Here is a 72089-nt window from a genome sequence, read left to right as displayed (position 1 = left end):
CATCACTGTTGGTACATACTTCATCCCTTTCACGAGAAAACTGGTTGCTTATTTTAACTAAATACGTATTAGTATATTGCACAATTTCGTTTATCATTTCGTCAGAGGAAAATAATTTCCAGCATTCAATTGGTGTTAACACATTCTTCGCTATTTGTTTTACACCTGGTAGACGAGTAACTATGTTGCGCCTACGTGTGCGACTGGTTTTACGCTGTGAATGAACAGCCCATTTTGTTATACCATCTTTTCCAAGATAAACTGGATCACCTTTACGTCAAACAGAAGTCACATCATTGTCATCAGAATCTGCTGACAACTCGGAGTTTGTATTATGGCCTAAATTTTCACACTGGTCTATATTAATATCTTCTTCAGCTTGTAAAGCAGGTTTATTTTCATTCTCCTCTGCTTCAATTTCATCTAACCACGCCAAAAGTTGTCACTTTTGTGCTGGATCCATAATAAAAATCGCAGGTAGTACCATTATATCTCCGCGGTGACGTTAAAACAGTACGACTAAAACACAACAAATTCTTTCCACGGTTGTTCGCGCCGCTCAGCTTTTGATCGGACAAGAAATAAATCTTTGTAAATGGGTATATTTTATAAAAACCCTTAAAAGGGCTACATCAAAAACACGAACGTTTTCGGAACAACAGTTCCATCATCAGGTTAAAAATACAGGTTACCATGCCTGAGCCACCAAAATATTAGGGTAAAAATCCTTTAAAATATATAATGTTACCAAAGATTCTACATAATGTTATTAATATTATTTGATGTTTAATATTTTAATTAAATTTTACTTCAGGTAACATAAACCCATGCTTTAAGTGAGTTCCAGTGTCCGGAGAGTAAACTTCTTTAAACGGACTTCAGCTGGTAACTGAAGAGTTAGTCAGAGTCAGTTACCAGCTGAAGTCCGTTTGAAGAGGTTTACACTTACATCTGAGTGATGGAAGGAACTTGCTTCTTAGATGGGTGTTCGGTTAGATTGTTTTTGTTTGGTAGTAATTTAGCATGGTCTTGACGGCCTGCTTCAATCTGCTTTTCAGTTCCTCAAAAGTTCTTCCTTGCGTGGTGATGGCCAGGTCGTCGGTATAAAGAAAATGTTCGGTATACTCTGGTGTTAATTGAACAATCATGTATATATTATTTTGCTATTATTCTGTCTCCTCCATTAACTTTTATTTCACTCCAGAGTAACAGAATCGAATATTTTGTAAAAGCATTCAAAAATGTTTACTAGATGACAGTCTTTAAGCACATCATAGAGTTTTGTCAACAACCTTCTGTGATTTAATGTATCGTAGTACTCGAAGCTCAGATTAACCTGTGCAAGCCCTATTATTTTTTAACTTTCGTATCCCTCTTTTATGTGATGTGTGAGATTGAGGATTTGATCAGTGTTTGATTTACCTGTTGTGGTATAAGGTTCTGGTTGACTATATTTTTTATGCGATCTACGTGCAGTATTTTGTATAGATCAAAGAGAAGTCTTATCTCTTTGAGGTAAGTATACAAAATAGGAGGGAGACTGGTCGGTAATTTTTGGGTAAGTCTAAGTCCTTTCCTGCCTTTAAAAACGCAATTACTTTAGATTTTCTTTGTAGTTTAGAGATTCTGCAGTTATGCCAGCAGGTGTTAGGTATCTCCAAGATCCAATTCTTAGCAATTGGGCTTAACGTTTTTATTAGTTCCACACATGTATGTCCACTCCCGCTAGCTTGTCATTTTTCATTGGGTGTGTGGCTTGATTTAGCTCTTTAATTGTGAAACTTATATCGAAGCAATTTCTTTCGGATTGAGAGCTTGTGGTTATTTTTGATTTATGTGGCTAAAGCTGAGATTTTCGTTTAATAAGAGCTAATTTAATAAGGTTCCATGCCATCTTACTACTATGAGTCATATTTATTCTGCCCAAATTGTCCATCCAATTTGTTTACATTGCTTCGCTGAGTATTTTCATTAGCGCTGTTCTACATGCAATTAATTCTTCGTTCAATGAGTTTTGTCTATATAGTTTTTCGTAGTTGGACAAAATGGTTTTTGACAGGGTTTCCGACGGAGCCAGTATGAAATACTGTCTGTAGCCTCTGTGTGTGTATCATCTTAATATTCTTTTGATTGTCTCCACAAGAATGTGGTAGTTCTCTGGGGTAGTTCTCAGATTATTGGTAGCCATGACTATATCCTCTGCCAAATATATCCAATTGACCTGTTTAAAACTAAATCTTCTGCAGAAAGAAATTTTTGTTGTTCTTCTTGCTGCGTAAACCTATATTCATATATTCATATAGAGAGAGTAATAACAGCAGGTGATACTATTGAATATATTGGTCAAAACAACACACCACATATTCAGCGATAGGAATCGATACCTGAGTACTTGGTTTTAAATCAAACAATGATGTTGTTTCTTAAAAGAACAAAATCAGTCTCACACACAGATTATCTCTGATAAGAAAACAATACGTAAACGAAAGGCAGCATAAAAATTATATAGTAAATAATAAGAACAGATTTTGATAAACAGGAAGAAGGCCAATAGGACCATTTGAATATTGTTCATTACTTTTATTAATTTTTAGAAAGCACATGATATAATACCGTTTGAATTATATATATATATATATATATATATATATATATATATATATATATATATATATATATATATATATATATATATATATATATATATATATATATATAAAGGTAAAAGATATCGGCATAGCTCGCAACAAAATGGAAAATATATAATAAAACATGTGTATAAGATGGAAGGCAACCATATATACGTATTTCTGACTATTGGTCGTCTTCAGTACGGTGCAGCCAAGTTAGAAAAGGAGCATATTAACTTGGGAAAGGATCACTACAGGAGCAATGCGACCAATTTGTAGCAATAATGTTAGAAGACTCTGAGGTTTCCAGAGCAACAACCAACACATCCACATATATTAAAATATGTGTATATAAGATGAAAGGCAACCATATATCCGTATTTCTGACTATTGGTCGTCTTCAGTACGGTGCATCTAAGTTAGAAAAGGAGCATGATTACTTGGGACAGGATCACTATAGGATCACAGGAAAAAATTTGAAAACTATAGAGGAATTAGTATAATATTGTCGGTAGGTAGACTTTACGGGAAAATTATTAAAGAAAAACTAGAAACTGAAATAATAGGAAAAATTGGAGAAGACCAAGCAGGGTTCACAGTAGGAAAATCATGCCTAGATCATACGTACACATTAGAACAACTGATAGAGAAGAAAATGGCAAAAGGTAGACCGGTCCATCTGGCCTTTGTTGATCTAAAGAAAGCATATGACTCAATACCTAGAGTCAAATTATGGGAAGCAATGAATGATCTCGGAATCCGACAAACACTAATAAAAGCAGTTAAAGCACTATACAAAGAAAACAAAGTAGCTATTAAATGTGGAAATAAAGCCTACAATCCATTTAAGACGACAAAAGGACTTCTACAAGGCTGTGCTACGTCCCCTACTCTGTTTAAAATATTCTTGGAAAAGACACTCAAACCATGGAGGAGAAAGTGCGAAGGAATGGGCATACCAGTAAGAGACGAATACCTATACACCTTAAGTTTTGCCGACGATCAAGTAGTCATCGCACAAGATGAAGAAGATCTCAGCTTTATGCTCAGAAAACTGAACACTGAACAGAAGCTGTAGACTTACAAAAAGAGACAGAATTGAAAACGCAGAGATTAAGCTGAGAATGGGAGTGCAATCAGACATAATCGACTATATAGAGGAGAAGAGACTATCCTGGTACGGCCACGTCAGAAGAGCGGACAGAGGACGCTGGATAAACAAAATCACAGAATGGAGCCCGATTGGAAGAAGAAAGAGAGGAAGACCCCGAAGGTCATTCACAGATGAAATCGACGGGCTATGGAGAAAAGAACCCTGCGAGATGGAGACTGGAATGACAGGGAAAATTGGAGAAAACGGTTGAGTGAAGGAAGACAGTGAAAACTGTGGAAATCCTTAGTAGTAGTAGTAGTAGTAGTAGTAGTAGTAGTAGTAGTAGTAGTAGTAGTAGTAGTAGGATCACTATAGAAGCAGCGCGACTAATTTGTGGCAATTGGTCGCATTTGTCAATTTATCAAGGGCATAGTAAAGCTCTTGCTAAAATTTGTATATCTTTTACACATTACGTACAGCTCAAAAAGAGAGAAAACGACAGTTATTTTCGTTTAATGCAACCAAAATAGGTGGCACTTTTTGCAACTTCCACAGGAGAAGTGAAAATAGCACACACATTCGCTGGCTTTCTCTATATGAGTTTGTATCTACCCGACTGTCTGAAGACGTAGGGCATACAGAAATAACGTTATAACAGTCTATTAATATCAATTCATACACGGAAAGTTTAACGAATTGTGCTCCTTTTCGCCCGTTATTTATATATTCGGTGCCTCAATTCATCAAAGCTGTAGCAAAGCTCTTGCTGAAATTTGTAAATATTATGTGTATTTATAAATTGGTATCTGCTCCAGTTTAAATATTCAACATATCTTTGGAGAAAATCCATTTCTACGGCGTCTTCTTTTTTCTTCGTTTTGTCCGTCACCTACTAGCATTCAAATCCAAATGTCAATATTGGCAATATGCCTACAATTGCTGTTGTCAATTATAAATTTTGTATTATTGGAAATTCGATTGGGCCAAAATAAAAACAAACACATACACTCTTTTGTCGCTGCTGAACTCTACTTTGGATATAACAATCAGATGAATCTTTGTCAGACATAATGCTGCCTACATATTTATATTCATTCTTTGTATTGTCTTAACTGCAACTCTTAATCTTCGTCTGGCACACTGATGCAGGCCCGTTCCTAGGGTAGTGAGCGCCTGCGTGCAGGATTTTTTGTGCGCCCCCATATTATGTTTTTAAGATACCTATATCATAACATGTTCTTGTGATATAAGTCAAAATACGATATGAATGTAAAAAGAAAAATAAAACGAACCATGTTTGAAAAAAGGTTTTATTTTCAAAATTAAATGAAGAAAAAAGGTCATTTTAAAACAATATTATTATATAAGTTAACAGTAAGAAAGAAAATACTGAATTCGAAAATTAATAAGGCATTCTGCAATATAACAGGAAAAAAAAACGAAAAGGAGATACTCTCAATGCAAAAAAACTTTATTAAATAATATATACCAAGTGAAAAATAATTAAATAACAAATATTGGAATTACAACATGATACGTCGTGCTTTCACAGATGCAAGCTCATTAGTCATTTCATTGTGATCAATGGCTTCAAAAATTTTATTTTCAATTCAATTGACTGCCAAATCTGATAGCCTTTCTTGGCACATTGACGTTCTTAAATAATTTTTTATGAGCTTAGCTTTGAAAAACTCCTTTTGCCAGATGCCACCGAAATTGGAAGGGTCAGGAATATTCTCAAGGCTATAAATAGATTTGGAAACAAGGATTGTAAATTTTTCTTTGTTATATAATTTAAAATATCTATGAGCGAATCCGAAATTTTGCTAGAGTTTGTGATTGGGTTAAGAACTTTGTATGACAGATTTTCATTATGCAAATCAAGACCATTAATATCTTTGCATACGTTTCCTTCATGTTGAATTTTTAAAGTTAAATCCAAATCCATACATGATCTTTTAATCACATCAGAATCTAGATTTTGAAAATTATCCAAAAATACAAATAAATCGTGGCACTTATCTATTCCCCCAAAGCGTCTTTGCAGGGATTGAATTATTGTGTCCAAAATTTGAAAATAAAAACTGATCTTAAATTTTTGTTTTGGATCGAATACTGTTTCATCTGTACCTTCATACGAAAATTGATGCTTCGTCTTTCTTTGTCTTAATAATGGAAATGTTTGCTCTACATCACTTTTTTCTGCTTCTGCTACAGCCTCATTCATGAAAATGTCGAAATGTTTGTCTGACCTTTTTTCAGTGAAATAAATAATAAGATTTTTTTTATTTCTGTACGGCATTCATTTAAAGTTGTATTTGGATTCTGAACCATTTTACTTACTATATTAACTTTTGTTAACACATCATGTCAAATTATAATAGAAAAAATCAATTTGAACGTTTTAATTTTGTCTAATAGTGACCTTGCTGAATGTTTCGTGTTCATATCTCTTGAATTATCTTCCACCAAATCATGTAAACTTTTACAAATTTCGAGGAATTGAAACCTAAGAGGGCGAATGGCTTTGACTCTGCTTTCCCATCGTGTTTCACTTACTAATTTTAAAGTTAAGTTTGGTACATTCCTTTTTAAAATGTCCCATCTGTAGGGTGAAACAGAAAAAAATTGAACAACTCCTGAATAATTAAAAAAAAAAACTACAGTGTCATATGAAATTTTAGCTGCATCATTGACACTTAAATTAAAAGTGTGAGCTGAACAAGGCAAAAACATTGCTCTGGGATTAATTTTTAGAATTTGAGCTTGAATTCCCACATGCTTGCCAGACATATTTGCCCCATTCTCGTAACCTTGACCTCTTATGTCATCAAGGTTTATTTCAAATTTTGATAATATTTCTTCTTTTAAAAAATTGAAGAGTCCTTTTCCTCTAGTATTTAAAACTTTGAAAAAACCCCGAAAGTGTTATCTAATTTCGACTTCATATGGAGAACAATAAACGGAGCGAATTATGACCGTCAGCGGCTCAACATGGCTAGCATCTGTAGATTCATCCAAAATAATTGAGTAATATTTTGCTGTTCTGAGGCAACTCAGAAGTTCTTTCTGAATATTTCTTGACAATAAATGAATTAATTCATTTTGGAAGTGATTGCTTAGGTAATGAGGCATATTTCGGCACAACCCTTTAGACCTTCGAATATTGCTCAGGTGTTCCATCATAATTGGATCGAATTTAGCAATCATTTCAACTAATTTCAAAAAATTGCCATTATTAGTCTCATAAAGATTTGTATTGTCACCCCTAAAAGCTAAATTTTGGCCAGGTAAATACTGCACAATACAAATCATTCTTTTAATGATTCCACGCCATAGCTGTTTTTCAATTTCATATTTTTGTTGCTCTATCAATAGTACATTCTTTACTCAAACGAGGCGAGCGGCATTAGACGGCGCGTCGTGTGCTGACACTAATAAAATTGTAGGGTGGTAATTTAATTAGTAATTTTGGTATTATAATAGGGAATAGCAATCGGATGAAGTGATTGCTTTAGCGCTTACCGGGGAAGTACTGAACACTGACTTTTTTTGTTTTAGAAGTGAGAATATTTTTGTAATGGTAACCAAATATTTGGCGCCCCTAAAATTTAGCGCCTGCGTGCGGGGCATTCATTGCATACCTGCCAGGAACGGCCCTGCACTGATGCACAAACTATAAGCGTATAGTCCATAATATATTAACGTATATCTCCTTTTCTTTTTCTTCTTCTTCTTCCTACTTTATAAATAGTCTTAATGCCTGTTTGACTTCGGTTTTTAGCCTAAATTGACGTTGTCTGACCATATTTTCCTCGGTCGTCCCAATGATCTTCTTCCATTTGGCGATTTGTCTCTTGTCCTTTTCTTTTTCTATGTAAATAGTCTACTGTATATTAAAGTGATATTTTTTTTAATTTAAAATGATTCCCTATTTCTTCAATCTTAATTCTAAAACAATATAGCTGTGTCATGCCAAACAAATTAGGCATACTAAATAAAACATTTTATTTTTAATAACAATGACTGCTGTGTTTATATGAACAAAAACATTAAAGGCTTTTAGGTTCCCTTCTATTAAGTCATGTATATTTTAAAACATTTTTATCTAAAATATTATAAATCATTGGTTTCGTAATATGATTACCAATTTTAAAAACCTGAATGTAGAAGCAGTGACGGACAAAAATATTTATTAAATTTTAGTATTGTCGTTATGAATGTCTGGCAATGATAAACTTTTGCATTCAGGTCAAAATATGTTTAATTAATTGGTTTAGTTATTACTAATGATTCATTTATTCGATAGATGATTTATAATAGTAGGTAATTATATATTAAAACTGTTATACCTATAATATTGGAGGTAAGTAAATATGTAAATACTTAAGTATTAATATTTTTGCATGCATGCCGATCTGGTTTATTCCCGTCTAGTTTAACCAGCCCAATAGGTACCAAGGCAATTTTAAAACACCTAGTAGAATCAATTACAGTAGAATAGTAGAATAATAGAATCAACCAATCACATCTACCATGTAAAGCGAATTATCGCACCACTGTTTTATTTTGTGTATGTGAACAAAACTATTATTACTACTACTACTTGTCAGTTTATAACGTTCTCCGCCGTTTTCCGACTTCCAATCGCCACTTAGACCGGTTGTTCCATAGATCTACTTCTATGGCCCTCTCTCTCAGTTCTTTATTTTTATTCCTTTGCTCCAACTTTTTCTCGGTCTACCTCGTTTTCTCTTTCCTTCTGGTTGCCACTTTAGTATTTCTTTTGGCATTCGTTGTTCGTCCATTCTTTGTACGTGTCCGAACCAGATAAGTTGTTTTGTTGTTAGGTCATCTGTGATTGTTCGTTTGATTCCCATTATTTCTCTAATGCGTTCGTTGGTAATCCTTTCTCTTCTAGATCTTTCTGCGGCTCTTCTCCAAAAATCCATTTCCGTCGCTTTCAGCGTTGACAGTGTTCTTTCTTTCAGTGGCCATACCTCACAGCTGTATAAAGTGATACTTTTTACTATAGTTTCATATATCCTCTTTTTATTTTTTTTTGCTGATGGATTGGTCCCATAAAATGGTGTTTAACATTGTGATGGCTTTTCTCCCTGACGTATTTCTCTCTCTTATGGCTTTGTCTAATGTCCCATCTTGTGAAATAGTGATATCTAGGTATTTGTAAACACAGTAGTGCTTTATCGTAGTGTTATCGTCTAATATGAGATCTTTTTGTTCTACTCCAATGCACAGGTATTCGGTTTTCTTTTTATTTACTTCTAGACCCCATATATCATAGTCTTCAATTAATTTTCGTGCCATATAGTTTAAATCGTCATAATCTTGAGCCATTATTACTGGATCGTCTGCAAAGTTAAGCGTATATACCATAGTATTGGTTAGCGGTATCCCCATTGTCCTGCATTTTTGTTTCCATCTTTTTAAAGAACTTTCGAGGTATATTTTAAATAAAGTGGGAGACAAGCAACATCCTTGCTTTAATTCTTTTAATGTTATAAATCCTGTTGTTATTTGTGTCCCTGCTTTTATCTTTGTTATTGGTTGGTTGTATAGCCCTTTTGACGGCTTTTATTAATTCTATATTCATATTCGTGCTTTCCATTGATTGCCACAGCTTCTTCAGTGGAACGCTGTCGTAGGCTTTCCGTAGGCCAACGAACAACATATAAATCTCTTGATTCCTTGCCATCATTTTTTCTATTATCTGGGTTAAGGAGAAAATGTGGTCATTAGTGAATCGACCCGTACGAAATCCTGCTTGTTCTTCTACTTAATAATCTAAGTATTCTCTCTCGATTTGGTTCTTTAACACCTTTCCATATATTCGACTCATTGATCCGGTTACAGCTATTCCTCGGTAATTTTCACAATTAGTTTTATCACCCTTTTTATGTATAGTGCTGAGGTATGATATCTTCCATTCCATAGGGATTTCGCTTATGTTTATGCATTCTTGAAAAAGTTGTCGAAGACATTCGTACAATTTGTTCGTTCCATACTTAAACAATTCTCTGGGTATATCTTCTGGTCCGGGTGCTTTGTTCCTCTTCAGCTGTTTACATACATTTTTAATTTCCTCTGTTGTTAATCTTATTGGCGAGCCAACTATTGAAATTCTATCTTGGTTTTGATTTCTATGTTCCTGAAATTCGACTCCATTCTCTACCAAAAGTCCTTTGAAATACTCTTCCCAGTCTTCAAGTTTTATGCTATGTATTACTTCTTTATTCTTTTCTTATTATTATACTTAAAATGTTATAAATTACTATTATTAAAATGTTATAAAAGCGGTAATATTTTACTAACAACTATTACTAGAAAGAATTTAAACATTAAGAAATGTAATTTTGTTCAAAAATTTTTAAATTAACAAATCAACTTTTACATTTGTTGCAAATATTTTTTTAACTTTTTTTGCTGTGTGATGGATACACAATATTATTACATTTAAAACATTTGCTTTTATACTTGCAATCTTACTAGTTTGGGCAAATAAGGCACCTTCCTTTTCTTTTGGTTGTGGTGAATTCGGTTCTTCCACGTATTCTACGTTGTAATAATCTTCCAGTTATTTCAATGTCTGGTTGATACTTTCTTTTTTCAAACTTCAACCAGTGTGATTCTCAAAAACAATCTCTGATGTTTGGTGTTCCCCAAGGCTTGGTTTTGAGTCCGATATTATTTCTTATCTATATTAATGATCTTGTGTACTCTTAAAATAAGACAGTTAACACTGTTTTATCTGCTGATGAGACTATTTTCTATGTAAGCTCCCACCCTTCTGAATTCGACACTCTTGATTACCAAACATCTGAAAAAAACTTTTAATTGGTTTTTAACTAACCGTCTCTCTTTAAACAACTCTAAATCACAAAGTGTTTACAAATTTTACTTTAAGAAATAATACTGGTATTGAAAACGTTGCTCTACCGCAATGTTACTCTTGTCATATTGATAAAGTGTGTAAACAACAAAAAAAGTGTGTTCGTATTATTTCTGGATTCTGTTATAGAGTAGACTATAGAAACTCCTTTGAGTTTTTAAAATTGTAACTTTACCTTTGTTAAATGTATACACTATGCAGTGTTTTTGCACATCAAACAAAATCTTAACCTTTTTACATAGGAGAAGTATTATTATACTTTCAATTTTAATTTGCTGTAATTGTCAACTATATTAGCTAAAACACTGTTTCTATGTTTTACTACTACTATCGGTTCATAGCGTTCTCCGACGCCTTTCGACTCCTAACTGCCATTCTTCTCTATTTAACCATAGGCCTGGAGGGAATTCTCTTTCCTCTAGTTCTTTTTCAATTCCCTCTCTCCAGCATATTCTCGGCCTTCCTCTTTTTCTTCTACCTTGTGGTGTCCACGTCAAAATCTGTTTCGGAATCCTGTCATCTGGCATTCTCTGGCATTCCCTGTTCTATGTTTTTATATTTATATTTATGTGTATATTGATTATATTGACCTTTTTTTTTATCTTACTTGTATACAATACTTTTATATTAATTGCTTACCAATAAACCATTTATCTATCTATCTATCTATCTATGTATCTAAGATAATAGTTTTACTTAAAGGTATTCTATGGCAATTACTTTACGAAAGACGATGCAGAAGCGCACTGAAACTCCTAAATTAATCTTATTTTATTTTAACTTAACCTGCGTAACTTTGAATCTTTGATAAGCCATTGGAAGTTGTTCATACTTGTTTGTATAATTTTTCAATTTTTACAGGCACCTGTGGACCACTGTTCAAACATTGAAATACAAAATAAGCTATAACCATAGCGCAATCCGGACAGAAAACTTCAAAGATCCTGACATATAAAAATGTAGGACCTAACCCAATATTTATCACATGCCCCAGCTGCAGAAACAGCGGACCCACGAAAGTTACATTTAAAGTATCAAAAAAGACATTGTTTTGGTCGGTACTATTAACGATATGTTGCTTGTGGTGGCTGCCCTATTTCATGGGAGCTACTAAAGTGGCAGTACACAGTTGTAGAACATGTAGTGCTTTTATAGGAAAATCTAAATAAAATATTTTGTTTGGTACACCTAGGATCTGGTAGATTATATACAAAAATAAAGTTTATAATATACATTGTCGAGCATAAAATTAGGGTCATCCCGTAATTTAAAGTAATTTTAGAAATTTTTATTTTTTTCGTATTTTGTAACATAATTTACTAATCAATTGTTTAAAAAAATTATTATGTTGTTTCGATAAGAATTTCACAAAAAATAGCCCCTCAGTAAATTTCCTAAAAATCATCATCATATTTCTTGTTTCTCTACTTGTATCAGTCGATTTAAAATACAGTGTTGTCATTCCTAACTAATTTATCTCTGAGGCAAGATTTGTGGGGGCTTTGTACAATAACAGCGGAGTGTGCAATAAGTATGGCGGCGGTAGCAAGATATTAGTCTGCTGACTCGAAGACCCAGTTTAGTGCTATATATAAATATATATATATATATATATATATATATATATATATATATATATATATATATATATATATATATATATATATATATTCATACCTGCATTATAGGCAGGTATGAAATGCTAAATACAACTGCTTTCTCGTTTCTAGTGCTTTGAAAAACCGAACGATAACGGCAGTTTTCCTTCGAAATCATCTTCAACAAATAAAAAAAGGAAACATAAGTTAGTGGACAGTTACCAAATGAGTTCATGCTACTGTATTTTATTCTAGAATTATTATTGTAACATCTTCTCGTTCCTATGCAGGAGCTTTCCCGAAATAATCGAATTCCCAAATTGAACGTGTCGCGAAAACACGTCTCTCAGACAATAGCAGACAATCCGTTATGACATAAGGAGGCATAAAGTTTGCACGATGTTATTTTTCATCGAGAATGAGACGTAGACTGCGCATAGATACTGGACAAAGGTTCTAGAAGACTATTTTCTACCGTTCATAATTATTCTTGGTAACAACATAACATTTATATATAACTAGTGATTTTAGTCGTCGCCTTCTGACAGGGGATCCAATCACTTGCCATCAACTGTCACTCCACTTAATGTTTTCTAACTTCCTATTTGATAGTATCTCTCTCCAATCTCTTTTTATCCTCCCAATTCTTTCTAATACCCTCCAATTTTTTCTTACTACCTCCAATTTTGTCTGAGTACCTCCAATTTTATCGGGTCTTCCTTGAATTGTTCCTGATTTCCTCTAATTTTTTATGACCCTCTAATGTTTTTAGTAAACGGGAGTAAATTCTTCATATCCTTAAACCCAGTAAACTCATTCACGGGACTAAACCCACTCACAGCAGCAAATTCGTTGTACTTTGGATGTTCTTCTTCTTTACGTGCCATCTCCTCTAAGAAGGTTGGCAACCATCATGGCAATTCGCACTTTCGACGCCGCTGCTCTAAAGAGGTCAGCAGAAGCGCAGTTAAACCAAGCTCTCAAATTATTTAACCAGGAGATGCGTCTTCTTCCGCGACTCCTTCTACCCTGTATTCTTCCTTGCATTATTAATTGCAACAAGTTATAACGCTCGCCTTTCATGACATGTCCCAGATATTGCAATTTTCTGACTGTAATTGTATTTAAAACCTCTTTATCTTTTCCCATTCTTCTCAACACCTCGACATTCGTGACTCTATCCACCCAACTTATTCTTAATATTCTTCTGTAGGCCCATAACTTCAAGGCTTCCAATCTGTCCCAAACATCTTTCTTTAAAATCCAGCCTCTAACCCATAAAATAATACGGAGAACACGTAGCATCTCAGAAGTCTTATCTTTAAAGAAATTGAAGTGTCCCTGCTGCAGAGTACTTTTTTAAGTTTGTTGAAAGAATTTCTTGCCTGTGCTATTCTTGCCTTAATCTCTTCTGTGTACTCATTATTTTCATGGAAAACATGGAAATTAAAAATTACTTCGAATCATTGATTTATTCAGTCGTGACAACTCATTTTAATTACGGAATAATTATTAAATTAATTTTGCATAAAGTTTTATTTTACAAAACATTTCTAAAAACTATATTTTTATTTAAAACTTTCGCTTCCTGGGAATAATTTTTTTTGCTACGGTGTATCCACAACTTTGACACTTACGTTTGACTTTACTTTGAAAATTTTAGGATCAACAAAAGTTCAAAAGAATGAAAAATTAAATTTTTTAAATGATACACTTTTTGTATCATTTGTAAACTACGTAAATATAAAGTAACATAAAGTTTTAAATTATTTTGCTTAATAAATCTTACCTTAAAATTACAGTAAACAATATTTTTGGCAATTTTGCGAAAAAATTAATTACTGATGAAGTAGTAAAATTTTATAGAATGAATTAGCAATAAATCGAATCGTTTCAAGAACAAAATTTGATTGATTAGTCTCGGTAAGTTGAAATGTCAGTTGCTAGTTCAGCTTTCTTTCCTAGGTGGCGCTAGAAATTATCGTTTCGGACAAACTACGTTTCCGCTTGATGTGTCGTAGTAGCCTTTTATTTGATTAGATAATGCACGAACCCACGATACTCGGATAGTTAGTAAATATGATGACTATGTTCAAATCACGCAATTTGTTTGAATTATTCAAAGTACAGACTTAAATTCTATTTAACATATTTGGGAGAATATTGGTAGACGTTTACGAAGACATATGCTGGCCGCAAGAAATTCTAACAAGCTTCGCGGTGTACTGGGAAAGCAATAGTACCATGAAAGCATGATCATGAACTATTCGCTACTGAAATCATTGAAGCTTCTTTGTTTTCAGCAAAAATCCCATCAAAGTAAAATTGTTTATTTTGATGATAGCATATCAAAGTAAAATGGATAATTTTCATTTATTTTCAATAACAAAAACTTGTTTGTAAGCAATCGGTTAGTAAATAATATTTCGACCGAAAAAAATGTTTAACAAAAGAAAAATGCTAAACTAACTTCAAATTACCAGATTGTCCCAATTTTATGCTCGACAGTGTAGTATAGTATTACGTATTTTGTTGTTTTATTTGATGTGCACTATCTGATGTGATATTTTTACTGTAAAGCAAAATAGAAGGTGACATTTAAAATAAAAGTTTTAAATTAGAAAACTTTTAAATGCATCAAAAAATACTAGCTTCTTTACGAACAAATGAAAGATGTTTCTTATTTTTATTTCTTCTATTATTTATGTTTTTGAGAATTACTAATACGTAACTAGAAATATTTTATTTAACGTTTCAATTCCCAGTTCGGGAATCATTTTTAGAATACAAATTCAGTGGCAGCGTAGGGCGTGGGCGACGTAGGCCGCAGTCCACGGCTTCGCGGTCCGAGGGGCCCCGCATCATGGAGATTTATGTATTACTTAAACCAGAGCCATGAATGCGCCGAAAAAAGTACTTGCGTCGCTATCGCCCGCGAGAAATCCCCGCTTCAATGCACGTCGAAGCTGGCCTAAAAAAGATTATTCTCCTGAAATTGCGTTCCTATCGCTAGCGAAGAATTTCCGCTACACGTCGCTACCCAAAACAAAATAGGGTATTGGGTATTCCCCTTTCGTCAAACAACAGCCCCCTCCCTTACACTGTGACATTATATAAAACTGATAGTAAAGAAGTAACCGATTTACCTATTGAAGTGAAGCAGACATGCGAAAGCGGCAAACGTGACAGAAAACAAGTGTCTCAGAATAAATATATATATATATATATATATATATATATATATATATATATATATATATATATATATATATATATATATATATAGGTATACAGATCACGACATTGTTTTATTGGCCATACAACACAATGGCAATCGCTGTGACATGTTACACGTTTCCACCTCTATATTCATTTCACAGTAGGTACAAATTGTCGTAATTGTCACATTGAAATTAAAAATTTCAAACGAAGTTCGGAAAGAATAAACAAACAATTAATAAAATGCAAATGCCTATTACGTTGTATACTGTCCAAGAAAAAGTGTACCTTGTAACATGGTATTTTCAGGATCATTCGATACGCGAAGTAATTGCTTTATTTATTGTTGCCTTCGAAAATAGACCCTCACCAATTGTTACAACAGTTAAAAATATCATTAAACATTTTCAAACTTCGGGATGTGTAAAAAGTTGTAAAAAGTGTCATGAAGGTAATGAACCACGTGTTAGACCTGTCGATGAGGAGCGTCAAAACCGGGATATTGATATTTGTGCTTTTGTGGAAGCTAGTGAACCCTGCAATAGTGTACAAATTACTAGGGAAGTTAACGTGAATGCTCGAACTGTCCAGCGAGATCTCAAAAGGAATGGGTATCACTGTTTTAAGATACAACCAACACAAGAACTGTTTCTGGAAGATAACTTTAGGCGGATGGAGTTTTGTGAATTTATGTTAGATAAACAGAATGAAAATGTACACTTTTTAAAAAATATTTTATTTTCTGACGAATCTTCATTTTCATTACATAAAAAATACAATCCATCCGTTACAAGGTATTATTCTCGGAAAAATAAGCACCTCAGTGTTGCAGTGCAAACAAAGCATCCTTCGACGCCTTCCCGTTAAGTTTCAGGAGGTTTATTTCCAACAGGATGGGTGTTCGGCTCACAATGCTAGAGCAACTATTGACTTCCTCAATTAAACGTTTTCTGATCGACTGATAAGTACACGTGGTACAATTAAATGGCCCGCTAGATCCTGTGACTTATCGCCTAACGATTTCTTTTTTTGGGGTTTTCTCAAAGAAATCATTTATAGGCATCAGTTTGAAAGGGCCACAAATCTAGTCGAATTAAGGGCAAAAATACTTCATTTCTTTGTAAGCATTACACCAGTCCTACTCCAAAATATGAGGAGAAATCTGTATGACAGATTTGGTTACTGTTTAGCACAAGGAGGTGGAATATTTGATCCCTTAATTCATTAATCTGCTTTCCTAATTTTTATTTTTTGTTAGGTACATTTTACGAAGTTTGTAGGTTCTTAATTAGGTAGTATTTTTTATAAGTTTGGAAGAATTTTATTGTTTTTTTTATTGTACAATTTTCAGTGACAATAAAGCATATTACTTATTGACTTACCTACTTATTAAATCTTAGTTTCTATGGTCAACAAAACAATGTCGTTATCTGTAATATAACTATATAAGTAAGCATGTGTATATATATATATATATATATATATATATATATATATATATATATATATGTATATATACATAAACACAGGGTGTCCAATTAACTCAGCACCATATGGGAAACTTTTTTATTTTTTGTTTTAAGAAAAAAGTTTTGTTAATAAAAAGTTCTGCACGTTCTAAAACCTAAAATACAATCATCAAGTACTAATTTTTTTAGTCATATAAGCGGTTTGTCGAAAAATATGAATTTTCTGATTTCTGGAGGGCCATGGATTCGTCTAAATTAGCAGCAATAGCAAACTTATTAATGGAAATATTAGAGATACTCGTCATCTCTAAATTAAAGTACAACATACATTTTTACAAACGATAGACTTTTTAGATATTTCCTCGAATATGAATTTCATAAAATAGTAAGAGAAGGATAGCTAAACCCTATGCCCTTGAATTTGTCTCGGGCTGGACTATTTATTTGTTCAAATAATATACGTACATATTAATATGTCTTCTTTCAAAAAAACTGGACGACCTCATAACTTTGATAAATATTAGGGGAAAAAATTTGATGTACAAATAGTATTATATATTGACATAAATTAACAACACATAAAACAAACATAGTTTCACAGTTCCAGCTAAATTCCTTTGTTGTTCAATTTGCTGCAAATGCAGCTAAGTGTTCCAGTTGCTCTATTGTATTCTCCTAAGAAAGTTCCACAATGTTTACAGTATAACTCCACAATACTCTTTTTTTGTACAATAAACGGCAGAAAACACGCAGGCCAACAGCTTAACATACAGAATGCTCCCAATGATGTATTTGTAAACTAAAAGAAATTAAAAAGTATTATTTATATTATATATATATATATATATATATATATATATATATATATATATATATATATATATATATAACTGTTTTGGATGGGTTGGAGTCAATAAAAGGGCTATTGGTTAACTATTTTTTTAATCTCGAGCTTTCAACTGTGTTTACAATTATTATCAAGAGCTAAAAAAGACAAAATATCTTACAAGGTTGAACTAAAAAGAAAAAACAAAAAGGATGTTGGAAATAGCAGAGATGAAAACACTCGCATTTGTTTTGTACGAAGACATTTATTAGTCCTTCTTTTTCATTGAAATATCATTGAATTCAATGTATACATTCATTAAATTTTAGTTTAATACGCGGTAGGCTGTCTTTGAGTTTTGATTCTTTTTTAATGAATCTTATTCTTCTTCTTCCTTTTTATAAGCAATTCTGTTTGTTCAATGGCGGAGTAATACCTCTATAAAAGGTTTTCACTGCATCTTTTGCGCGGTCGTCCGATACTTCTTCTGTCAATTGATGACTTATCTCTTGCTATTTTGACGACACGGGTCTCCTCCATTCTGCTTATGTGGTTATTCCATTCTTTTTTTCTATTTTGTGTCCATTCATTTCTACACTGTACGTTACATTTTCTTCTAATGTCTTTACTTCTCTTTCGATCTCTCGGCGTATTTCCTGTAATTCTTATTAGTACCCTCATCTCTGCCGTTTTGAGTAGCCTTTGCGTTGCGGCTGTGTCGGGTCTTGTTTCTGAGGCATATGTCATTATCGGTCTTACAATGTCTTTATAAATTCTTGACTTAATCTCAGTGTTAATGTGTCTTTTTCGTCATATAGTGTTATTAAGGCATCCTGCCAGTCTGTTTGCTTTTTGTACTTGATCTCTCACTTCTTTGCCCAGGTCTCGAAAACTAGACAGTGTAATTCCAAGGTATTTTATTTCCATTACTTTTTCAATACTGATGCCATCAATTTCTATTTTACATCTGGTTGGTTGTTTGCTGACTACTATTGTTTTTGTTTTCTGAGATGAGATTTTCATATTAAATTCTTTTGCTCTTATGTTAAATCTGTGGACCAGTCTTTGTAGACTATCTTCATCTTGGGCTATCAATATTGCGTCGTCTGCGTAACAGAGTATTTTTATTTCTTTGTTTCTTATTCTGTATCTTCTTCCTTTGTTAACGCTTTTGATGATTTCATCCATGATCAAATTAAAGAGCATGGGCCTCAATGAATCTTCTTGTCTCATTCTGCTGCCTATTTTGATAGGTTCTGTAAGTTGTCCATTTATTCTGACTTCCATTTTGTTGTTTTGGTAGATGTTTTCGATAGTTTTTATAATATTTAGGGGAACTTCTCTATTATACAGAAGATGGATTACATCTTTGAGTCTTACTCTGTCAAACGCTTTCTTTAGGTCAATCCATCGAGCAAAAAGACAAAAGGGGGAATGTAAATGTAGTGGGGGCAAAAATATTGTTAGACAGGAAGTGCCATCTTAAGAGGCCACATTAAACAAGGAAAGAGAGACTCTTTCCTTGTTTAAGAAATCAAATTTAGTTAGGTTATGTTATTTCTGATGTTATTGTTTGTCCCAACTGTCACATGAAAGATTATTTTCTATTGAAGTTTTTTAACAATTGCTTCACATTTTAGACTATTATTTTTATTATTTAATTAAAACTTTATTGTGTCCTAGTTTAAAAAAAAGTATTTTAAGTGTATTATGTAATATTAATATTATCTAATATAACAAATAAATAGATAAATTAGAACCCCTACACCACTGTATGATTATTGTGAAGTGTCATGAAATTTAAATTTGGCGCATTCGCATTTCCGGATATGTCCGCCATCAGAGGCCACTTTTGGTCTCCTTTTCATAACGATTAGATTCCCTCTTTTGTCTTTTTGCTCGATGGGTCAATCAGACACAGAAATGCTGGTTTATTCTCAGTAATTTGCATTATACCGAATATTGCATATGTACACGATCTTCCACTACGAAACCCCTGTTGATGATCTGCTAAATTTAATCTCTGATTTATTAGCACTTGTAAAATTTTAGTTGTAAGTTTTAGCGTAGTACATATTTTGTTTAATAAATGGTTCTCTTAATATTAACCCTCATATTTTCATGTGTTGGGAAAGTATTTTTTATAAAATTTGTGTATTTGTATTTAATAACCCCGTAATTTAATTGAATTACATCTTTTGTATATATTGGCAGTATGATTACTGTCACCATGTGTACTTATTTAAGTAGGATGCTACGTGTTCTCCGTATTATTTTATAGGTTGGAGGCTTGGACATTAAAGAAAGATGTTTCGGATAGATTAGAAGCCTTCGAGTTACGGACCTACAGAAGGATATTAAGAATAAGTTGGGTGGATAGAGTCACGAATGTCGAGGTGTTGAGAAGAATGGGAAAAGATAAAGAGGTTTTAAATACAATTAAAGTCAGAAAACTGCAATATCTGGGACATGTCATGAGGGGCGAGCGTTATAACTTGTTGCAATTAATAATGCAAGGGAGAATACAGGGTAGAAGGAGTCGCGGAAGAAGACGCATCCTCTGGTTAAACAATTTGAGAGCTTGGTTTAACTGCACTTCTGCTGACCTCTTTAGAGCAGCGGTATCGAAAGTGCGAATTGCCATGATGGTTGCCAACCTTCTTAGAGGAGATGGCACATGAAGAAGAAGTACTTACTTTTAAATATTGTCCTAATATACTTTAAACCCTTTCTAAGGACACGCGAATGTACTTATTTTTTCTAAAAAACTATTACTATTTTAAACAAATATCTTAGTATACTGTGTTCAGTTAAGTCTCTTTGGCACTTTTACTTAAATTTTAGCTCACTGTGCAACATTGCATCTGAATAAGCGTTGAGACCTTCGGTCGTCACCGAATAGGTCTGTTTTAGTGCTTGTTTGAAATAACTTTTTAGAATACGTCTCCGCCTAAACAAAAATGTCATCATCCACCTAAACAAAATGTCGAACTAAAAAGGATTACACCCTTTTATGAAAGACAAGTCAGTCTCATCGCCGCATATTATTTATTGTGAAATCTGTAAAAGTGGCGTTGATATTTCCAACAGTGGACGAACTAATAGTAAAGCTCGTTTGGGAAAGAAGAGACACACATTGGTAGGTTTTGCAGTGACTAGAAGCAATGAATTACATTTATCTTTTAAATCAGTGTCAGCTCCGAGAACTTGATAATTGCAGACAAAGAAGGGACATTTGCATACCAAACCATTAAGCATATGCACAGTTTTAGATCATCCCAAACTGATTTCCAATTTATATGATTCAAAATTTAGTTCCGCTCGAGATAAAAGTGAAGCGATCGTGAAGAATATTTTGGCCAGAGAATCGCAGAAATGTGTAACCTACATAGAAAACTGGAGTACAAATCTACATGAATTTAAACTATTCAAATGAATAGATTTAAGAAGTGAAATAACATGAAACGATGTATGATATTTTCCCGAAGCTTCTAAATTATATATCAACGATTTTAAATAAAGGCCAACTCTTTGACGAACTAGAAATTTTGAAAGACAACGCTACAAGTGAAAAAATTTCCGAGTGGAACAAAGAAGAAAAAAATAGTCAGGATCGATGGCTTGAAGTTTTTAAGTGTATTGATTAATTCATACTCAAAAACTTACAGATAATATGCGAATTTATTTTTTGTATTCCGAGTACTGGTGTAGCTGTCGAGCGTTTATTTACTGTAATAAATAATTGAAGGGGTGAGTGGATGAAGGGAGTAAGTAACAAAACTGAGTTTTTGAGAAATTTAACTTCAAAGTTTTATCGCTGGAACTTTTTTATTAATCGATTTTTTAAACCGATTTTTTTTTATTCTCACAGGTAGGATATGTATAAATTTTATTGTAAAAACAAAAATCTCCCCGATTTTTAAAAACTTATTTGAAAAATATATATTTGTACTTACCTCTTTTATCCAAAAACTTTTTTGTGTTAGAAATTATGTCTATGCCAAAATAAAGGGGGTATGTGGACTTACCTCCTTTATCTAGGATAAATATTTGCATTGTCTTTTGAATAAGCGCTATGATCAGGAAAAAAATAACATGTATGTCAAATAAACACTTATATTTTTGGTTTTACAAAGGAATCACAAACACTGAATTTCTAAGCAGCTTTTTAATTAGTCTAAGGATATTGTACCACCTTCTTAAAATGTTTGTTGCTCTATGATGACTTCATAATACCACTTATCCCTTTCTGGAATGAAGCAAAGCTGTTCTTTTAGGTTGTCTACCTTTTCTTTGCTTAAGGATCCAGTATTTTGGATATGTCTTGGAATGTTGAATTGTTCAGGTAGAAGGGATGGGAAATTTTTCTGCATGAGGATACATACCATTTTGAAAGGTGTGTAGTAATCGTAAGACTCCTTGAAAAGGTATGATCCAAAGACATCTACGCGAATCCACTTGATTCCAGTTTTGAAATTAACCTTTTCATTAAGAAGATCTTTTTTTCTATTCATTAGTTTCATGGTTTTCATAATATTTTCCGTGTCTCTAAAGTGATGTTGCATGTCTATCACCATATTTTTCTTGTTTGAAGAAACAATCGCATCACGATATTCATCAGAGATGTAAATGTTTTGATGTTTCTTTAGTCGTTTCTCAATATGTCCAAATGCTCTATCCGAGTCTAAGTACGAGTGTCCTACCTCTGGAAACTTGTGCTCAATCGTTTTAAAGATGCTTTTGCCCACAAGATACTGAAACAGATATACGATCAAAAAATTTTTATTTTGCCCGGCACACGACTCCGTCCACAAAATTAGATGATCTTTTCCTTTGAAGGCTGGATCCACTTCGATTGTTCGTAGAAAACAACTAAAAATTTCCGAGCTACCTCTGGAAGCTTGATTTTCCGTCCATGTGCAGAAAACAGTTTTTTCCACATTTTTGGTTATTATGTGGATTCCTAAGTTGTAAAATCACATTTGTCTAAGATAAAAGGCTTTCGAGGTACTAAGCCTAGGTAGATCCAATGTTACATACAGTGTTCTCTGATTTGCTAGCAAATTCTCGATCTGCTTTTTGATTAAATTCATCATTAAAAATGAATCGGTATGTAGCCTCTTTTATTTGAAATTTTTCATTTCTTCTTTAAGGTTTATGCATTCTAGGGATCGAAAGTTGCGGTGAAAGATATTTTTTGTGAATATTACAATGCCTGGAGTAGTGCGACTCTTCTGCTGGGAAACTGCAAATATGCTCAATGACGTAAGCAGCAACTTCAGCAGGGGTCTTGTTAGGTCTGACCGCGTGTTTTCCCCTTCTGTTCGGTTCAGGGGCATTTTTCCCTGATTTTATTGAAGTTTGAATCAGGTCAACCTTTTTCAAGCTGATTGCAAACAAGGAAATGAAAGCCCGTTTGCATACGGTAGTTTGCCGGCCACTACAAGTTACATTGTATTGGTAGGTGGCAGTTTTATGCTTTACGGCTCCAGTTTTCTTTGTCATTGGTTCCCTTTTTTTAATGCTCTTAAAAAGAAGGCAGTTTTTTGCATTTACATCTAGTTTGTAGTAGGAAGAGAATATTGATTCCCTTTCTTCTACAGTTATTGACTGTAGCGATACACAAAACACTTGTAGCGGCAATTTTCATTGAACAAAATCCCAGAGTTAACGGTTTTAGCGGGTTTTACTTGGCCTATTTTAGAAATGTAGGTCATCCCTTAGGTCTTCCCGTATTTTTTTATGTTCTTTGGCTATATTTGAATCAGAAAAAAATGATATCACTAATGTTGCCGTTTTATTATGGCAGCTGACGAATACATGAAGGAGGTATGTCACAATTTTTATTCCCTTTGGTATGGATGAAGGAAGTAAGTACTTTATCTTGTTACTTACCTCCTTCATTCACTAGATATTTAAAGTAGTATGGGCAATTACCTCCTTCATACGCTGGCTATCTCAGTTATTTTAAATCATAGAAGGCTGGGGATAAGCGGAAAATTTAATTTAGCACTTACCACCTTCATACATGCGGATAACTCATTTTCTTAAAAAATGTCACTTACTCCCTTCATCCACTCACCCCTTCAATTATTGAACGTCGGAAAAGTCACAAATGTTCATTTCCACTCTCAAGGCAGCGATGGAGGTGTACGCAAATTTTGATGAGACTTATAATGTAATGTTTCATTTGCTTTAGTCAAGGCTGGACCTTTTTAAATTAATTTAAGATCCGAAAATTATAAATGGTATAAAAAACCAGAAGAAGACGAGGCTATTCCAGATCCCTCATCTAAAAACTCTTACTTTACTTTTTCAAAGTTGTTAACATAATTTGTTGTAAATAAATAAATATAGTTTATTTATTTTGAATGCCAAAAAGTTATGTGTGTCCAATAAAAAGATAGATTTTGCGTTTTAATACATATTTGTATTTTGTATTTTTGTGTCATTTGTCTTGCTTCTAAATTTTTATTGTTTAACATAAATCTATTTAAATATTTTGTTCATAAAAATATAAAACATCGTAAAACATTAGATTACTTACTTTATTTTTATGTCTCCGCATAGAAGGTTGACCCTTCTTTCTGCATTGGGGACAAGCCAACTCCAGTTGGGCAGGTTTCCAAGTCTCTACTATAATGAAATAAATTTATTTATGTCAATATAGGTAATAGTTTTTATTGCTAATTTATATCAGAGCTATTTTAGTTTTATATGGGAAAATAAGTTATCAAAGTAAACTCTTAGTATACCATAATAATAAATAAAAAAATAGTATAAAAACTTTTTCTGTAGAAGGAATATTTATGTCATTATTCAATCTTCGCTTTTCTACTGCTAGATCTTGGGCTTCTTGCATCCAATTCCTATGGCAACGTTTTAGATCGTCAGTCCAACGTCTTGGAGGACGACTTCTGTTTCGGTAGAGATTATCTCGCGGTCTCCATTCCAGTATCCGCTTGTCCATCTGTTATCTGTCATTCGAGCCACGTGACCTGCTCAGTTCCACTTCAGTGTTGCTATTCTCTTTACAGCATCAGCCTCTCATGATCTGCGTTGTAACTGGCGGTTTGGGATCGTGTCAAAAATTCATCAAAAGTTTTTCAATCCTATCAGATCATCATCAGTGAATTATCAAAGTGAGCAATTTCACTTAAAATATTACAAAAGAGGTAAAATTTTGACTGTTAAAGAAAAACTTATAGTAATTACTTCTTCTTCTTCAGATGTCCTGTCCGCTGCGAACATTGGCTATTAACGTGGCAATTCTGATTTTGCTTAAGGTACTTGTGAACAGTTTGACTGATCGATGTGAGCCAGAACAACTTCCGCAGATTTTAGAGTATCTTCTCCTAACTGGCCTCCACCTGCTGTCTATTTTTCCCTGGATAATCAATTGAATTCGACGGTACTTATCGTGTGTTAATATGTGGCCTAGATATTCAAGTTTTCTTTGTTTAATTGTGCTTCAGGCTTTTGAGCTATGGTTATACAGAAGATACCATGGACAGACAAAGTCACCAATGAAGAAGTACTACGGAGGACGAACACAACTGCGGATTTGGTCAACATCGTGAAGGGCCGTAAGCTGCAGTACTTGGGACATATAATGAGAAATCAAGGCAGATATGAGCTACTCCAATGCATTTTGCAAGGTAAAATTGAAGGAAAAGGGCCCCAAGACGAAGAAGAATAGCTTGCTAACCTGAGAGCATGGTATAGAAAGACCTCAAGACAGCTATTTCGTATAGCAACCAACAAAGTCATCATAGCCAGAATGATCGCCAACGTTCGGAACGGATAGGCACCCTAAGAGGAAGAATTCTGCTTCAATTTCTTTCTATTTTCCAATTCTGTGGATTACCTCTAGGTTGTTGACATATTCTGTCCAGGCTATAAGAAGAATGCGTCGATACACCAACATTCGGAATGCTTGATTTAACACATTATGTGTTAAAAATGTGCGTGTAGCGTAACCTGTTAAAGTGTAATCTTAATATTTTTTTTTTAGAAAAGAAGTTTTTATACTTTTTTTCTATTTCAGTTTATTTTTTTAACAAATGCAAAGATTAAAAAAGTACAGATAGAAGATATCATGACCAATATAAAGCTATCTACAACTAGATGGCCAGGTCATATCTGGCGAGCAGGAGATTAAGCAGTGACACACGCGATGATAGAATGGAATTCAGGGAAAAAAAAAGAAAAGAGAAAGTTACCAATATCAAAGTTACTGCAAGAAGTTGAAGAAGATTTAAAAAGCGCATGGGTAAGAGAATGGCAGGAAAAAACTAGAGAGAGATCGTTAATAAGTTAACATAAGCAAAAGCAATTGATCATCTCAAGAAAAGCTTTTGTGACTTGGGTTGATCCTTAGATAGCTGTACATTACAAAAAGGCACGTTACATTGTTACCGAAAAAATCTCCGCTTACTTTGGTCATGTGGTGCGAAGAGATGGTCTGGAGAAGGTGACACCACAGGGAACGGTGCACCAGCGAGAGAGAAGTTGGAGCACCACACACTATTGCTTTAGAGTTACAGGAGGCATGGAAAAATGGAAAAAAAATCACGAGAAATTATTATAAGAATTTTTAGATGGCACGATGTCAGAACCGGACGATCACCTAGGAAGAAGAACTGTTGGTTTTTAACTGTTGTTGTGGACTTATTTAGAATATTTTATTGAAGACTTATGGAGAAGAACAAGTTTCTAAAAAATATTACATATTTTCTAAATAATAAAAATCTGTTTTGTTAAGGTATACATCAGTCCACATTATTTTTTACTTATATTAAAGCGTAAAAACAATAGCCACAATGTCTAAAAATCAATCGAAGAGTTGCATGCAATAGTACAGAATCTTCTAAAATTCTTATTTTTCTTCCTTTCTTTATTTTAAAATTTAATTTTAATTTAAGACAGTTATTGACAAAGTAAAACCATTTCTATGAGTGTTTTGACTAGAACTGACTCCTTCTATTCTAACTTACTATTTAAATTATATTTAGTTTATTCTGATCCACACGTTAAATAACAAAAAATATTTGGGATAATATAATACTAGCTACAAACAAATAACAAACTTCATCTAGTATTTGCGTATCATGTAAAACAAACCTGTAGTTTTATAACCTCCACTTCCACTTCGGCTACTCTTGGTTATCTTTACAGCAGATAATTTTCTACAGCTAATCACTTTTCTGTTACATTCTGAAAATTACATTACAGTTATATTAGGTATATACTTATATGAGGCGGTGAAAGGAAAAGTGGTGTAAGTCACTTTTTTTATACAATAGAAATAAGTGCATATTCAAATCCATCAGAAGCAACAGTGGTGTAGGTCATAACTCTTCCATTTACTCACAGATAACTGTCATGAGACCGAATAGCTCATGATTGTAAAAGTCGTGGGACTTTACATTCATTGGACAGGCGGCACGAGGTCTCATGGCACAAATAGAGGTTAAGCACTTTAGAATTATTTATCATCATACTGTATTACTGAACGTATATATATTCAGGGATTCTATATACACTGCCTTCCCTCGCTTAACCTTTTCCATCTCTCTCTGTTGTCTCATTCTCCATCGTTTAGGCCTCTCTTACTTATGGCGTCGTCTACTGCCTTTTTCGAGATTATAAACCCCAAGTATTTGAATTTATCCTTTCCTTTGATTGTTCCGTTGTCGTCAATCTGTAGATCTTCTATGTCTTCTTCACTTGTAGATAGGTAGTCTGTTTTCATCATCATCACTGGCTCGACAACCCTTTTTGGGTCTTGGTCTGTTCTAGAATTCTTCTCCATTCCGATCTGTTTCGTGCTTTTTTTCTCCAGTTTTTTATTTTTAAGGTTGTTATATCATTTTCTATTTGTTCTAAGTATCTCAGTTTCGGTCTTCCTCTTGTTCTTTTTCCTACTGGCATCTGTTTGAATATTTTGTTTGGTATTTCGCCTTCTTCCATTCTTTCTACATGTCCTATCCAACGCAGCCGTCCTATTTTAATGAATGTTATAATATCCGGATTCTGGTATATTTTGTATAGTTCAGAGTTGTATCGTCTTCGCCATATTCCGTTTTCTTTTGTGCCCTTATAGTCTGTTTTCACGAGGTTAATATCTAGGCCAGCCTTGGTATATTCTTCTTGTAGTTTCTTTATCATGTAAGTGAGGTCTTCTTGGTCTTGTGCAATCACTACTTGATCGTCTACAAAGCTTAACGTATATAGGTATTCGTTTCGTACCGATACTCCCATGCCTTCGCATTTTCTTTTCCATGTAGTCAAGGCTTTCTCTAAGTATATTTTGAATAGGGTTGGAGATGTGGAACAACCCTGCAGGAGCCCTTTTGATGTGGTGAAGTCTCCTATGATTCTTGTTCCCATTTTAATGGACACTTTATTTTCTTTATACAGAGCTTTTGTAGCTTCTATGAGTTCCTTCTGTATTTCTAATTTGTACATTGCCTTCCATAGTTCTGACCTTGGTACAGAGTCATATGCCGTTCTAAGGTCCAGAAATGCCAAATTTATATCTCTATTGTTTGCTTTTTTCTTTTCTAACAGTTGTTCCAGTGTATATATGTCGTCTATGCATGATCTTCCTGCCGTGAAATCTGCCTGATACTCCCCGATTTTGCTTTTTATCTCTTGCTCTAGCTTTTATTGCAGGATCTTCCCATATAATCTTCTTATTGATGATATTAGGCTTATTCCTCTGTAGTTTTCGTATCGTTTTCTATCTCCTTTTTTAAATATAGATGTCATATATGCCTCCGTCCATTCCTTTGGGAGCTGTTCCGAATCTATGATTACTGAACGTAACAATAATAAATATGTACAAGAGTCAGTATTAAACATTATTACATGGCGCAGTCTTGTGGTCACTGAAGCCTGCTGCTTCCAACCCTAGTTGTTAGAATTAGAACAATATGGAGTTTACAATACCTCAACCATTATCATTTGAAGATAACGTGGCTGAAAACTTTCGGCGGTTCAAACAGTCATTTGAAATTTACCTCTTGGCCAGTGGCAAGGCGAAAAGAAAGTTACAGTAAAAATTGCTCTATTGTTAAATTTTTGGGAGATGAAGGACTTTAACAGTATGTGTTTAACACATTAACGGATGCACAGAGAAAATCGTATGGTACAGTATTGGGTGAATTAGAGAATTACTTCACCCCTAAAAAGAATGTGATCTGTGGAAGATTTATTCTATAATAGAAAACAAGCGGAAGGAGAGCTATTTGATACTTACCTAACTGACTTACGTAAATTGGAAAAAATGTGAATTTGGAGATGTTCTAGACTAAATGATCAGGGATAGATTAGTTTTAGGAACAATCAATAAAGATCTAAAACAAAAAATGTTGCAGAATCGTGAGTTAACCTTACAAAACGTCAACCTAACAATACTCCAATCTGCGTAATTACAAAATTTGTGTTCCCTTGCAAAAGCAAGTCGAGTTCTGCGGTATTCCACGAATAGGTGTGGACATAGGGCGGGTCTTCTGGATAATAAATTCACTTCATGAAGTTGTCGACGAGTACTAGCACCTGGACAGCATAATATTGGTTACAGCCATCTTGCACTAAAACCACGGCTCTTACAGCATTGGTTGATGGTAATGTCATTTTAATACAATTAAAAATTCTGAATATTTGTTTATACAAATATACGTTTTAATACCAAATTAGACTGGTTTTTAAAATCAGTAGGTACCTACGATAATCTAATAATTTCTTATCGCTTATAGAACTTAAATTTTTAAGAAAAACATAAATTCCTATTGTTTTTAAGAAATGCCATAAAAAATTTAAAAATAATGTATAGAAATGAATAATTGTCATTATACGAGGGTTTTTCTAAATCTATATGTTATATACCAAGTCCTAAGTTTTAAAACTCGCAATAAATAAGAAATATGTCATGGATAGAATTTTTTGCACCTGAGTGAATATATGTACTTATATATGGATAATATATTTAGATATTTATTGTTATTAATATTTCTTTTTTAATTAGGTAAAACTTTTTTAAACAATATCTGTATACTTATTTCCTTTCTAGCTTATAAAAACTTCCAGGAGTATTTGCACAAATAATACAGAAATAACTCAATCTGCTCAAAATCTAATATATACTTACCTCTTGCTTTCTCTCCTAAATCTAATTTCCAGGATAACAAATTTTTCAAACTAGTAAAGAAGGTTAACTCTACGTCTGGATGTTTGGCTAGGAGATGCTCTCCCAACGTACACAGGCAATTGGAAGTAACTTGAAGTTTTTCACCGCACAGTTGACATTTTAAATGATGATCCATTAAAATTTTACGCAAAGGTCTCGACTAGATTGATCTAATCGAGACATTTTCTTAATATTTTTATCATTAATGGATGATGGATGGTTCAACTTGACAATTTGGAAACTCATGTTTCGTTAATATGACGTTTGTCAGCATATTTGATATAAAGGTGGGTCTTTAAGGGTCTAGACGCTAACCTATGCTATAAAATATCGAATAAATATAGTATAATTATCAAAGTATGTATAATTTTAACACGGTATGTTTGAACATGTAGGTATAGATTCAGAATGTTATGGACTAAACAAATATAAAAATATATGAGAGTATTAGAGAAAATTGTGAACGAAAAAAAAAACAAATTAACGCCACTAAATATGAGTATTATGCCGATTGTATAATTAAATTACTTGAGGGGCTTAAAAGCAAAACGAGTTAAATCTAAAAATGCAACGTTCGAGAAAACTGCAAAAAACTGCTATTCTGTCTAAGCTTTTTTTATTTTTAGTTTTTTTAAAATATCTTTAGAAAGTAAGGTAAATTATTATAGTAATTACTATTTAAATGAGAATAAGCTACAATTAAAGGTTAAAGTAAGTTATAAAAGTAAGTAAGTAACAAAAAACCAAAGTTTAATTTACTAATGTTTGTATTTTGAGAACGATTTCCGAAGTGGAATTTGAAACGTCAATAAACATTCTTTAACCTTTAATTGTGGCTTATTCTCATTTAAATAGTAATTACTTTAACATGCTATAAGAAAATAGCTGTAGAACAATATTAACCCTTAACTGGAGAGACCCTATTTTAATTCACACAGAGAGACGTGCCGTTCGACAGACTACAATGTAGGAGAGGGGATAAGAACTAAATTTACAAACTTTTTTAATATATTTATTAGTACTCTAAAAGCTGTTTGTATTTGCAATTGAACACAGTAAAGAAACTCAAAACTCAGAGAATTAAAAAATAACTACGACTTTCTAACAGCTAATCATTTACAGTTCGTGACAGTCACATTTTTTACTTTTCATTACAGTGAAAAAATAAATATACATCAAGTAAGGTTTTTTTATATGAAAGGCACAATACATACTGGATTACGTAAAAATTAACTCGTGAAATTATTTTGATGTTGAAAAAAATGTCCAGCAACTGTAAAAGTTACATACAATTGGTACAAATTGGTTTCGTATACTAAAGACACACAGGTTTTCTACATCGGTCACAAAGGTATTTTGTCATACCTTTTTTTCTTGCGAGGGCACAAATAACATATTTTTCGCTTCCCTAGTACTAATGGCTCGTTATTATCTACTTGGTTATTCTCAGGAATTCCAAAAATACTCTTTATACTAGCACGAATTACCCGCGGTACTCGAAAGTTACCCATTCTTCGCTTCATATGATCTACTAATTGTTTTGCTAATATTTTAGCAAAAGCAGATTTTTCTTAAATTTTAGAATTGTTTTTGTAACTTTCGTGCAGTATGTATGCATTTACAATAGCAATATCTATTATACGAAAAAAAAACATCAAGAGTCCATCTGCAAGTTCTTCGACTACACGAACTTTTAGCACATTTTTCGTCCATGCAGTCAACACCTCCTTTGTTGGCATTATAATATGGAATTATTTCTGGTTTTTCTATTGAAGAATCATTACAAGTTCTATCATGCATTGATGATATTAAAATTGTAGCTTTGTTTTTTCTGACCAATACCATTGTATGACCATTGTACACTCTTCTCTAAACCCATAAACACTAGAACCAGGTTCTCTCGTTTTATTGGCCAAAAATGACGGAGGTATTTCACGTTTGTTCTTTTTCAAAGTTGACTGGTTTCAAAGACGAAAACCAGTTGTCCGCAGTTATGTTTCTGTTGCTGCCAATTAAAGGTTTAGTTAACCGCAAGACTGCCTGTGTTGGTTTTGAATTTTTTTTTTTTTTTTCGGGTAAAAGACTTAAGCCGTCTGAGTCTTTGCCACAGTATACAGAGCCATTATTTTTATGCCATACTTCATGGCTTATTAGGACATACATTTTAAAACGGTACCTTCTCCTAAAACTGACAAAAATTTCATCAACAATTGTCGATTGACCTAGGCCATATGCGTTTTGACAATTTTCAATAAAAGAATTGAATATATAAGAAACTGCTGCTACTGCATCATGTTTTTTTCTTTCTTTTCGATCATCTGGATTATCAAAATGAAGAGCTGATAAAATGACTGCAAAACGCTTTTGATTTATGACAGTTCTAAAAATTTCCATCAGTTCCATCTGTTGCAAAAAGCGTTTTTATATTCTCATGGTTCGATTTGAATAACACAGAATATACGAGGAGTCCTATGAAAGCTTTCATCTCCCTTATGTCAATATCCTTGAGGTCATGTTTATTTGGATCATTATACTTTATTTTCATTAAATTCAATTTATGATTGGTCCACTGAATAACACATAATATATTTTCGTCAAACAATAACTGCCATACTTTTAGAGGATCAGCTTCCTCTCCAAGACTTCGTGCTTTTGTTTTTATGACGGGAATTTTTGTTACTAAATTATGTTTCCTTGTACGAGATACTGCTCGAACTTCAGATTTACACCACCTGAATCGGTCTTTTCCGTAGAAATATGTTTGATTATTAGTCTCAACTATATTTTCTTCCGAAATATTTTCTTCATCACTTTCCGTAGAAATGTCTGAATCCGTCTGGCTATCAGATTCCAAATAAACATCATCTTGTACTTGATCAACATCACTAGCGTCACTATCTAATTCCTCGAACCACTTCAAAGCTGTATCTTCAAAAGCAGCATCGGTAAAACGGATTTTTTTTATGGACCGGCCATGATTGTAACAAATACGCGACATTTTCAATGAAACAAAATGTAACTGAATCGAGACGTGCCGTCTAACAGACTAACTAAAACTGATTTTCGGTTATAACTTTTCCAAATATGCGTATTTCTTTACCTAAGTCGGGTCACTAATCTTATTTTTCTTCAGTGCCTTATCCGGTCATCAACAGCTCCGCTGAGGTCATCCCAAACCATTGTCGTAGATTTTTCAACCACGAGATACGACGGCGTCCCGGTCCTCTTCTGCCAAATACTTTATCCTGCATAACGAGTTGAAGAATTCGATATTTTTCTTCGTTCCGCATCACGTGGCCGAGGTACTCAAGCTTACGTTGTTTAATTAAATTAAGCACTTCTTTTTCTTTTGTCATGCGCTGTAGGACCTCAACGTTGGTGACATGGTCCACATAAGATATTTTTAGTATCCTTCTGTATATCCACATCTCGAAGGCTTCGATTCGTTTTTCAGTGGCTTGCGTCAGTGTCCAGGCTTCAACTCCATATAGTAACACTGGAAGAACGTAGCACCTCACTATCCGCATCTTGGTTCCCAAACTGAGATCACTGCAGCACAGCAAGGATCTCAACTTAATAAATGTCACTAATAGTCAATGAATAATATAAAGAATAGAAGAAGTGCCGATGGGCGGAGTTATTTGTACAGGGTGTTAAAAATTCTTTATGCTGTAGTGCTTTTAAATAAGCACTAAGGGTCTTGATTTTTACTTTAAAAACGGATTTTACCCGTTTTACTTTTAAAAGTTGTACTAGCGTTTTGGTGCTTCTTCAATTGTGAATCACACATTTTTATCCAATTCAGGATCCACTCTATCCGCTATATTTCATCCTTCATAGGAAGCAAAGAAGTGAACACGAAATTTAAAGGATGGGTTTGATTAGAGGAACGGAGAGTATTAACGTACACATAACTTTAAGATGTCCTTATTACATAGGTATTAATTAAAAGATAAAAATTAAAATTAAAATCTACTTCAAATTAAAAGTTTTTTGTTTTTGTTAACATCAGAAAATAAAAACCCCATTTAAAAAAATATAGCACTTAAATTATACATTTATTTCTTGGACGTATATTTTAAAGAGTGTCGGTGACAAACAGCACACTTGCTTTAGGCCTTTAGTGACTTTAAATTCATTTGAGGTTCTGGTTCCAATTTTTACACAACTAACTGCATTTTCGTACAATTTATATATCAATTTATATATTGCTCGGATATACGTCGAATCCAATCCGGATCTTTCAAGGACCTCAAACATTTTCTTTAACGGGACACTATCATATGCTTTCTCAAGGTCTATAAATACCAAGGTCTATAATAATGACTATCAATTCGTTATAAAAGTTCTTCTTAGATTCGCAATGGTCTACATCGAAAATATGAGTCACTCACTACAATTGTGGTATTATGGTATATCAGCACGTCGACCAACTCTATTTCTAGTGTTTCTATTCCCTTCATACCACTATTTGTATCTCGCCCTTTGTCCTTTCTACTTCGTCTCTTGAATGAAAGCAATTTGTAGCCTTCTTCTTTTAAGGGCATATACCAACTCCATACTCTTTGTACGGAGATATACTTTTATAACATACTTGTTAGACTCCAAAGTCTACTGATACTAATAATAAAACACAATTAGGTTTTGTTTATTACATATAATACTTATAATTTTTATATAAAACTACAAATTTTTTGAAAAAGTAATACAGTAAAACCTTTAAAACTTAATATTGTATTAAAGTCTTAATAAAGATATTGAGTAATCCCTCTATAAATTATTAAATCAGTCATCTCTAGGTGCTCCTATAAGGATATGTACTCAATCAAAGGATATGTATGTTAATCAAGTATTCTTAATATGAACACATGGACAATCAATGGACATATTCCGAGATAAATTATATAGAAGAAAAATCAAGTTTGTCAACCATGCAAAAAGAGAAAATCATTATATATTTTTATGTAGTAATATGTTACTTCAAGTGATAAAAGTTATGTTGGGTATACTGTAGCTTAAGTTCTATGTTGGTTGAGCTACTTTATTTTGACGCTATGTACCCAAATTAATTACCCATAAATAAAGTGGTTCCAGGCACACAGCTACCTCAAAAACATTAACAACACCGTTTTGAAGTTATATTTAAATGTTTGTAATACAATTTTAGTATATTGGAGCAGTAAGATGATATTATGATTGGATACACTTAGAATATTTGTTTCAAAGTAACCAAACGAAGGATAGCGAATTAGGATAATCAAGACATCCATCAGTTTGTTGAATACAGTAGTCACAAGTACAGTACACACAAGAAACAACACAAAGATATTTTTTAAAGTTCTGTTAAAACGTCTACAATCCATTATAAAACTGTGTATAAGTAATTACTATTTAAATGGGAATAAGCCACGTCAATAAACTTACTTTAACCTTTAATTGAGGCTTATTCCCATTTAAATAGTAATTACTTTAAAATGCCACAAGAAAATAGCTTCAGAACAATATTAAGAAACTGCGTATAAGTGTAAAAACAGTTTCATATAGTTTTATTAAGACATTTTAAATTAAATTCGTATCAATAATTAACATAATAAATATCTAAATGTAAATATGTATAACCTATAGATAAGTACTAAGTTTAATACTAAAATATTATGAATATGCTACAACCTATCGCTAATATAAAAATAAATGTTTAATTTATCCATGCATCATTTAAAATTTTCATAAAAATACCCTCCAACAAATCGCAGCACCACTCGAGTAATTTCCTAAAACTTAATCGTTCAATTCAGTTATTAATTGATGACATTTAAATAGGTAAGTTTTAAGACGTTTGTGCCAAGCTTACCTAAGAAACATCTGTTGTCATATATACGTCAAAACAAATATGTTGTTATATTTGATCAATTATAAATCTAGAAACCTGACAAAAGAGAACTGTTCCCGAGCAGTGGTACTATTTGAAAATGTTGAACTTATCGCAATATGGAAGAAAATCGGATATGTCTTATGATTAGTAAAAAAGTCTAGTAGATAAAAGTCATTGGTGGGTTTAGTGGTATACCCACATACAAGATCGATACTTGATGATAATGTATTATCAAAGTCGAACTTTGCAATCTGGTTTGAGAACTCATATAATTTTTCAAACTGTTTTTAAATATGATTCATAGTCCACATAGTTACAAAAGTGGTACAAGTACATCCAAAAAAATCAATGGAAATAAAAGGACATAGTATACGCATTTGCTATTAATAATAGGAAAATCAATAATAAGAGAACTAACCAAACTAGACTTTACAGTGATAAAACTTGAATAGAAATTTGAAAATCTTTAAATATGAAACGAAAAGAGGAATACCTTGTTGTTGAGCGAGCAAGAAGCGTGCTAGGAAAAAAATAATAACAAGGTTAACAACTGAGAGCAAAGAATATAGAAACTGATCAACACAAAATGTGCCCCTTGATTCAGACGGTGTCGGAAAATGAGCAAAGTTTATAATCCAGTCACTAGAGGCGCTAATAAATAGAGTCCGGATTTCTAAGCATAATGTTTATGGTAAATAATAAAAGCAGGAATATTTTCTTTTTAAATATGAATGAAATATGCAAAAGTTATTTGAAACCACTTTTGTATGCTTGTTTTATGTCTTTTTTGAATTCTTATTCTTATTGTGTGCTTTTTTTTTATATATAATCTTATCATTTTTGCATTTGACATAATTTTTATATGATTCTATTCTTCAGAACATAATCTATAGAAGCCTGTCGAAAAATATTAATTATATCGACAGTTTGTTAATTTTCTGTAGGTAAAACCTCATTGAGACTATAAATGTATAGATTGTTTAGTCGTTTATTGTTGCTTTTCATATATGCATTGTAGCGGCATTTATGTTAAATATTTGAAAATAAATTAAACTGTTAAAAGTCAAAACCAACCGTAACTGAATAGATAAGGGAATATAAAGAGTTAACATTCGAACATGGTAAATTATTTTGTAGAGCATGTGTAAAGTCAGTATTAATTTACAAATTATCCATATCAATAGGGTTTCCTTAATAAAGCGAAAAAAATTAGTGGAATTTCCTGCTTAAAATAAATACTATAAATATGTGTTCGTGTTTCAGAAATACCGGGTGTTAAAGTTTTGTTTATTTTCGTTTTTTGCAAGTAATATTAGAAATAATGCCGATATTTGGATGAAAATTGGCATTTGAGTTATATTCCGACATGCAAAATTTTAATGTGACCTCAGTATTGGGTTAGTTGTAAAGGATATCATCTACATCTCTTTTTAACTTTTCTAGAACTATCAATTTGTACGTAAGTGAATTTCATTTTTGTCAGAAATCCATCATTTTATTGTAGAAAACATACGTGATAAAAGTCCCTATGAACAATCATTCTCCAGATATTTCGATTTAAACTAATCGCTGCACTTTATTTTAAATTAGGGAATATTTTCAACAATTTACGGCAAAGATGTACTTGCTTCATATTCACGTAAAAGTAATATTCAACTAAATTATTTGAAATATTATTTAGAGAAAAACAAAAATAAACATTTCTGTAATATACTATCTCTGTAATACAGGATTTCCGGATGCATATTTATTGCATTTTTTTTAAGCAGCGAAACTAAGCAGGAAACAGCCTGCATTGATTCTCTAAGGAACTTGTTGATGTTATCATTGATAACAGATACAATGCGACAAAAAATACAATATAGTACAACATGTAAAAACATATTTACATCAAGAAACCCTAAAAAATGTTTACAAATAAATGTAAGCAACAAACAATTGTAAAATACTTATAATCAACTTTGAGATATAGCGGAAAGCAGAAATTTAATTTTGATATAGGCAGTGAAATGGTGGACTCGAATTCCCACTAAATAAACTGCAAAATTAAAGTTTTAACTCGTTTTTGGAAAAGTACTGTCAAATACATGTACCGGATGAAAGTATTCTGCGAAAAAATGTTAATTGCGTTTACAAGGAAACCACAAAAAAAAGTAAAAAGACTAGTGGGGAACAATTACATCTGGTTTGCTGTGGAAACTACTACAGATATTTGTGGAAGATACGTCGCTAATTTAATCTTAGGGGTACTTCACGAAGAAATCTTAACGAAAGGTTATTTAGTGTGCTCAAAAGAACCGTAAGCAACAAGAACAATACAGTTTCAAGATTCGTAAATGAAGCTTTAACAAATTTTTATCTTCCCGAGGCTGAGCCCACCAATAAAATAGTATTAATGCTTTCCGACGATGTACCATATATGACCAAAACAGCATCAAACCTTACAAGTGTTTTATCCAAACCTAATTCACTATACAAGTCTAGCACACGGATTGAATCGCGTTGCTGAGACTATGTGGCTGCAATTTCCACTTGTTAATGATTTGATAAAAAATGGGAAAAATTTTTTCATTGAAGCTCCGTTAAGGGTGCAACATATTATAATATTATTTATTATTAATCCAGTCGTCAGAGAATATTAATTTTGGTACCCCAAAAAAGATGCAAAAATGTTTACCACTTTTACCTCCGGGCTTCCCCCTAAAACCCCCCTCGTAGGGGGGTAAAAACGCAAAAAAATCTATTTACCAAGAATCTGTACACCGTAGAAAAAAATTTTTCAAATAAAAAATGTAGATGAGATAATTTTGAACAAAAATGTTTATAAGCGTTTTTGGTGTAGAATGAACCGTTCTCTTAGAAACAACGCTTGAAGCAACCGTCGATTTTGCATGTCTGTCACGCGCACGAAATCAATGTTCAATAAAATTTGTATCAGCTGGAAGGTAAAAATTCAATATCTTTTGATCCAAATGTCCTATCGACAAAAATTAAGATGCGTTTTAAAACTCAGCTTTTATAAAAGTGTTAAATAAATTAACGTGCCGTAAGTTTTTGCCATTTTTTACGATTCTTGTGAGATCAATAAAATTGATAACTTTCATTGACCAGTTGTAGTAAACTTTTCATTCTAGAGATCAATCTTTAAAAACTATGACACGAAAATCTAATTTGGAGTTGTGGTAACAAATATGAGGCAATTGAAATATGAATAAAAAACGCAGAATTTAATGTTTTACATTACAAACGATCACACGTCACAGAAAATGCATTTAAAAAGACTGTTTTAGTTTTGTTCTTTTGAAAAACGTACTAGTGCAATTAAAAAAAAATTTAAGATTTAAGTGAATGTTTTAGATTGTTTGTTGTGTGAACGTTTAAATCTAACGTTTTTAAGCATATTTGAAATATGTACCTTACATTTGTTGTTAAAACGCAAAACTAAAATTTCATGCTGTAGCTTTTAAAGATTGGGCTCTAGTAATCAAAACGTCATAGTGAGAATCATAAAAAATGTAAAAAATCTGAGGACACCTGAGGACTATTTTAAAATAATATCTGAAAGTACAACTTTGCAGCGCCCCAATATGGATTTCAAGTTTTACGATTGGAAAACCGAAGCATTGTCTACATTCAAAGCACTGCAGAGTTGGCACTTTCAGATATCAAAAATAAAAAGGATTTGTTTGACAATCATCTTTGTTGGCAATTTGTTTTGTTTGGCTAACGAACAATCATTCTCCAGATATTTCGATTTAAACTAATCGCTGCACGTTATTTTAAATTAGGGAATATTTTCAAAAATTTACATCAAAGATGTACTTGCTTCGTATCCACGTAAAAGTAATATTCAACTAAATTATTTGAAATATTATTTAGAGAAAAACAAAAATAAACATTTCTGTAATATACTATCTCTGTAATACAGGATTTCCGGATGCATATTTATTGCATTTTTTTTAAGCTGAGTGATATTGTTTTTACTACAAAATAACCAATCTCCTGGTCTGTTTATTTCAAAATTACCAAATCTCCAAATAGTTTTCTTTAATTATAAGAGTATTTTAATAACAACCAAGAAACTAGCAAAGAAAAACTAATTTTGAGCAATCAAAGTTTATGGATAACGAATTTTGTGGCTCCAGGTTTTACAAATATGTCCACGGTAAAAAATTACGATTTACGGCAAATTTTGCCAGGGTGGAGATTGGTTCTTTTGCAAATAGAGGTCTCATCTTTAACCCTTTGACTGCCAGGCGAAATTATAACAGGTTACGTTGACGCCAAAATTTTTATCATTGAAATCCACATTTTTTATAATTAACAAACGTATGGGAGATCAGTTAAATTTATTTTTGCAAATTTAGTGTCATTTTAGAAGAAAAAAAATGTGTGATAAAATGACGCACACGGCGTAGCCTAGAACAAAATGGTTTGTATGACGTGTGCGCTTATGTGACGCACACATTTTAGAGTGGGAACGCGTACTAAACTTCGCACAGTAAGACAGGTTTATGCAAGTCAGTAAGTTTTGAGTTACGGTTACGTTTAGTTGTATTTCGTAGTTATATTGTTTGCGAGTTTATCTTAATTTGATTGTATTTTTTATACTATTAGTGTATTAGTTATACAAGTTGGTATATTGTTAGTGTATCAGGACGATAAAATGTCTTGGAAAAAATATAAAAAACAACAAAAACAGCTAGAAATATGGGCAGCAGATATTGAGGAAAATGAGCTGGATAGGAGTATTGAGAGCGGCATGAGCGACGAAATTGACGATTCTGACGACTCGTTGGCGGATAAAAATTATTTCCCGGATATAACAGAAACGTCAGAAGATGAAACTCGTCCGTCCACTTCAAAACAAAAAAGAGAAGGTAACGGCTAGAAATAATAATAATTATAGGTAGATTTTATTATAAATATTTTGTTTTAGGTTGCCACAGCCCAGTAATATTTTCCAATTCTAAAGAATCGAGTTCCTCTGATACTTCTACTCCACACTCACAACAGCTATCACAGATAGACGAGGAATTATTTCTGGACGAACACAATAAAACATGGAGAAAGTGTTCTAGCAGAAATCAAAAAAATTTTGTCTATGATAACACTTACGGAATCCCCCCAGAAGTTATTGCGGATTTAACAACAAAAACTGAACTCGAGATGTTTAAATTATTTGTCAACGATGATCTCATCGACCTCATGGTTCATGAAACAAACCGCTACGCTGAGCAAGTTATTATAGAAAAGATTACAGATGAGTCACTAACTAAGCAGTCCCGTCTGAATGCCTGGAGAGATACTGACGCTGTTGAAATGCACGTATTTTTGGGTATACTTTTATGGATGGGTTTAGATAAAAAACCTTCTCTATCACATTATTGGAGTCGCTCTGAACTATATAATAGTCCGGCATGTAAATTTATGAGAAGAAACAGATTTGAGTTAATACTTCGAATGTGGCATTTTGCTGATAATGAAGTGTGTCCTCCAGAAGATCGTTTGCATAAGGTTCAGAGTCTTATTGATAAGCTAGTAATAAAATATCAGGAATATTTTATTTCCTCCAAAACGGTATGCATTGATGAAACGATGATACCTTTCAAAGGAAGACTAAAGTTCCGTCAATACATCAAGGGTAAACGCCATAAGTTCGGAATCAAAATATTCAAACTATGTGTCAATGGTGGTTACACATATAATATGAAAATATATTGTGGAAAAGAAATAACTAAGCAAGATGGACAATCAATTGCAGACAAAACAGTATTAGAGCTTATGGAAACTCTTCTTGACTCTGGAAGGACTTTAATCACTGATAATTGGTACACAAGTGTGAATTTAGCCAGGAAGTTCTCAAAGCAAGCTACACATCTCGTTGGTACTTTACGAAGCAATTGTAAATGTAACCCTAAAAACGTCATCAAAAGGAGTCTCGCTAAAGGTCAAATTTTTGGAATGGAGAGTGATGGTATTACAGTATTCAAGTGGAAGGACAAAAGAGATGTACGGTACACACCGATAATATGGTAGAAATATGTCAGCGACAGAAACCACTAGCGGTAGCAGATTATAATGCTGCTAAAACCTGTATAGATCTTTCGGACCAGAGAGCTTCCTATTCTTCGGCTGTACGAAAGGCTCTAAAATGGTATAGAAAAGCAGCTGTTGAGAGTTTACTGGGGACAACGGTTTTCAATTCATTGTTTCTGTATAATAAGAGCCATCAAAATAAACTATCTGTAGTAAAATTTAGAGAAAAGTTATGCAGTCAGTTACTCCACTATTCTGACGACGATCGTAATATTTCAGAGGCATTACCGGCCATCAGACATAAGCTAGAAGTGGCAAAGAAAGAGGGCAAAGTCATTAGAAGTCGCTGTAAGAGCTGCTATACCAGATACTCTCGAGAGCAAGGCAGAAATTATGCGCTAAAAATGGCCAAGACTGTTCGATATATTATGTGCCCTGTATATCCCGAAAAACCACATATGTGCCAAAATTGTTTTTAGACTATTCACAAAATTGCTTGACTACATTTATTTCCTTTGTTTTTTCGTTATTAACTATGCTTATTCCTTTTTGTGAGAAAAATGTAAAATATTTTTTTTTATTGAACAGATTTTTATTTTTACAAGCCATTTCTAGTGTAAGTTCTACTACGCCAGGGCAATTGAAAACATCATATAAATGCATGGAAACTGTGCGCGCCTTAGACACACAAAGCAAAAATTGATGATACTACGTGTGCGTCTTATCGATGCACACGGCGTTTAATACAAAAGTCGTGTGCGTCGATATGACGTACACGGCAGTTAAAGGGTTAATGTGATATTTTATCTCTTAAGTAATTGTATTTTATTTCCTCCAGAAGCAGAAATGGGGGGGGAACAAACAATATAAATTATGGTAAAAAAAAACAAAAACATGTAAAGAAACGCATCGATTGATCTCAACAAAGTGTAAATCATTAACCCATCTTATTACTTTATTGTGTTGTGGTAACAAGTGTTCTCGATATTTGAGTGTAAAATATACAATTCTAGACCATAGTTAACGAATAAAATAATTACTTATATCTACTTTAACAAGTAGTTAACCTAACAAGTGTACAACATAATGTATGGTGGTGTAAAACATTGAGCATTTTGGGAATGAGTCATTTTGAGTTAAAAACCTCGGTTTTGTAGATCATTCTTATTCACTAACGTTATTAAAGGCACTCAGACTTAAAATGTATTAGTATGTTCAGTACATATCTAATTAAAAAGTTTATTATTCTAGGACATACTCACAAATTTTCCAAGAACAATACAAAAACCAAATGTTTTGTCATCTTCATATCACCAGAAATACCACAATCAACAGCCATTTAATAATCACGAAATATTATCTTAAAAACTAACGATATATCACTTAAATAAAGTATATCTTGCAGTACAAATTTGGCACTCGTATTTGAACATTCATCAGTCTTTAGTAAAAAAATTCCTGGATGTTGAGAGTTGGATCAAATTTGATCTCGACATTGCCCAAGTCATTCTTGGCCTGTTGGGCTCCTTTTAATACTCTTTGTAAATTGATCTCCACGTCATTGCTAAACAAGGCGCATCTGAAAAAATGACTGGTAAGAATAAAAAAAAACTTTATTTGTGTATATGAACTACTCAATCGGACTACGTGAGGAAACATGACCAGCTATCTACAGTACGACTCATTTAGATTTGAAACACTCAAAAGCGTCTTAAATTTGAAGTTATTAACCGATTTCAACAAGTTTTTTTACATACCACAATTACTATAGTTCGTAATAAAAAACAGAGAATCTTTATTAGCGATATTTCTTATTAAACAGTTACTAAGCCACTGGATTTATGATACGTCACTCCAGTTTACGATAAATATAAAATATATATCCAAGTTGATTTTTAAAAAAATTTACCTTGCATCTCCAAAATGTGAATAATCATTAACTGCTTGGCCACATAAATAACACATTTTTGCGCCACATACGCATGTCATTTTGTTACATCCATTGGATTTTACAAATGACTTTTTGCAATTAACACATGTCCTGAAATAAAAAAAAGTTTAATAGTATTGAAATTTAAAATCTTTATAATGTTCTGAAGCTATTTTCTTGTGGCATTTTAAGGTAATTACTATTTAAATGGGAATAAGCCACAATTAAAGGTATTTGTTTAATTTACTAATGTTTGTATTTTGAGAACGATTTCCGAAGTGGAAATTGAACGTCAATAAACGTACTTTAACCTTTAATTGTGGCTTATTCCCATTTAAATGGTAATTACAATCTTTAAATGTTAGGGTGATAAACATAAAAATCTTTTGAAAAAATTTAATTTAACTAAATTAAATAAAGTTAGCAGTGTGGCATTATATTGTCCTCCTCGACATGTACCAAAACAGAAAAGCTATACCAATTTCTTGATGAATCAAGATCAAGATTGATTATAAGAGGCGACTTTAAAGCAACTTAGACAATCGGCTGCGCGGCTCAGTCTGGAGAAATTTTGCCGCCAGTCTAATACAAAGGATAAGAGCTGACGTAAGTATTACTTCATTTATTTGATAGCGCGTCGCCTTGTAGCCTACCGCTGTACATACTCGCAGTTGCGAGGAGCAACTTATATCGACAGATCCGTTTCAAAGAGTAACGAAACACATAAAGCCCTTAAACTTGTAGTAACTAAACGGTTTAATGTATAGGGACGTGAGAGGTATCACGTGATAGGATTTAACAAATGTAATACGATTGTATACTCGTACAAAAAGTAAACGTGTCAGTATTCAAAGGTGCCTTAGGTACATATCTTCGCTTCTATTGGTCCAATTTGACACGTAAAACGCGATATCTATGAAGAACGTGATATTTTAAGTGACGTTTGACGTAGAATGTGACATTTGACAAAGAATGTCATATTTATGTTGTATTTTGATGTAGAATTTGAGATGTGACAACACAGAACGTGACATTTATGTAGAATGTGATATTTTATATGACCTTTGAAACGAACGCGAAGCAAAGTACCTGGATTTACCTGATACACGGCTACCACAAACAAAATATCCATTACGGCGTATTCAACCTACACCATGGATGTGACATGTGACGTCCATTTATCAACCTAGACATCCAATTCTTTCGCACCTTTGCAACGTATCTCCCGTCATTTCATGATGCCAGCAAATATCTAGTCTCTTACACACAACTCTGCAAGGTACCCGGATTTACAATAACAAACAACATATTCATTTGAAGACATACTCAGTCTACACCAAGGTTGTGACATTGGACGTCCACTGCTCAAAATAGACATCTAATTATTTCGCACAATGTTATACACGGGTCTTCCGTTCTTTCATTACGTCCAAACAAGCAAACGTCTAGTCTCTCACAGACAACTTTCAGCAAGGTACCTGGATTTACGATAACAAACAACATATCCATCCTGACGTCTAGTCTGTAACCTACAACTCGCAGCAAAGTACCTGGATTTACGTTTATGAAAGAGCTCCTGAAAGCAACAAAACGATTAAAATACGATGTTCGGTACGATAGCGAGCCCAATCGTTGTCAAACCGTAGTCTTATAACAGTTGCGCCAGAGATGCTAAACCTAAATTATACAAAAATATTTAAATTTGTTATTTGATGCGGATAAATTGAAGTATTCTTCTTCTTTCAGTATACTATCCGATTATGAAACGTTGACGATCATACTGGCTGTCATGACTTTGAAGTTAAAACTGAAGTTAAAATTGAAGTTAAAAAATGTAAATTTAAAATTTTCTGTAACAATAAAACACTGAAAACTTTGTTTTCAAATCCATCAATTATTTAAAATTTTCTTAGTCTTATAACCCTTTTATAATTTTGATAAATCCTTGCAGAGTCATGATATATACTTCTAAAACTCTAATTTCACTATTTGGGAGAGTGAGTCATCGTTTGAAGGCGTACACTCACTTTTATTTCAACGTTAATTATATTATATTGTTTAAATATTATTGTTCAAAATAGGCCACAATATATTTATCTGCAGGTTTTTACTGAAGTTTCCATCTCTATATCCAAAGACCGTTTTCAAAGATATAAATTATAGTTATATTTATTTTATTTGTTTATTATTATATATTCATATATTATTTTCTTAACTTTAAAAACGGTCTCTGTAATAGAGATCGAAACGTCAGTAAAATAAACATGTAGATATATGTATTGTGGCTTATTTCCAACATTCTCCCTAAAAATACGGAATGCCACAAGCAAAAAGCCACAGAAAAATAAATATTGCTATCATTTGTATATTTGAAAACGATCTCTTTATATAGAGATCGAAACGACAGTAAATTAAACATTTCAATTAAATATATTGTTACTTATTCCTAACATTATTTCTAAATATACAGAACGGCAAGCAAAAAGCCATAGAAAAATAAATATTACTATCACTTGTATATTTGAAAACGATGTCTTTATATAGAGATCGAAAAATCAGTAAATTAAACCTATAAATAAATATTTTGTGGCTTATTTCATACAGTCTCCTAAAAATACAGAATGCCACAAACAAAAAGCTATAAAAAACAAGTAATTTTGCAGAAAGCTTACTGATGCCACCAGGCTGTCGCGGAAGTTACGCTAAAACGTCTTTTGACGTGACCCGTCCTTAAAGAGTTACACAATGAAATTTTTTTAAAACAAATTTTAAGACAGTTTCCACACCACCCGAGAGATATGTCTTGTGGCGCGTCACTTTGTTTTAAATGGGTGTTCGCCAAGAGCCATATTGTCCCATTAAATAAAATAAACAAAACACTTTAACAGTATAAAACAAAACAAAATAAAATCCTATTTAAACACAAACACTATACACACTTACTATGTTCTTCTCGTTTTTTTTTTGTTTTTGGTTTTTTTATGCTGATGTTCCTACTAAACTATTAGAAAATATTATTCGCTGTCTAAATCTGGAGATGCAGTGCTGCTATCGCTGTCATTATCTTCACCTGGTGTAATTATAATTGGCTCTAGTAAAACTTTGACATCAGTGTCAAGTTCCCACATACGATATTCTTCTTTAATTATGTGGCCTATACATTTAGCCCAGTTCTCTGGAGTTACATGGAGGATTGCTTGAATCAAAAGTTCTTTAACTTCGTTTAATTTGAGCGTTTTGTTATTGCGTGCTACTTTTCCTTTCACTTGCGCCCAGATAAGTTCAATGGGATTAAGTTCGCAATGATAAGATGGTAGACGTAGAACTTTGACACCATAATCTTTTGCAGTTTCATCCACAACATATTTAAGATATTCACTTTTCCTTAACCGTGCAATAATGTCAAGTAGTTGAATTTTGAGCATTGATACTTCGTATGCAATTCCCTTTTCTGTAAGCCATTCTTGAATTCTCCCTTTCCGCCATGCCGTCGTCGGTAATTGTTCTAGTCTGCGGCTCTGATATGGCGCATTGTCCATAACAACCACAGACCCAGATTCCAATTTTGGTAAGATTCTCTTAAACCAGCGCTCAAATACTTCGGAAGTCATTTCTTTATGATAATCACCTGTTTTTTTCGACTCAAATTGAAGCAAACCATCATCAAGGAACCCTGTATCACTTCCTATATGGGTGATGATTAAATGCCGTCCCTTTCCTGATGGAGCTTTTAATCCTGTAGACCAGCCTTCTATAAATGCTTCGCGTTTACTTTTGACATTTAAATCTTGCCAAACTTTTCTAACTGTATGACCTTCGTTAATCCAGGTTTCATCCAAATAATATATTTTGCGTCCAGTGCTGCGAATTTTTCGTATTTCTTCTAAATATTTTCTTCTCCACAGAATAATTTCATTTTTTTCTAATAGCATACTTTTTCTGTTGCGTTTTACATATCGAAAGTTCATTTCGCGCATGGTTCTGATTAAGACCCTACGAGATATCTTGGATAAAGAGTCATCGTTTTCGAGCTCTTGAGAAATTTTTTTCAGTGTTGGAATTTCACTCCGAAAATAAAATGAATGAATTTTTCGACGTATAATATTCCTTGCCTCGTCATCGAAAACAATGCTTTTCCTACCTCTAGTTTTACTTTTTTTCTTGCTTTTTATTTTCCGATGTATTTTTAAGTACACGATAAATACAGCTAACGGATACTTTTGTTAAACTGCTACAAATGTCGACCGCTTGGATAACATTTAATGTCATTTTTCGGCCGACAATTCCTTCATAAACGTTTCGTATCATTACCTTCTCTTCGGACATTAACATTTTCCGTCTCTTTTGCGGCTTTTCATTTTTGGAATCAACATCAGAATTTTGCTGTCTTCTCTTGGAACAACTCGGTTTTTCGTCCATTGTGTATTTCAATAATCTGTGTATATACTATATATATATAATAATTTCAACAATTCTGTATAAGAATATAACTAAAAATTTACTATAAAACGACAAACTATAACACTCTTATTATCAATAACACGTTTTATCAATACTACAATACAGTATTGTTAAAACAGTATTGACTGTCCTCGACGCATCAAGGAATTTGGATATCGGTTAAAATACTTGGGAATTCCAAGGTTGGCCAAATCCAAATTTCTAATTGATTCGATGCAGGGAAATTCCACTTTCGCTAAGTAAAACAAAGGATTTGTTTTACATAAAAGCAGGTAGATTTTCTCTCATCGGTCAGTCGAGCTTGCCTCTTCTACTGTAGACCTAGTCGGTGCTATTATTGTTCCTACTAAGTTATTGTTTTATTTCTGATTTCTTATATACCATTTTTATTTTAGCATTATTGTATATTCAGACCTTTTCAGGTTAGAATATTACTTTGATCTATATTTGTTCATATACTGATTGTTTGATATTTTAATTGGTTATTTTGATTGTTTATTTTTCTTGTATTTTGTGTCTAAGTTGTTCTTCCGTAAGTTAAGACCACTTAGAAATATTTATCTTGCTTTTTATATTTTATATTTTGATTTGTACTTTGTCTAAGTAGTTCTTTCCGGTAAGTCAAAGAACTCTTAGAAATATTTCTCTGAATATTTGACTTGTTATTTTAATTGTTTGTCTAAGCCGTTCTTTTCCGGTAAGTCAAAGAACTCTTAGAAATATTTTCATAATCATTGTTGCATTATTATTTCCGATATTTTATCTAAGATATTTTTCTTAAGTTAAGAAAATACTTAATACATTTGTTTCTTTCATTTTCTATTTTATGCTAAGTTGTTTCTTCCGTAAGTCAAGAAACACTTAGCAATATTTTCACATCTTTTCTATATTTGATTTTTCTTATTTTCTTTTATAAGTCGTTTCTTCAGTAAGTCAAGAAACACTTATAAATATTTGTGCATTTATTTTACTATATTTGATTCTCTTGTTTATTTTCTATTCTAAGTTGTTTCTTCCGTAAGTCAAGAAACACTTAGACATATTTCTATAATCTGTTTCATTTTTGCATTTCTCGTTTTATATTTTGAGTATTTTATTTTTCCACTCTAAGTCGTTTCTTCCGTAAGTTAAGAAACACTTAGAAATATTTCCATATTTTACTCTCACATTTACATATTTCATTTATCTATATTTCTGTCCTAAGTTGTTTCTTCCGTAAGTCAAGAAACACTTAGAAACATTTTTTTTTCTTTGCATTATATTTTTATACCATTTAATTTAATTGTTTACTAAGTTATTCCTTCCGTAAGCCAAGGAATACTTAGATCATTTTTACCTATCTGTTTTCCATTTTTGCTCTGTTACTTTTTAACTGTTCCTTGGAACCGTTACCTATAACAGATATTTGTCACTGGAACTGTTATTTATAACAGCGGTAGTATTTAACCTTTCTACCAGCGACAAACCAAAGATGGTGAATACCCGATCCAATCCCGGGGATAGGAAGAAGCCCGAAGAGCCGGCGATGGGTCCTACAGGCCCAAATGCCCCCTCTCGGCAACATGACAACAATAAGTTTACAAACTTATCACATAAAATATACTCACAAAATGCACTACCCATAGAAACGCCAATGAATTTCTTCGGCGAAAAAATAATAAAAACTAGTTTTACGGCATGTCTGGGTCCGAATTGTAAAACGGAATTTCCTCGCTAATTCCAACATTGCCAAACGATTGAAAAATAATGTTTTAAAATATCAATTTTTATTTTATAAATTTAAATATGTAACGAAACGAAACATAAATAAAATTTATTTCATTACAATTTTGTGCTTAATTTTTACTATTGAAAAAATCATGTTTGTTTGTATTTTTATGACGGTAATAATCACTGCGTGGAAGAATACAGGTTTTGTATGACCATAATTACTACTTGTGAACAAGAATTGGCTACACTGTACGACAACTTCTGGTCAAGTCTACTATAGAGAAGCACAAATAAATATACTACTTTATATATTCTGTAATTTCTTATGAGGAAACGGAAATTGCAATCGAGAAAACAGGCAGTTTTCGACATTTAAATTTGAGGATATTCGGCGTTTAAACTATGAAATCACTCTTCTAAATTGAAGGTTTCTACTATAAGTATACTTATATTTCTTGTGTAAAACTGATCGTGTTTATTCGTGATTGATTAAGGTAACAGCTGTGGAAACTTACTTTGTTATATAGATCAATACTTAATATAGATAATTACCTGGTCAACGCTTCTGTCATTTTATTTTCAATATAAGTCCTTCTCTGCACATCTTCGTCATATTCTATTTCGTTACACCTTTTAGGCACATGCGATTCGTGTTTGCACTGTCTACAAGACTCTTTGAGGCATTCAGGGTTTTCACATTTGAAAATTTTGTCCTCATCTGGTAATATTGTGGCGAAGTCGCAAAATGGGCAAACTTCTAGACCTTCGACGTTGGCTTTTCTTATTTCTTCGGAGGCAATTTTTTGAGCAAGTCGTTCAAATAATTTGTTGGGGAGAACCATCTAAAACCAAATTAAATACAAATATTAAATATTTATTTATTAAATTAAATAATATATGCGTCATATGGAATGTAACTTATTGTACACGGATTCTACTGTTGCCGGTCGCTAAGCCCCGCCTTTGACGGCGTAGTAGACAGACCTACCACGTGTCGCTCGAAATAGATTTTAGACTCAGTGCTTGTTTCCTCTTTAACTAAGAAACATAATAACCAGTGCCGGACTAAATGCTATAAAAGATGGATTTTAAAAGCACTTTAAAAATGCATAAAATTAATAGGCAAACTCGGGAGGTAATTTCGAATGTTTTTGAATTCATGAAGGAAGAAAAATCCTTAGGAGCGCCGCAAATTCCGTTCGACCGGCTGTATGAACGCGTTGTTGTTGCTACAGGTGTATCGGAACGAAGTATTAGAAATATCGTAAAAGAAAAAAGCAAAATAAATGCTGGTGAAAGTTCGTCATTCCAGTCTCCGAAAAAACATAGAAACAAAAAAAACCTAAAACTGACCTCGACGATGCCGATAAAGCTTTATTAAGAAGAATTATAATAAATACATATACCACAGATAAAATTGTTCCCACGATGCCAAATATTTGGAGAAAATTTAAAGAAACCGGTTACTCAGGAGGTATGGATTCTTTACGACAAGTCGTCAGATCTATTGGTTTTCGATGGAGAAAAACAAAAACAAACAGAAAGCTTTTGATGGAAAAACAAGATATTCGTCACTTAAGACTGTTATATTTACGTGCCATTAAAAGCTATAGAAAGGAAAATAGGCCGATAGTGTATATGGACGAAACATACATCCACGCTTCCCACACAGTTGATACTTGCTGGAATGATGACTCAAATGAAGGACTTAAGAGGCCAATATCAAAAGGACAACGTTTAATAATAGTACATGCTGGTGGAGAAAATGGATTTATAAAAAATGCACAACTAATTTTTAAATCAAATTCATTAACGGGAGATTATCATCACGAAATGAATTTTGAAAATTACAAAAAATGGTTAGTGGAAAAACTAATTCCCAATTTACCCACGAATTCTGTGCTTGTAATTGATAACGCCCCTTACCACAATGTGCAAAAAGACAAACCACCAAATTCGAATACCAGAAAGAGTGAAATGATTCAGAGCAAAAAATATTTACTTCGATGACGGTATGTTAAAACCAGATTTGTATAATTTAATAAAAGTGCACAAGCCGAGTTTTAAATTATATGTTATAGACGATCTTTTAAGTCAGCATGGTCATAGTATTCTACGTTTGCCTCCGTATCACCCTGATCTAAACCCCATCGAATTGGTATGGTCTTCTCTGAAACAACATGTTGCACAAAAGAACCTATTATTTAATATAAAAGCTGTGCAACGATGTTGTGAAGAGTTTTTTTCTGAATTTTCAGTCGAAGAGTGGAAGAAACGATGCGATCATGCAAAAAAATGCGAAGAAGAGTTTTTAAAAGTAGAACCTCAATTTGACGAAGTTGTCGATAATTTAATTATAAATGTAGGTGAGATTTCGGACTCTGAAACTGAAAATGAAGAAGAGGAAGAGGAAAGTGATTTGGAGTAAAAGTTTAGTTTGTGTGTGTGTGCGTGTGTGTATTGTAATCATAAAACCGCAGGTCAGGTTACGCAAGAAAAAACAAGTAGAAAGTAGTGTTTGTATCAGTATCTCAAGAACAGTTCAAGTGAGTATCAGATATGTCTACTAAGAGCTTATTTTTTATTAAAGAAAATCTTTTTTTTTGCTTAATTAAAAATTATAATACAAAAAATTATTTGGAATTTTTTTTTATTTAAAAAGAAATTGCCAGCTTTTTAGATTTTTAAAATAACTGTAACCTATTCTTTCATCACATATTAATTTAAAGCATTTTTAATTTGTTTCTTGTTATTTACATTACATAGAGTTTAATATTGATTTTGATAAAAGGAAATAATTAATCATTTTATACAATACAACAAATTATGCCTTAATGGGCTTAATCCGTCCTATCATTTCAAAGCGAAGTTCGCGCGTACAATCTTTTATCTCTTTATTTCGAATACTTTCTCTGTCGCACTTCGACTCAAGTTTGCGCATACAGACGTTGCTCCCACCGGCAACACTACGATCTGTGTGCAGTACAATATATTTATTTATTATGGCTTTTGAAAATAGGCCAATACCTATAGAAAAAACTGTATTGGCCATTATTAATCAATTTGAAAAGTTTGACTGTACCAATGGCAGATGTAAAAAATGCTGCCCATCAGATCAACCTCGCGAAAAGAAAATTTCTCAAGAACGAGAAATTAAAGATATTCAAGTTTGGGCACTGGCTGAAGCGATGCCGTGTTCAAGTAAACAAATTGCCGATGAAGTTGATTTGAATGCAAAAACAGTGAGAAATATTTTGAAAAGAAACAACTCCTCCTCCTCCTCAGTCCTAATCCCTTTTGGGATGTGGTGACACCATCAGGCCTTTACAGTTTTTGCACGATTTCTCTCCATCCTTCTCTGTACTGGGCTAGTTGTTCGGCTTCATGTAACCCTTGGTTAATCAGTATTTTTGTTTGATCTACCCAACGGCTTGGAGATCTTCCCCTAGGTCTCTTTCCTTCAACTCTACCCTCGACTATCAGTTTTTCCATCATGCCTGTTCTTCTAGCTCTCTCTCTCTCTCTTGTCGTTTCCTCATTGCTGAGGATCGTGATTTCCTACAATGCGGGCTGTCAATTCTCTCCATCTCTTGCGATTTTGGGCTGCTCTCATGGACTCGGAAAACGTCTCTCCAGTGGCTTTCTGTACTTGATCTGACCATCGGATAGGTGAGTGTCCTCTGCCTCTACGTCCTTCTACGTTTCCGCACACAATTAGTCTTTCTAAGTTGTCATTGTCTCTTCTCGCAATGTGGCCAAAAAACTTTAAAACATTTGCAAGACACTGAGAGGAGAGTCTGGTCTGAATATTTAGCTCTTCGAGAATCGACTGATTGGATCTGTGCTCCGTCCACGAGACGCGTAGCATTCGTCTCCAGCACCACATTTCGAATGCGTCAATCCTTTTCCTATCCTCTGATTTTATTGTCCATGTTTCGGCACCGTAACTGAAGATTGAAAAAAGAGTGTCCGTACCAGTCTCATTTTGAGTTTTTTGGATAAAGAGCGGTCCTTCCATATTTTTGACAGTCGACCCATCGCGTTCTTGGCCATCCCTATTCTTCTGCGAATTTCCGTATGGGAGGAGGCTGTATTGCTTAAGGAAGATCCTAGATACGTGAACTCGTCTACTTTCTCGAATTGATTTAGGGCGCCTGTTGTTTGGAGGATATTCGCGTGGTCCACAATCATGATTTTTGTTTTCTGATTATTAATCTTGAGCCCACACTTGTTGCTTTCGGTTTCTACTCTCTTTATCAGTCTCGACATCTCCTCTTCAGATGTTGCTATCAGTGTTGTATCGTCTGCGAATCTTAAGTTTGAGATCTTTTTTCCTGCAATGGAGATGCCGCCTCTCCATCCATCGAGCGCGTTCCTCATTATGTATTCTCCATATAAATTGAACAGGTCTGGAGATAGTATGCACCCTTGTCGTACACCTCTGCTGGTTTTGAAGGTATCAGATTGCTGGTTTTCAATTCTTATTTTAACTGAGTTATCTTCGTATACGTTTTTAATTAATATTGCCAAATGATCTGGAACTCCCATCTCATGAAGAACTGTCCAGAGAACTTCCCACTTCACACAATCAAATGCCTTTTGGTAGTCTAGAAAACAGATTATTATTGGAATTTTAAATTCGCGGGCCTTTTCTATGAGCTGCCGCATATTAAGGATTTGCTCTCTCGTACCCTTCCCTTTGACAAAGCCTGCTTGTTCTTGGGGAATTTGTTTGTCTAAGTATTGTTGCAAACGGCGTTTAATGATTCTTAGTAATATTTTGCTTGGATGGGAAATCAGTGAGAATGTCACGATAATTACTACACTTTGTAGTTGTTCCTTTTTTATGGATTGGTATGCACAATGATGTGCGCCATTCTCTGGGCCACTTTCCGCATCTCCAAATTTTATTACAAAGTTTCCACATTATGTAACATCCTTTGTCTCCCATGTTCTGAAGGAGCTCTCCCGTGATATCATCGCAGCCAGGGGATTTATTCTTCTTGAGGTGAGTTACAGCTTCTTCAATCTCGGACAGCAGAATTTCAGGTTCAGGGTTGTATGCGATGTTTTCGAGGGCTGAAGTGTGGCCTAGATTTACGTGTTCTTCCCTGTAGAGCTCTGAACAATTTTCCATGTTTCCAACACTCTGTCGATATCACTTATGATAATACCATGTTTGTCCTCTATTGCATAGTTCTTGGGTTTAAATTCTCTCGCAAGAATTTTCACTTTCCGGAAGAGGTCTTTGGTTTCATTTCGATATCCGTGATTTTCTATTTCTTGACAGATTTCAGAGATGTATTCTTGTTTGTCTTTTCGGCATCTTCGTTGAATATCTCTGGAGAGAGCTTTATATGTCTGTTGATCACAGGGGCCAACTTTAAGTTGCTTTCTTTGTTCAATCACTTTCCACGTGTTTCTGCTGATCCACGGTTTCTTCTAGCAATGTGTACAAAATACTGCAAATATCTCTGTTGTAATTGTTTAAGCAATCTATCATTTACTTTAAGTTCTTCTAATATCGATACGATATCTAAGAAACATCTACCATTGTTATAAACTCAAGAAATATTTCCTGATGATCAATTTAAACGGGTGCAATTTCGTGAAGTTATGATGGAGAGATCCGTTACACATCGGAACATCCGGTGTACGTTATTGGTCTCAGGAGAATAAGCATTTGAATGTGTCTGTGCGTACGCAGTATCCACAAAAGATGAATGTTTGGACTGGAATTTTGGGAGACCATATTATAGTACTTTTTATTGTCCATGTATTGGTCTTTTTTTCATTGAAGGCAATTTAAACGCAGTCAAATATCTCCAATTACTGTGAGATCAAATTATTCCTGCACTTCAACGTCTTCAAATTAACTTGAACGAAATTGGGTTTCAACAAGACGGCTGTCCTGAAAACGAAATTGTACAGGGATGAGTTCGAGCGAGCCACCAACTTGGAGGAACTGAAGGAATAGATAATTCAACTTAGCCAAAACATATCGGCAGATAAACTCAACGCCATGAGAAATGCGTTGTATAATAGTTTTGGTTACTGTTCGTTACAATTTGGTGTTCTGTTTGAACATTTAATTACCTAAGAATTTGGTTTAGAATTTCTAATTGTTTGGAATTATTTTTAATTTAAACAGTAATGTTGGAATTATTTTTTATTTGATTTCATTTTTAAAGAACTAATTTTTATTTTCACACCTACTACCTCCAAAAAATCTAAACGAAAATATGGTTTCAAAGATATTATTTGGAAAATACCAAATAATATCTTATTTTTAATTAAAAGACGTAATTTTTTGTAGAGTTTAAATTTAATATAATACACCTGTTCCTTCCTAATGCTTTCCTAGTACTGTCTTTATTTATTATGCTTTATGAAAGACCAGCCCACTATAAACCATGCAATACGCATGGCATAACAAACTAGTTCTGTTCTGTGTTTTGCTCATTACTACAGTGTCCTTACTTTGACGACTCGACGTTGTCTAATAATTTTGTGTGAAGCTTTTTTATTGTGGCGTTATAATGCAGTTTATTATTTTTATTGGGAATAAGGCACAATATGACTTTAAAATAAGCTTATTTTGATGTTCAGATTTCCAATTCGGAAATTGTACTTAAAATACAAAACATTAATAAATTTTATTTATATAAAACGATTTCCGAAGTGGAAATCAAATTAAACTTATTGTAAAGGAAAATTGTAGCATATTCCCAATAAAAACAGTAACCTGCCATTTAAATCAATTCGCCAAATTTGATTATCTTAAAACATTGTTAAAATGCTAAAAAGACAACAGGTCAAATAAAACCAATAAGTTTGGCAACGTTGAACCTCCCCTCTTTTATTATTTCCACTAATGCATTTTCGACGATATAAAGGGCGGACCTAATATAAAAACGTTGATGCAAAGCTGTTCAACACAACAACTGTTTTACATTGATATTGATCAAGAAATATGTTGAAATAAATATAGATATATTCATAGGCATCTAAAAAAACATAGTCCGAAAACTTTCAGGGTTCGATTTGCTGTACATTTTTCTGTGGTATCGGTTTGCAACACCCTGTATAATTACTTTACGTAATTTACTACTAATTAATACTTTGCTGAGTAACGGTTTTTAAATACTGAAATATTCACGCAGTAGTCATTATTAAACTTCTAAAAAATATTTACTACTCACCTGCAGCGTTTGTAAACTAAATTCAGAGTCACAATCGGCCATACAGGGAAACTTTGTATCACCTCTGCCAACACCAACTTCCACACCTTTTTTAACGCATTCTTTGCAGAACGGACAATCTTTCATACAAAAGTAAATTTCTTCCGGGATTAGCTCTTCGTCAAAACAACACTGGCAGGTTTCAAAGAGATTAAACTTTCTAGCTTCTTCTTTGGCGTGACGGTATGCCTCATTTTTTAACTTTAGTTCTCTTTCTATTTGTTTACGGTATTTTAAGAATGATATCTAAAATTACAATGAGGTAAAAATTGTATGGCTAAAAAGTAATTATACTTTTAGTATAACTATATTCATCATAATTTCATTAACGTGGTATTAAGTAATTCATTGTTTGTGAACATATTTCGAAAGCGGATTTCTTTAAGGATGTTTGATTTTACTACAAAAAAATGCCCATAGTTATTTTAATAGCAAAATTTGATTCAAACTTTACATAAAACTTCACAAATGGTTAAAAAACTTTGTACAATATTTCTAGTGAGTTTTGTCATCTTCAGATTGTTTTAATAGTAATTTTTAACGAGCATATAAAGGCGAGTATAAAACAAGCAGCATTCGAAGCCCTTGGAGAAAAAGAACACAACAAATAAACTGCACTATTATGAAATAAATGAACCAACAAAAAGAATAATTGAAGAAAAAAAGCAACTATACAGAAAATGGCTGACTACAAACAACGATGAAATTTATAAAGAATATAGAGAAAAAGATAGAGAAGTGAAAAAACAAATAACACAACAAAAGAATGAGGAATGGGAAAGAACCTGCTTAAATATTGAAACATACATAGGAGGTACAAGAACTTCGGAGTCATGGAAAGTACTGAGAGAATTGAAACAAAACTGAAAAAATTAAATTGGGAAATATACAGGACAAAGAATGGAAGGACTATTACAAGGAACTGTTAACAGAACAAAGACCACAATTCATTGGAAAAGAAACCAGGCGAAGACGAAGCAGATCCCCACAACAAGAAATAGAAATAACAGTTAGGGAAATGAGAACGGCCATAAAAACAATCAAAAATAAGAAAGCACCGGGACCTGGATGCATCTCACCTGAGCTTATAAAATACGGATCCAAAAAATTACACCGGATGATACAATGGATATTTCAGAAAGCCATAAATGGAGAACAGCTCTCAAAGGAATGGACGGAGGCATATATGACATCTATATTTAAGAAAGGAGATAGAAAACGATTCGAAAACTACAGAGGAATAAGCGTAATATCATCAATAGGAAGATTATATGGGAAGATACTGAGAGAAAAGATAGAGCAAGCGATAAAAGGTAAAATCGGGGAGGATCAAGCAGGCTTCACGGCAGGAGGATCATGCATAGACCACATATACACACTGGAACAACTGTAGGAAAAGAAAAAAGCAAAAAATAAAGATATACATTTGGCATTTGTGGATATGAGAAAGGCGTATGACTCTCTACCAAGGTCAGAACTATGGGAGGCAATGTATAAAGAAAATAAAGTGTCCATTAAAATGGGAACAAGAATCATAGAAGACTTCACCACAACAAAAGGGCTCCTGTAGGGTTGTTCCACATCTCCAACCCTATTCAAAATATACTTAGAGAAAGCCTTGACTACATGGAAAAGAAAATGCGAAGGCATGGGAGTACCGGTACGGAACGAATACCTATATACGTTAAGCTTTGCAGACGATCAAGTAGTGATTGCACAAGACCAAGACGACCTCAGCTACATGATGAAGAAACTACAAGAAGAATATACCAAGGCTGGCCTAGATATTAACCTCGCCAAAACAGAGTATCTATCTACAAGTGAAGAAGACATAGAAGATCTACAGATTGATGACAACGTAACAATCAAAGGAAAGGATAAATTCAAATATTTGGGGTTTATATTCACGAAAAAGGCAACAACAGAGGAAGAAATTACACAAAAAATTGAAACAAACAAGAACAGCAATCCGACAACTTAACTCAGTATGGTGGGATAGACACCTAAATATGAAGAAAAAAACACAGATTTATAAAACGTTAGTGCGAAGTATTATAACATATGGGGCTGAAAATTGGATCATAAACAAGAAAAACAGCAGTAAGATAGTAGCAAAAGAGATGGAATGCCTGCGAAGATGCTGCAGAGTAACAAGAATGGATAGGAGAAGTAATGACGAAATAAAGCAAAGAACATCAATAGAAACAGACATACTAACATACATAGAACAAAAAAGACTAAAGTGGTATGAACATGTAAGAAGAACTAGTGACAGCAGATGGATAAAGAGAATAACCGAATGGAGCCCCATAGAAAGGAGGAAAAGAGGACGACCCCGAAAATCCTGGAGGAACGAAGTAGACGACGCCATGAGTAAGAGAGGCCTAAACGATGGAGAATGGAACAGGGAGAGATGGAAACGGTTGAGCGAGGGAAGGCAGTGAATGCTGTAGAATCCCTGAATATATATAATTTCTGAGTTTTTCCAGGTTGAGAATTTTTATACCTGCTTATTATTATGTCATTAAGATACTAACCCGTGTCTTTGCCAATCGCCATTTACGTTTACATCTATATGGAAGTAATATTCGATAAATTTACTTTAATTCAATAATATAAATATTAATGATGAACGACAAGATAAGCATGTTTAACGACGAAGGAGTACCTGCCAATGCGATTACTGAAAAGAGCCCTGTCATTACTAAAGAAGGGGTACAACATGCCGTCCTATTACAGAAAGATGGTAAAGCCGAAGGGCCTGATGAGGAACATGCCGAAACATCTGACACACGAAAACGGTTTGGAGTTAAGCCTTTTGTCAGATTTGTTTAATACAATCTACAGAATCAGGAAAATATTTTTAGATTGGCTGAAATCAACTTTCGTCACCTTACCCAATAAATCTAATGCATCTAAATTTGACGATTAACGCACGATAAGGTTGATGTCTCGCGTATTAAAAACGTTCTTGAGAGTCATACACACTCGTATATACAAAAAGTACGAGCAGCAAGTAAGTGACAGCCAATTCGGCGTTAAAAATGGAATGAGAACTCCTCAGGCTCTATTCTCACTTAATATATTTTCACAGAGAGCCCGTGACATTAATGTGGAAATATACTCATACTTTATAGACAACTGCAAAACTTTTGATTGCATTCATCACCAGAAACTAGCAGAAATACTCAAAGCAACAGGTACAGATGAATTATCACAGTTTTGTAATGGCATCAGATAGCTCAATTACGAGTGGAAAGCAATGTCGGAAGAAATAGCCATAAGAAAAGATGCGTATTGTCTCCAGGCACAGTAAGAAGAAATATTAAATAATATAAATAACATTAGTTCTCCTAAAAAATTAATTTGTTCAAAATATTATTAATTAAACTTTACATTGCCAATGTTAAGTCGTAAATGTCAGTGAAAATGGATGGTCACTACATTACAAAGATCCTTATTTTTAAGTAATTTCACAGCCATCGCTAATTACGATTTTGTCGATGGCTTTAAACTACAAACAAAAAATATTGTATGATAAAAGAATAGTAAATGCGTACCATTTGCAGCAATGTAATATTGGTAGAATCCTCGCCATTCTCTATCGGTCTCGGCCTCAACAGACTATTATGTAACGTATCTAATCTGTTACACACAGCTACTAAATTTTTCTTCTCCCATTTAAAAACTAAATCGATGTATTTCCTCCTAATTCGCGTATAACTATTATATAAAAAATTTAAAGCGTACTTTTCGTCAGATTCTGTAGAGTTTTCATCGAAACAGGAAGGTCTATTTTTGCCAGTGAATGTTTCAATAGGGTCCGGAAAAGTTTCTAAAAACTTACGCAAATCAAAATTGTCCTTATAATTTGCCACTTCTTCTTTGTGTTTTTTGTTCCTAGAACAGATTATAAATTTTAATTTTGTCAATTCATCTCATTATTTTGTAATCAAAAACTATCACTTTTTTTAAGTTAAGTTTTTTAAGTTAAGTTTTTTAAGTTAAAGTACTTAATATTGTTTATAATACCCAATTTTACTTTACATTTCTACGTTGTTTATTTTTAGTCAGTATGTCACAATTCATACTCTTAAATCAAATCTAGAAGTGGATCATCATTGGATAGAATTTTAAATGAAAATTTTAAAATTTGGATGAAAAACTTTTGGTACTTTCAACAGAAAAATGAAAGCGCTTTATAACTCTTCGTGCCGATTTTCTTTAATAAGACCTGGACATTCATTCATCCAACAGAGCTCGAAAATTACGGACCCATAAGCCTGATAAACCTTTACTATTGAGTAATAACAAATAGACTAAAATCAAAATTATATTTTTACCGGCCTAAGGAACATGCGGGTTTTACGCCGCGCCGGCTCCACACATGGGGACCAACGTGGTGCCATGAAAACAACACCAACTGTTGCAATGGAGTTGATCATTGGCATCACGCCTCTAGATATATATATGTCAAAGAGGTGGCGCTAGTGACAATGATGCGACTGCACTCAGCTGGTGCAAACCTTGATGTAGGAATGAGACAATTGAGAACTCGTTTCTGACGGGGAGAGCTGGTTGCGCTACCACTACTACAGGCAGGCTGCGACACAATTGAACCAAAGTTTGTCTTTAACAATATAATAATAGTCTCCCGTTTTATACCGCTGTCGTGGCTTTGGGAGTATAGCAGGGTAGTCTGCTATATCTAGGGCCTACGGTATACAAGGAAGGTAACATGGCCAGTGCTACGCTTCAACCGTCTATTATTACCCCTGGTTTTACCCAAGGTACTCATTTTTATTCAGGCTGAGTCGACCTGGGGCCTATAGACATTTTTAGAATGTCTAGATGTTCTTGCCGGCGGTGGGATTCGAACCCCGGACCACCGGCTTGCGAGGCAAGTATCCTACCGCTTGCGCTACGCAGGTCTTTAACAAACCCCTTCAAAATTGAAACAAGACAGTATATGGAGACAAACGTGGCAAATGCCTATTGCATATACACCGATAGCTCCAAAATGAAAGAAGGCTCAGGATGTGGGATATACTCCAGATCACTGAACCTAAGAATAAAGTGGGGTATGGGCAAAAATGCCAGCGTAGTTCAGACAGAACTGACTGGTATCTCCATAGCCGCAAAAGAGATAACCCAAAAAGGTATAGCAGGGAAAACTATAATGATCTGCACAGATAGCAGAAAAGCGCTACTAACCTTGAATAGACCACGTGTCACATCAGGTTTAGTAATGAAGTGTCACGAGTCACTAACTCAAGCTTCGGATGGTAATACCATCATCCTGAGGTGGGTTAAAGGATACAATAGGAATAAAGGTAACCGCATTGCTGACCAATTATCTAGGACGGCGGCAGGCCTAAGACTCTTAGGACCTGGGGATCTTTTTGGTTGGTCAACTACAACAATCGCGGAAATTGTCAAATGTCACTCCCATACGCAAACCGTAAAAAGATGGGAAGAAGGGCAAGGATGTAAACTTGCCAGGGTAACACTAAGTAACCTTGAAGAGTCAACATCAAAGAAGTACTTGGGAATGACCAGGAAAAACCTACGTTTGGCAGTTGGTTTTTTAACTGGTCATTGTCAACTAAGCAAACACCTCCACACACTGGGGCTAGCAGACACACCTTTATGTATTAAGTGTGAACGAGAAGACGAAACTGTAGAATGTCCTATGTGAGTGCCCGGAGTTATCGTTAATACCAGAGTACGCGTTCGGCGAGTCCTGGCCCACACCTGCCCACATAAGAGATGTCTCCTGGTGACTTGTCCACCTTCCTAGAAATGGCAGGATGGACAATGGGCTAAGGGTGACAGCTTCCTGGGAGGATGCACAATGGGTCAATTGTGGCCTAAGTGCTGTAAACTTAACTCGCCCTCCCTACTCTACAGATACAGATACGTGTTGGAGTCAATGTTGGCGCCAACGTTTTTATGGCTTGCTCCAACGTTGAGAGTTTTCCGTAGGCCGTCGGTTTTTGCGTACACAGCAAAGGGATTGGCGCCAATACTGGTGTTGCCGTTGATGCCGACCATATATTGGCACTACAGCAGTGTTCCAATCGGCGTAAAATTATGCTATTTGCGCATTATTTAGTTGTTGGCGCGTAATTTTCCACAATTTCACCTAATTTTGCACAATCTAGCAAAGCAAAAAATAAACCAATGACAAGCCACAGTTTATAAAAAGTCTTCTTTTTTTCTTTTAAAACGCTTGTGCTGCCATTTTACACAGCATTCGTTTTAGAAAATAAAACTAACGTTATCGAAGAAAATTTCCATTCCATGACGGCATTAAAAAACAAATTTACAACATGTAAAAATCGATCTTCGGCCACCTGAGCCACCTCCGTTGAGTTGTCTACGATTAACACTCCGATACACGTCGGTGGTCTATCAGAGCCGGGTTAATGCTTAAAAGGCTATTTCTTACATAAATAAATAATATACATATCTGGTTTTTTCAGTACCTTTCAGTTACCCAAAAAAAATCTACTTATCTAAATATTTTACAAAAGTATATACTTTTAATTTTGAAATATAGATTATTTTTTCCTAATAGACCACTGTCGTGTGGTAACTTTTAAAATATGTACGTTATGTATTCCATATATCGGCTGTGGATTAAAGTCACGTTTGATGCAGAATACAGCCAAAGTAGAAGGATACGAAATTTGGGAATTGCGTTAATAAAAGAATAAATGGGATTCAGAGCCTCGACGTCAGGTTTACACTCATATATTCAGTCTGCAGTTGCCAAATATGACATCTCTAAAGATCTAGTAGCTTTAAGTAACGCTGTAAACAAAATGACGTAAAATTCGCCTTTTTGTAGCAAAATACAATCATATGCACTCATTATCACGACAGTCGCAACCACTGCAATTTCCATGTCGGACATGTTGACGTTGGCTCTAGAGGGAACACACTGATATCGCCCCGATACTCAACCCAATGTGTGGATGCCTCACCGAACGTGGGAACACAGTTGATCCAACGTTGCCTCCAATGATGGCGGCAACGTTAGATCCCTTGTGTGGAGCCAGCCAAAACTTTGGCACTAACGACCACCTACACTGCAAAAAAAGGCATTACTTATTAAAGAATCCATTGAATATAACCGACCATTGATCCTGACTTTTAAGTGTAGAAGGAAAGTCGCATAGGTTATCGGTACTCCAAACTGATCGGAAACATATACAAAAATGAAACCATGACCGTAAGATTACACAAAGATACAAAATGCATAAAAATCAAAAGAGGCATCAGAAATGGAGACATGTACCCCAGTTCTGGAACAGGCTTATAAACAGTTGGAGTGTAACTCCAAAGGAATCAACGTGTAGACGTCGACGAAATGCTATTGCACCTGCGATTTTCAGACGACATAGTTCTGATAACAAATAACTTCAAAGAGATTGAACTATGCTTACTGAGTAAGATACCGCCTGTAGGAAGTTGGTTTGAACATAAATTTTGGAAAGACACAATACATAACAAATCTGGTATCAAGCGAAAATCCAAAAGTCGGCTGCAATGAAATCCAAATTCCAACTCATCTTTGGGTTTGTTTTAGTGTATTTTAAACCATCGTTCGAAACTCACTTTTTTTCATTTTTTTTTTTATACACAGAATAGCATTTTCAGCAAATGATAATAAAAATAAAACTAAAAAACTTTCACTCACTGAGTGTTGAGAAATTATGTTCGAGAAAAATTATTTTCTATGCCAAAAAGAATAGGGAAACAAATTGAACATCTACATCTAAAAATAGATATTATAACCTATATATTAAAAAAAACAAAATTACTTAAGATAATCCTGCATTGTAGGGTAGTTGTGATCTATAATAGCTTCTCCTAAAAACTGGTCTAAAGCTTCTTGAGGCAACTTTGCGAGCCTACAAGCTTCATTTTGTAAATAACTGGGATCCGCATTTGGCAGAGCTGCCTGAAGCTGTTCGGTAATAATTATAGGATCCGATTTCTTTGATGGCAAGTCACCTGCAATTAAAAAATAAGCCCAATTAAATCTTTTTTATGTGAGTAATGGTTGTTATTAATTACATGCAAATGAAATAAACATTGCATTGTTTTTTATCTTTTAGTTAAATCTTATCTAAAGCGTTAATAAACATGTAATGTTAAACAATAGTAAAATTTAACTATTTTTATCAGACTTATAATAATTACATACCTATATATGTATAATAAAGAAACAAGTATTTATAATGCATTATTCTGTATTCAACTATATGTATCTGCTTATTAGTGAAATTAAGTTAACTACATCTACACAGTGCTGAATACGGCTCTGATTAGAATGACTTATGTCAAGCAACACGTGCTTGAGAGTTTTACTAACACTGATCTGCATAATCCAAACGTTCCGTTCGTAACGTAAAATAAAGTTTAGAAGAATTTAATTTTATAAGTAAAAAATAAGTAACTTACACATCGATAATTCACCAATTGCATCTTCAATATCAAAAAATGTTGGTTTATTATTCACATACTGATGTAAGTAATCTTCATCAACGTCGGGAAAAATAGAAATCAAATTTGAAAATAAATTATTTGCTACAATGTCTACATTTGGCATGGGTCCAGTGGCTCCGTCCCCAGATAGTAGATTTATCATATTTTCTATTTTTCCTTCAAATACATCATCAGGATTTTCACGTTCAACAATTTCAATAATTTCCTGTATCATATGTTCATTTGTTCGAGGAAAGATTTCTCGAAGTATTTCAAGATAGCTTCTATTTATTTGAGCTTCAGCCATCTTGAATATGTCTGTTCAAAAAAAAAACAATAATGCAATTAAGAAGACATAAATAAAATAAAATAATAGAAAGAAACTTAAATTTAATTCGCTTATATGTATTAGGAATCGATATGTCGTGGAATGCAATTAGAAGAAGGCACAGATTTAGGCAAAAAATTTGAATTTTTGTTTCGAAATAAAAAAAAATCTTCGAATTTCTCCTTTTTGTTTTAAAATAAAATAACTTAGAAGTTTAGTGGTGTTACAATAGCTTTCTTTGTTTTAGATGTTTACAGTACAGTCAAAATTCCCAATACGTTTTAATCGTAATTTAGTGGTAATAACATTGATGTATAATGTGGTAATAACATTGTTGAAAATCATACCCGCATATTGAGAAAAATCTGCAGTTTCTACCAAAAGTAGAAAGTCTTGTAAAGTTAAAGTGTTCTGATCTAAAAAATCTGTGAATTTGGAATGTTTACCAGTGGCGTGCCTACTTTCCTAATTCTTTAATTTTTAATTTGACGATAATCATGGAGTGTGTTGTTTGTAAAATAATAAATAACACACCACATATAACATGTGATATCTGCTAGAGGGCTACGCACAGGGTTTAATCAAATCTTACTGCTAGTGAACTAAAAGTTATTGATTGAAAAACATGTGATATCTGCCAGAGGCTATGCACAGGGTTTGTTCGAATCTTACTGCTAGGGAACTAATAGTTATTGATCTTAAGAGAACCAGATTATTGAAGTATTACTGTGAAGACTGTAAAAAAATGTGTTGAAGGTTACAAGAATAATGGTAAAATTTTATTGAGTGTTAAGGAAGATTTAATTAGTGAAATTATGGATAGAGATAGGAGAGCTTCGAATATTGTAATTTTTAATGTAAAGGAGTCCAAAATGGAAGACCCAGCAGAAGAGAAATGCTGAAGACTTGACTATGGTAAACGACATATTGGAAAATTTTGATATCGACAGAAAGGGCATTAAAGTTTTTAGCCTTGGAAAATTTGCACCACTGAAAACTCGACCAATTCAAGTTATTTTACCATCTATACATAAGGTTTGGTGAGTGCTGAAAAATAAACAACTGATTAAAGAAGAAGGTATCAAAATCTTTGCTGATCAAACCAACTAGCAATGTGAGTATTATAAAAAAAGTCCATGAAACTTGTCCATGACCAAAAATGAACTACAAAATCTTATAAACTCAGGTGACCACAGCAAAACTATTAAATATATTGATAATTGGCCCACAATTGTCAACAAAAGTAATGTAAATAATCAAAAAAACTAAAATTGCACCTAATATACAACTAAATACAGATGTTATGTGTATATATATAAATGCTCAAAGTATTTTGAACAATTAGATCTAATTAAGGAAAACGTGTTATGTTTGAATCTGAAGGTTATTTTATTAAGCGAGACCTGGACCACCAATGATGTAGAAGATAATGAAATAAGAACTGAAAACTATATGTGTGTTTGTGGTGATTCATTAAGAAAGTATACTGGTGGAGTGTTAGTATATGTTAAGAGTGACTACAGATGTTCTGTTGTAAAAAAGTGTGTCCTTGACAAAAATTATTGGTGTGTAATTTTAAAAGTTAATTTTTTAACATCAACTTGGCACATATGATGCATATATCATTCCCCTTCATTGTGAGATGCAAGGTTTATTGAAGAATTGGACGGAATTTTTGATTTTATAGTTTCAACGAACCACTCTTTCATTTTGGTGGGCGATTTCAATTTAGATCAATTGTCTAGTATTTTTTATGTCAGAAAAATAAATGATCAAATGTTCAAAAGCGAGTAGGAATTTTATAGATAGTAGAACCAGTGTAGGGGTATTAAGTTTTATCCCCCAGTTTGATAAAACGATGTATACTAAATTGAAACTGTAGCCAACAAACAACTATATAGTTATAGCTATGCTCACATCGCAGAAAAGCCTGATTGAGGAATAGAAAAATTCTACAATGAAATAAAAGAAGTACTTAATTATACCAAATGTATGAAATTACTATAATCATGACAGACCTCATTGTAAAAGTTGAAAATGAGGTAATAAAAGTAACTGAAAAGCATGACATAGGTGAACATAACAATGGAAGATTGATACAATTCTGTTAGAAAGAAAGCTTCTTGATTTCAAATACATGGTTTAGATGTAAATAGTATACTAGAAATTGTTTCTATACATGGCAATCTCCTTAACCCAACAAAAACAATATTGTTAGAAAACAAATATATTATATTCTGATTAATTCGAGATTCATACCAAAGCAGGGTGGATCTAATAATCTACAGGCTGGTAAATTAGAAAACACAAGACAGGGTCATGCATTATCTACAAGGTTATTAAACCCATAAAGAGAAGAGTAGTGTAGTAACATATCAGTTAGTCAATCATTGATAAAAGATTTTACTACTTGTTATGCTTTCATTAAAATAAAATCAAATAAGCAAAAAAAAATAAGCAGACGAGTAAGAATGGGATGGGCCGCATTTGGAAAACTCTCATACATACTGAAAGACAAAAAGATACCCCAAAACCTTCGAACCAAAGTGTTCGATTCTTGTATCCTTCCCGTTCTCACTTACGGAGCTCAAACCTGGACATTCACAAAAAAGAACATGGACAAGATTCGAAAAACTCAGCGAGCTATGGAACGACAGATGCTTGGTATCTCACTAATAGATCGGCAAATGAACGAAGCAATCCGGAACAAAACAAAAATAAAGGACGCCGCGAAACAAGCAGCTAAATTAAAATGGAAATGGGCTGGACACAACGAACGTCTCGAAGATGGTAGATGGAACAAAGAAGTCGGAAACTGGCGACCGTACGATGCGAAGAGACCAAGAGGAAGACCTCAAATGCGCTGGAGCGACGATATCAAAAGAGTCGCAGGACCAATGTGGAAGCGCCTAGCACACAACAGGGATGAATGGCGAGGAATGGGAGAGGCCTTTATTCGACAATTCGGATAGAAAAAGGGCTATATAAAAAAAATGCTTTCATTATCATGTCTCTGGCAACTTCTTGATGTTGTAACTCCAATAGTTAACTAGTATCAGATCATCTATTATGTGCCACTAGTTGGTCAGTGAGCATAGTATGGTCCCAGTACAGCTTGTAATTGTCATTCCCAAGCATACTATTAGGAACATGTTGCTAATAAAGAAGATGGCTAGTTTGGGAAAGTTTCAGTTTGTTTGCTAGTTCTTGATGAATAGCTTTACTACTGAATCTTGCTGTTTTTTAATAATTAGTTCTGAGAAATGCCTAGCTACATCCAATGAGACGTTGAATATTCTTGAGTTTTACCATTTGTTTTTTTTTGTATCTGAGGGTCTTTGATGATACACTTCAGGAAGTTTTTTTTTGAGAGGTAGAAATCCTCTCTTTCTGCAAACATATTTCCTAATGTCAACCAATAGTTTGATGCTTTACTATCAACATAGTGCTGGGTGATATCAATGGGGTGACAACTGTGCAGAGGTTTTTCCAAACATATGCACACTTTTTCGTCCTTAAATTGACAGTTTGTGGACATTATTTTTATTATTATTATTACTATTATACTTAGTTCAAACATTACTAAACATAAACTTCGCCAATGCAGTACATACAACCCAACATGGGGACCACTGGCAGCTGACAAACAGCAAAAAATGAGTGAGAGATCCCTGAAAAGCCTCAACATTCATAATTACTAAGCATCTATAAAGGTGCACATCCCCTAGTATATTAACTGTTTGTTTTTATTTTAAATAACATGTTCCACTGAATAAACAGATAGTTGCAGGATAACAGTGTGATAAAAGCAACATTCTAAGAAAAAAATGTCTCTCTCTTGTAGAAGAAAGTCCTACTGTCTTCCTGCAATCATTGATGTAGAAAACCCTTCTTCTTAAAGTGCCTATCCGTTCCGGATGTTGGCGTAGAAAACCCAGTTTTGTTAAATATAATAGCGTCAACTAATTTAGTAGTAGTGTCAAATGGTACAAGAAAGTAAGTATCGAACTTTTAGTTAACATAAACATGTTAGTAGTCAATTCATACATTTACATACCAATCCATAACAAAGGAAAAAAATAAATACAAGATCATTTTAACAACAAAGACATGGAAGAGAAGCTGTTATGAAGAATTTTAAAAGAGCAAAAACATCTTTCAATGTACATAGACAAGTTTTTAGATATAATATACTTTATTAAATAATATAAGGTAAGATAGACAGACGAAGAGGGCCAGGTCGAAGGCCAGATCATGGCTCTGAAACCTGAGGAAATCGTTTAACTGATCCTCTGCTTTCCTTTTCCAAGCTGCTAACAAAATTAGTATAGCCAATTTAATAGCCAACACACAATAATCAAGCAAGCAGGACACAGGAAGAAGAAGAGACAAGTTTTTATGCAATAGTTTATATTTGTATTATAGTAGTCTACCTAGTTTATGTGATACCTTCTTTAGAGATTTGTTTGCCAAATTTCACATTGCTGTATCATATAATTTGTAAATCTTCAAATAAATTTAAAAAAATTTTAAATATCATGTCAGTTATTCCGAAAACATTATGTGATGTCTTCCAATAGGGTTTTTTTATTAATATACCTTTTATAAACAAAAAAAGGTTAAGAAACTTAATAAGTAAGATAGTAAAATAAGAAGTAATAAGTAAGAAAATAATTAAGAAATTCACAAATCAAAAAGAGATTATGATCATTGCTAACCTCATAAAAAAAATTGTATTTAGAGTATAGGAATGAAATAGTAAACTCCTAGATTTTAAACAAATTGAATCCAAAGAAATCAAATGTACCAAATCATTAAAAAGTTTAGGGTAAGATCACTTAAAAGAACTGCAAAAAAATAAATGTAAAGCAGATAAGGGAAGTAACTTAAAAGGAAAGGAATGGTTCATTTGTTCTAAATTGTACTAAAATCATACAGAAACGAAATAGCAAAAATTGTAGTTAAAGAGATTCATTGTACAGAGAGAGAGAGATGTACAACAGGAAAAAAAACATATATTTTCATCTTATATCATGTATAAATATATTTTTGATGTACAATATTTAATCATAAGTGATAAGAGATAGTAATATTTTTGATCAGAATAAAGAAAATAATCATTGGAATATATATATATATATATATATATATATATATATATATATATATATATATATATATATATATATATATATATATATATATATATATATATATATATATAATACCTGTGATTAGTGCACTTACCTATTATATTGAATATCCTAATTGATCCACATCTACTTATTTAATACAATGGATTATGGATAAGAAAAAAATTATCACAGGTCTAAAAGTCTATAGTCTAAAGTATATAGTATTATTTGCACTTGGCACAGTATAAAGAGGTTCCTCTTTACACTGTGTTATTGGTATGGCAACTAAGAAACTTAAAACTTAATGTCGGTCAGCCAGTATGGGAACTACCGAGATCTGCTTAGAGATAATTTATTAAAGAAATCACAGCATCACTATAAAAATCCCATGTACTAAATTGATTCACGAAAATCTAAATTGTACCTGATCATCAATATATAAATATCATGTCTCACTTTCCCGCTGAGGAACATAAATATTGATGCTATGATGGTATTTATCTATTTATATTTACATTTTACATGATTTCTGCTATCAAAACAATCAAAACAATGAACGATTTCCTTGTCTAAAGAATTATTATATATCATGCTGTCCTCTTATTAGATGATATATGACAGAAATAACAAGATATGACAGTTGACATCGCGGTAATGTTAATAGATATAGCATTTTCCAGATAATAACGCTTGCACGTCACAATATATATAAAGTGACGTCACTTATATTTAAATTTTCCAGAACGTCAACCTTGGAGTTCTAATTTTCCTAACACAGCTAATAATACGAAACCCATACGGAACTGCTTGATCTTTCATAGACGTCAACATGGTGTAATAATCAGAAAAAGGTAATCATCATTATATTGGAAATTTTCGAATTATATTGATTAAATAACCAAAAACATTTGTTATTATGAATAATATAAATTTTATGAA

General features: G+C 33.3%; 2 protein-coding genes across 2 annotated transcripts; both read right to left on the bottom strand.

The window, feature by feature from the left end:
* Window positions 1–17477: 17477 nt before the first annotated feature.
* Window positions 17478–30171, bottom strand: LOC140439382 (uncharacterized). Its single transcript, XM_072529245.1, has 4 exons — window positions 29900–30171; window positions 26869–26961; window positions 24293–24381; window positions 17478–17718 (listed from the first exon to the last, which is right to left on the bottom strand). The coding sequence occupies exons 1-4, from the start codon at window positions 30072–30074 to the stop codon at window positions 17527–17529; spliced, it is 549 nt and encodes a 182-aa protein (XP_072385346.1). The 5' UTR covers window positions 30075–30171; the 3' UTR covers window positions 17478–17526.
* Window positions 30172–37283: 7112 nt separating this feature from the next.
* LOC140439381 (uncharacterized) lies at window positions 37284–71750 on the bottom strand. Its single transcript, XM_072529244.1, has 8 exons — window positions 71263–71750; window positions 65664–66005; window positions 65021–65213; window positions 60752–61091; window positions 57153–57437; window positions 50503–50792; window positions 43759–43890; window positions 37284–43428 (listed from the first exon to the last, which is right to left on the bottom strand). Exons 2-8 carry the CDS (start codon window positions 65992–65994, stop codon window positions 43293–43295), a joined length of 1707 nt encoding a protein of 568 aa, XP_072385345.1. The 5' UTR covers window positions 65995–66005; window positions 71263–71750; the 3' UTR covers window positions 37284–43292.
* Between the last annotated feature and the right edge of the window lie 339 nt (window positions 71751–72089).

This window comes from Diabrotica undecimpunctata, chromosome 4 (genome assembly GCF_040954645.1).
Source record: "Diabrotica undecimpunctata isolate CICGRU chromosome 4, icDiaUnde3, whole genome shotgun sequence".
Taxonomy (NCBI): Eukaryota; Metazoa; Arthropoda; class Insecta; order Coleoptera; family Chrysomelidae; genus Diabrotica; species Diabrotica undecimpunctata.
Note: the sequence above shows the minus strand (reverse complement) of the source record. Positions and strands in the feature narration are given on the sequence as shown.

Bases quoted from the DNA above. Each gene is read 5' to 3' on its own strand.
- LOC140439382 (XM_072529245.1), bottom strand. From the start codon at position 30,074: ATGGATCATCATTTAAAATGTCAACTGTGCGGTGAAAAACTTCAAGTT. The intron at 26,962-29,899 runs GTAAGTATATAT...TGTAATTTTCAG, and splicing joins TTTAGGAGAGAAAGCAAGAG to AATGTAACAGAAAAGTGATT. The intron at 24,382-26,868 runs GTTTGTTTTACA...ATTTCATTATAG, and splicing joins TGGAGGTTATAAAACTACAG to TAGAGACTTGGAAACCTGCC.
- LOC140439381 (XM_072529244.1), bottom strand. From the start codon at position 65,994: ATGGCTGAAGCTCAAATAAATAGAAGCTATCTTGAAATACTTCGAGAA. The intron at 65,214-65,663 runs GTAAGTTACTTA...TTTTAATTGCAG, and splicing joins AATTGGTGAATTATCGATGT to GTGACTTGCCATCAAAGAAA. The intron at 43,891-50,502 runs GTAATTATCTAT...TTTTTATTTCAG, and splicing joins ATGACAGAAGCGTTGACCAG to GACATGTGTTAATTGCAAAA.